Source organism: Lactuca virosa, chromosome 4, assembly GCF_052849685.1.
Source record: "Lactuca virosa cultivar CGN04683 chromosome 4, Lactuca_virosa_CGN04683_v6, whole genome shotgun sequence".
In the NCBI taxonomy this organism is placed as follows: Eukaryota; Viridiplantae; Streptophyta; class Magnoliopsida; order Asterales; family Asteraceae; genus Lactuca; species Lactuca virosa.
In genome coordinates this window covers 416,249,234-416,321,322 of record NC_136429.1, presented here as the reverse complement: position 1 = coordinate 416,321,322, position 72,089 = coordinate 416,249,234, and the positions used below count along the sequence as shown (strand labels likewise).

The window sequence follows — 72,089 nt, the reverse complement described above, 5'->3', positions numbered from 1 at the left end:
GAAAAATCATCAAAGCTCTAAATCCAAATCCGCAAATTTTGAGAGTTTGGAATATGAGTCTAGTTTGTTCGTAAATTTTATCATGATTTTTAGTGATCTCTAACAGAGGTGAAAATGTTCATAATCACAGACTGGTCCGGGTTTGCCTCTGAAATGACAGGCAGTTTTGTAAAAATCACCATAAATTGTAGAAAAATCATATGGAGATGTGCAAGTAGCCATTTTAAAGCTAAGAGTTTGAACTACTTGCACCTGAAACAGTTTTGAAAACTAAAATATTTAAGTTGACCAAAACAGTCCGTGATTAACGTCCATCTTTTCTGATGTAATCTGTTAGGAAAAGTTTAATTGTGTTCTTGATGATTTTACTTGTATTCCCCCCCCCCCCTTAAAACTTAAGAAAACATGTAAATGTATGGGTATGAACTCACCTTATGTGGTTTCAGTAGATGAAAGTGAGAGAGAGGAAGTGTTCAACCCAAGAACACTAAGAAGATGTCTTGACGACTCGAGAATCTAACACCGAATAAGATGGAACTTGTGTAAGATATCAATGATTTGAGTAGAATGGAGTTTAATAATTATGTGAATGATGAAGATACTTACTAATTGAAGAAAGAAATCCCTGGAGAAAGCCTTGAAGTTCTTGAAGTTGAGAGAAAAGATGAGAGAATTTTGGAGAGTGTTCTTGGTTGCTAAGTGTAGAATGAAAGAGTTTTATGGAGAATGAGGAGAGAGGATCAATCCTCCAGCTCTTAGAACGTGGGAAGAGCTGGAGATTGGCTGTAAAGGTCCACTAAGGAGACAAGGGGTAGTGGGAAAGAATGGCTAATCATAGAGTGAGGTGGTGGTGGTTTGCTTTTGCCATAAATTAAGGAAAAGCAAATATTCCCTCAATAATTAGTTCAATCACCAATTCTTTTAATATATTTTATAAAAACCCTGGAGATTTATATATTTTGGGGCCTTAGTTTATAAAATAAAGTTTTGGGTGAAAATCCCACGTTAAAATAATGAAAAACGGAGTTAAAACGAAGTCGTAGTCGAAAAACCGGTAAAAAGGAGCTGTCTGCGAGGCTTCGGACCTTCGGACCTTCGGACCCTCGCTTCGGACCTTCGGACCCTCGCTTCGGATCAGAGGCCTCGGATGCGAGGCTTCGGATGCGAGGCTTCGGTCCAGAAGCTTAGGTTTCGGATCCTTAAAGCTATTTTACTCGTTTTTACTCCGTTTCAAGCGATTTTTGACCCGGTCAAGGGTCGAGATGACCCAAATGATTACAAAAAGTTAAAGTAACTTTTGAGTGAGATTTGGGAGAGATTTGGGAGAGATTTGGGAGAGATTTCAAATAGAAAGAGATAGAGTGAAAACGATTTAGAGAGGTTTTGTTTGTGCTTAATTTGAGTGTCCGGCTTCACAACGCAAGGTTCGTAAACCCCATTAAACCGTGTTTTAGTGTCTTACACAATCCCGATGATTGTGTAATAGTGTTTTATCGCTTTGGTTCGTTGTTTAGCACTTGTTAAGGCTAAGGAAAATCAAACACATGAACTTTCCAAATGATGATTTCTCATTAAAATAGCGAATTGTATAGTGATTACATAACGTAAACCCTAGCATACAAGGGTTATTGGAGTTGACCGGTTTGACTTGTTGACTTTGAATTGACCGAAATTTGACGGTTGTCACATCATCCCCCCGTTAGAAGGAATTTCGTCCAGAAATTTTCATTTTGACTGGGATTTCAAGAGTTTGGGAAGAGATGTGGATACTTTTGTTTCATCTGATCCTCGCGTTCCCAGGTGAATTCGGGTCCTCGTTTAGCGTTCCAACGGACCTTCACGATGGGAATACGACTTTGTTTCGTTCGTTTGATTTCCCGATCCATGATTTCGACTGGTTCCTCCACGAAGTGGAGATTTTCGTTAACTTCGATTTCGTCGAGTGGTATTACGAGTGTCTCATCAGACAAACACTTCTTTAGGTTCGACACGTGAAATGTGGGATGTACTTTGTCGAGTTCCTGAGGTAATCGAAGTTTGTATGCTACTGGCCCAATCCTAGCAAGGATTTCGAATGGCCCGATGTACCTTGGATTTAGTTTCCCGCGTTTGCCGAATCGTATCATTCCTTTCCAAGGGGAAACTTTTAGTAGTACTCTATCACTCACCTGGAATTCCAAGGGTTTGCGTCGTTTGTCTGCGTAACTCTTTTGCCGATCGCGAGACGCTTTCAGTCTTTCTCGAATTTGAACGATCTTTTCTGTGGTTTCCCTTATGATTTCAGGGCCAGTGAGGGTGCTATTAGAGACTTGCCCTCTAGCTAGCTGTGCATCCCCCACCTCAGCCCAACACAGGGGTGATCTGCATTTGCGACCGTAAAGAGCTTCGAATGGAGCGACTTTGATGCTAGTATGATAGCTGTTATTGTAGGAGAATTCGATAAGCGGTAGATGGGTATCCCATGCTTTACCGAAGTCTATCACACAAGCTCTTAACATGTCTTCCAACGTTTGAATGGTTCGTTCGCTCTGTCCGTCGGTTTGTGGGTGGTAGGCCGTACTCATGTCAAGCCTAGTTCCCAATGATTTTTGTAGAGACTGCCAAAACCGTGAGGTAAATCTACTATCTCTATCGGAGATAATGGATATCGGCACACCATGGAGTCGTACAATCTCTCTGATGTACGTTCTAGTCAGCTTCTCCATCTTGTCGGTTTCTTTCATTGGTAGGAAGTGTGCTGATTTGGTCAATCTGTCTACAATTACCCATATTGTGTCAAGCCCGCCCGATGTCTTAGGCAGCTTCGTTATGAAGTCCATGGTTATTCGTTCCCACTTCCACTCAGGTATATCCGGCTGTTGTAATAGCTCGGATGGTTTCTGGTATTCGGTTTTGACCTTAGCGCAAGTCAAGCACTTGCTCACATAGGTAGCAATCCCAGCTTTCATGTTCGGCCACCAGTATAATTTCTTGAGGTCCAGATACATCTTATCCGACCCGGGATGGATGGAGTATCGAGTCTTGTGTGCTTCATTCATGACGACATCTCGGAGTCCACCGAACTTTGGTGTCCAAATCCGGTTCATGATATAACGTGCTCCATTATCCTTGACTTCTAAGTTTTTATCCATTCCCCTTAATGTCTCTCCTGCCACCTTTTCTGGTTTCAAAGCTTCCAGTTGAGCTTCCTTGATTTGTATGGTCAGGTGGGAATGGATTGTCATTGTTAAGGATTTTACTCGGCGGCCCGAGTACTCCTTCCTGCTTAGAGCATCGGCCACTACATTGGCCTTGCCCGGATGATAACGAATTTCGCACTCGTAGTCATTCAGCAACTCCACCCATCTCCTCTGTCGCATGTTGAGCTCTTTCTGATTGAGGATATGCTGAAGACTTTTGTGATCAGTGAAGATAGTGCATTTCGTGCCGTAGAGGTAGTGTCTCCATATCTTCAAAGCGAATACCACTGATCCTAATTCCAGGTCGTGCGTAGTATAATTAACCTCGTGCGTCTTAAGCTGTCTTGATGCATACGCGATAACCTTCCCTCTCTGCATGAGCACACATCCGAGGCCTTAATTCGAAGCATCACAGTACACTACGAAGTCCTCGGTTCCCTCTGGGAGAGACAAGATCGGTGCGCTGCATAGGGCTTGTTTTAACGTTTGGAAAGCAGTTTCTTGTTTATTTTCCCACTTGAATATCACACCTTTCTGCGTCAAGGTGGTGAGTGGTTTCGCAATCTTGGAGAAGTTTTGTATAAATCTTCGGTAGTAGCCAGCAAGCCCAAGGAACTGTCGAATTTCGGTTGGCGTCTTGGGTGCTGACCAATTCTCGATTGCCTTGATCTTGGAGGGATCCACATGTATGCCTTTCTCACTTACCACATGTCCAAGGAAATCCACTTCTCTAATCCAGAATTCACACTTAGAGAACTTAGCATAAAGCTTCTCCGCTCTTAGTGTCTCTAGCACTTGGCGTAGATGTAGGCGATGCTCTTCTTCGCTTCGCGAGTAGATCAAGATATCGTCGATGAATACGATTACAAACTTGTCTAGGTAGGGTCGACACACTCTATTCATTAGGTCCATGAATACCGCAGGTGCGTTTGTTAAACCGAAGGACATCACCACAAACTCGTAGTGCCCATAGCGAGTTCTGAATGCAGTTTTGGGAATATCTTCTTCTTGAACTCGTAGCTGATGGTAGCCTGACCTTAGGTCGATCTTTGAGAAGAAATTTGCTCCTTGGAGTTGGTCGAAAAGGTCATCGATTCGGGGTAGAGGATATCGGTTCTTGATGGTGAGCTTGTTTAGTTCCCGATAGTCGATGCACATGCGAAAGGATCCGTCCTTCTTCTTTACAAAAAGGACTGGTGCTCCCCAAGGTGAGAAGCTTGGTCTGATAAACCCTTTGCTCAAAAGCTCGTTCAACTGACTGGACAACTCTTGCATTTCTGATGGTGCGAGGCGGTATGGAGCTCTGGCTACGGGGGTAGCTCTGGGTATTAAGTCAATTCTGAAATCGACTTGTCGTGTGAGTGGTACACCAGGAAGATCTTCTGGGAACACATCCGGGAAGTTACACACTTCGGGGATGTCTTTGATGTCTTTCACGTCTTGTTTCTTGTCTACTACATGGGCTAAGAAGGCGTGGTACTCCTTCCGGAGATACTTTTGGGCTTTGATGCATGAGATGATTTGTAAATTCGCACTAGGTTTGTCACCATAGATGAGAAGGGTTTCGTCATTTGGTAGATTGAGGCGAACGGCCCTTTTGTAACATAGAATGTCGGCACGGTGAGGAACTAACCAATCCATCCCGATGATTACGTCGAAGCTTTTTATGGTGACCGGCATCAGGTCAATTTTAAATGTATGGTTGCCTAGAGTGAGAGTACATTCTGAGTATATATCGCTAGTGCGTTCTACTTTCCCATTTGCCATTTCTACTACATAAGTATCCTTTAGTGATTGGGGATTTTGTTCAAGTAAATGTTTATATTGGTGGCTCACGAAACTCCTCTCCGCTCCACTATCGAATAGTACGCATGCATAAGAGTTATTGAGGAGAAACGTACCGGTAACCACCGTGGGATCCTCGACTGCTTCCCCATGTCCTATTGCCAGGACTCTTCCTACTCCACCAGCATTAGGGGCTTGTGCTTTGGGGCAGTCTCTTTTGAAGTGACCTGCGTCTCCACAGTTGTAGCAGGTCCGGGTTGCCCCCATACTGGCGACTTGGTTGATTGGTTGAGCCGGCGCTTTACAGAAACGAGCAGTGTGCCCCTTCCTGTCGCAGTTGTTACAGTGCATCTCCCTACAAGCACCATTGTGGTGAAAGTTGCACTTGTTGCACTTAGGTAGTTTTCCCGCATATGGCTTCGGTGGTGCTGGAGTGGTAGCAGTAGTGGCAGTATTAGTGGCAGCATGGACAGCAACAATTTGTTGCTTCTTAGCGGGGTCCTGTGCTGGTTGGCTCTTCTTTTCGTTCCAGAACTTCCTTTTGTTGTTTCCTCCTTTTGATTTATCAGTGGTGGTGGTTGTAGTATTATGACCGGCTTGGTGGTCAACAAGTTGTTGTGCCAGCTCCCTGGCACTGTCAAAAGTAGTTGGCCTTGAAGCCAGGACACTACTTTGCACGTGGAGAGACAGTCCCCAAAGGTATCGCTCCACCTTTTTCTCCTCCGGAATAACCATTGTTGGGCAGAGGAGAGCCAATTCATTGAATCGGGTGGTGTAGGTTTCAAGGTCAGAGCCCGTCATCCTGAGGTTCCAAAGTTCTTGTTCCAGCTTTTGAATTTCACCTCTCGGGCAGTACTCCTTCATCATCAACGTTTTTAGTTCTGCCCAGGTTATGGAGCTAGCCACTTCGAGAGTAAGTGACTTAATCCGGCAGTTCCACCAAGTAAGGGCCCGGCCGGTGAAGGTGAAGGCTGCGAACTTAACTTTGCTCGCTTCAGGGCAAGAGCACACCTGAAAGACTACTTCGGTCTTTTCAAACCATTGCATCAACGCGATGACTCCCCCGCTTCCATTAAAGTTGTCGGGTTTGCCATTTGTGAAGTCTTTGTATGAACACTCTTTTGCACGCCACGTACTGTCTCCGTGGTTAGAGTGTGTAGCTCCCGATCCCGAACCACCAGCTCCGTTGGTCCCTATCTGCGACATTGCGGCCGCTACGGCTGCTGTTACTGCAGCCTGGAACATCGCGGGATCAAACTGTGGAGGCGGCGGCGGAGGAGGTGTTGCTGTGTTGCTGGAAGGTCTTGGTCTTCTTCTTGGCGGCATGGTTCTGTCATAAGTTGCAAAGTGCATACTAATTTAGTCGGGACATAATTAATATATTATATTTTAAAATGATCTTTATCGGTTACTTAATTAGTTGCAAAGTGCATACCAGTCATATGTGATTAAGATATAATAGTCCTTCGAATAGATGACCCTAACTCCAAGACCACAACCAAACAAGGACAGGAAGTGAAACAAAGATACATAAATTCTAAGTCTATAGCATCTTAGTTACATATGACCTTAGCGCATCCACTTAGCAGCTATTAATTTATAAATAAAGACCTATTTAATTATCAGATAATTTATTATAGTAACACAAAATACTCCTATAGTATTTGTAAATGTTTAGTTTTGAGTCCTTAAAGTATCCTTTGTAGTCTGTTATTAGGTTTGTTAGATTTGTTGTCCATCCTGACCATCCCCCGGTATATGCAAGTCAATTCCCGGACAGATATAGTTGATCAGGCTATATCCTTCCCAGACTTGATTTACATATACCAAGGCATACCCATAATGTACAACTCCTCTTCTTTTATTTTATGTTCTTCTAGTTATGACACTATATGAGCATGTATGCATGTATTTATACTTTTAATAAAAAAAAATCATTTATTTTCTAAAAGTATATTTATTTGAAAATGCACAAATCAGAGACTATTAGTCCCAATTGTGTTTATAGTTTGTATATCTTATGTGGTTTGATATACTTAATTCACTATAAACTGCGCTCTGATACCAATCTGTCACACCCCCAAACCAAGGATGGCGGAAACGTCCGGGGGTGGAGGACTTCATGTATAGTATCATAACAGCAATTGTAATAGTAATTCAAGCAAACACAACCAACATATATATATAATTGAAAAAAATCACATCATTGTATGAATTACATGTTTACGAATCAATTACAATATGTTGATAAAATATGAAATAGTAGACGCCTTAGCGTCCCATCCTCAAAAGCACTTGATTACCTGTTTAATGATTTCCTGAGAATACAAGTTGTTTGAAAAAGTGTCAACACAAAGGTTGGTGAGTTCATAAGCTTTTCGTTTGTAAAAGTAGTATTTGTGTTAGAAAAATCCAATATTTTCCTTAATGTGTAAATGTAGTCTTAAAACCCAAAGACCGAAATGTACAAGTAATTTGTCATATTTATAGTAAAACAATGCAAGTTTAAATCGACATAAACTCGTTAAATTTTAATGAAGTTCCCGTAATTTCCAATGTTTGTTAATACTTTATGTGAGTTTATTATAACCATACTATGACCAAGGTTGCCTAAAACGACGTTCTTCAGGCGTCGGAAATGTTATGACATTTGTCACCCCAGACCTATCGGTCTAACTGTTGCATGCAGTTTAGGTGTGGGTTTGTCAAACCCAATATAGATCTATACACAAGTATCACGCTCTCCCTCAAGGAGACTCTGGTTACAATACATAACTTAATGGTAATTTGAAGTAAATGTCTCACAAAGTCATTAACGGAATTACGTGTTATGAAAACTTGGTACCGTATGGCCGTACCTTGCTTAATGAAAATATCCTTTGTATAAATGTACCCTTTTTAAATGTATGTGTTATGTAATGTATCATAAACTATACCTATTATAGTTTATCAACCAAGGGTAGTACGTGGTAATGTATGCAAACTATATTCAAAATAGTTTATTTAATGTTTGAATGTATCGATTGTACTTTGATTATAATCACTTGTTATTCTTTATATTTTATATGACCAAATCCAGTTGTAAACTGATGTGTGTCTAAATATTAAGATAAAATGTCATATATTGCAGTAACATATAATCACATAAAGATATACACCTTGCTCAACATGTTACAAGGTGAAATGAAATTAACAGCAACTTTTCGTTAAAAACAGTTTCTGTTACCGTTCTTAGAAAATTTATAGAAAAATCATCAAAGCTCTAAATCCAAATCCGCAAATTTTGAGAGTTTGGAATATGAGTCTAGTTTGTTCGTAAATTTTATCATGATTTTTAGTGATCTCTAACAGAGGTGAAAATGTTCATAATCACAGACTGGTCCGGGTTTGCCTCTGAAATGACAGGCAGTTTTGTAAAAATCACCATAAATTGTAGAAAAATCATATGGAGATGTGCAAGTAGCCATTTTAAAGCTAAGAGTTTGAACTACTTGCACCTGAAACAGTTTTGAAAACTAAAATATTTAAGTTGACCAAAACAGTCCGTGATTAACGTCCATCTTTTCTGATGTAATCTGTTAGGAAAAGTTTAATTGTGTTCTTGATGATTTTACTTGTATTCCCCCCCCCCCTTAAAACTTAAGAAAACATGTAAATGTATGGGTATGAACTCACCTTATGTGGTTTCAGTAGATGAAAGTGAGAGAGAGGAAGTGTTCAACCCAAGAACACTAAGAAGATGTCTTGACGACTCGAGAATCTAACACCGAATAAGATGGAACTTGTGTAAGATATCAATGATTTGAGTAGAATGGAGTTTAATAATTATGTGAATGATGAAGATACTTACTAATTGAAGAAAGAAATCCCTGGAGAAAGCCTTGAAGTTCTTGAAGTTGAGAGAAAAGATGAGAGAATTTTGGAGAGTGTTCTTGGTTGCTAAGTGTAGAATGAAAGAGTTTTATGGAGAATGAGGAGAGAGGATCAATCCTCCAGCTCTTAGAACGTGGGAAGAGCTGGAGATTGGCTGTAAAGGTCCACTAAGGAGACAAGGGGTAGTGGGAAAGAATGGCTAATCATAGAGTGAGGTGGTGGTGGTTTGCTTTTGCCATAAATTAAGGAAAAGCAAATATTCCCTCAATAATTAGTTCAATCACCAATTCTTTTAATATATTTTATAAAAACCCTGGAGATTTATATATTTTGGGGCCTTAGTTTATAAAATAAAGTTTTGGGTGAAAATCCCACGTTAAAATAATGAAAAACGGAGTTAAAACGAAGTCGTAGTCGAAAAACCGGTAAAAAGGAGCTGTCTGCGAGGCTTCGGACCTTCGGACCCTCGCTTCGGACCTTCGGACCCTCGCTTCGGATCAGAGGCCTCGGATGCGAGGCTTCGGATGCGAGGCTTCGGTCCAGAAGCTTAGGTTTCGGATCCTTAAAGCTATTTTACTCGTTTTTACTCCGTTTCAAGCGATTTTTGACCCGGTCAAGGGTCGAGATGACCCAAATGATTACAAAAAGTTAAAGTAACTTTTGAGTGAGATTTGGGAGAGATTTGGGAGAGATTTCAAATAGAAAGAGATAGAGTGAAAACGATTTAGAGAGGTTTTGTTTGTGCTTAATTTGAGTGTCCGGCTTCACAACGCAAGGTTCGTAAACCCCATTAAACCGTGTTTTAGTGTCTTACACAATCCCGATGATTGTGTAATAGTGTTTTATCGCTTTGGTTCGTTGTTTAGCACTTGTTAAGGCTAAGGAAAATCAAACACATGAACTTTCCAAATGATGATTTCTCATTAAAATAGCGAATTGTATAGTGATTACATAACGTAAACCCTAGCATACAAGGGTTATTGGAGTTGACCGGTTTGACTTGTTGACTTTGAATTGACCGAAATTTGACGGTTGTCACAGAAAGACACGATGGTCCAACTCGCATTTGATTACTGTGACCTTACTAACTTTTCTAATGGGACACTTTGGCCCACTAGCACATAAAGCTATTGAAAGTCCTTTTATAAAATATTGGGTCATTGAAGGCCCAATAACATATAAGCGTTATCCCTTTGGGCCCAAAGATCATGTTGATGGACTTGCAAGGCCCACCAAGCATGATTTGAAACTCATATGCCCAAAGTTTGTAAGTTTACTCATCGTAGGTATCGCGTATCGTTTGGAGAGTTTGATTTTGATGTTAGTTATATTGTATCGATTCGAGACCGAATCGATTCGTGTATCACGATATTTGGAGTCAAAGGTGTATTCGTCTTTCGATTTGTCGGTAGTCGTAGCTTTGTAACTTGACTTAATGAAATAGTTTGTCTAAGTAGAAGTTTGACCTTTTCATTTCCTTTCTTTCATAAAAATAACAATTTTAGTCCTTTAAATAAAAGAGTTTCGTTTTTAGTCCTTAAAACAATTTCTTGACACTTTTGCATCATAAATTTGTTGAAATGATAGTTTTAACCCAAAATTTATTTTGTTAACAGATTTAGCCCTTCCATAATGGTATCTCTCGGTTAAGACCCTATTTTTCGCAACTTTTACAGTTTTGGCCCAAAATCCAAAAACTTTACATTTTTGATCCTTGTTGGAATTGAAAAGCATTTTTAAACCTTGAAATAGTTTTATTACACTTTTTATCCCCTGTTTTGCAGAAAGTTTCATTTCAGCCCCTTCAAAATATCATTTTCGCAATTATGGGCTTATTGGGCCAAAAAGCCCAAATTTAGCCCATTAAGCTAAAAATTTGCATTTCAAGTCCTTTGAAAATTCTAATATTCAGAAAAATGATTATAGAAACTGTTTTGACCATTTTGACCCTCAAAAAGCCGTGACTTGACCATATTTGACCCTAGTTTTGCATATTTGACATTATAAGCCCAAAATAGGTTTTTATGTTGAAATATGTTCATCAAAATCTTATAAGTTATTATTCTTGACTTGTTTAGTGTAGAATAACTTAGATTATGTTTGTTTCCCTTCTCATGTCCTAGATCTCGAGTTGCACTCCTTTTTGGTTGCATATTCATTACAAAAACACATAAAATCACACACATACATGCATAAAATCACATATAGCATACACATACACATAGATCTACACATTTTCTTGTATTCTCCCCCATAAAACATATGAAAACCGAAAAGAGAGGGGTATGAAGCTCACCTTGAGTTGTGGTTTCGGCTTTTGAAGAGAGAAGATGAAGAAATTTCGATCCTAGCAAGTCCTCTTGGAAGATCTCGAACTTTAGATGATTTCTAAGAGAGTGATCATGATTTTTAGATTTAGAAGAGATTTTTGATGAGATGAAATAGCTAGATCATGGATTAAACATCAACTTACCTTAGATTTGTGATATTAAGAAAAGATTTCCTTGTAGCCCTTGTGATTCTCGAAATTTTTGAGGGAAAGTGTAAGGATGTTCTAGTGAGAGTTTGAGAGAATTTGGAAGAGTGTGAGGGTGTGTGGTGTGTTCTCGGCCGAGAGAAGAAGGAGAGGGGAAGAGAGAAGGTGAGGTGACTTGTCTAGATACATGCTAGTCCATGCATGGGTGCATGTTGTGTAATAAGGAGGTGGTATCTCCTAAAGTCAACCCTTTCTTCTTGGGTTTGTGGTTTTGGGCCGAGAGAGAGGAGAAAGGAGAAAGTAATTTTGGGCTTTTTGCCCTTAAGCCCATATTATAGTTAATTTAGATGATGCTTGGCCCAAATAAATCAAAGTATAATTTTTGTGACCTATTAGGGCTAAATTAAATTGGTTGTGACCCAATAAGGCCCAAAATATTATGTTTCATGTATATGGGTCCAATTAGGGCCTATTAGAGAGTTCTAGGTTCAAGATAGATAAATTGGAAGCTCATTGGTCCATTAGGCCCAATAAGGAAATCCTAGTCCAAAATGGACTTAAACCGGGATTTCAAGGGTTTCCAATTCTTTGTTGACTATTTGTAGTGCTAGAATGAAGTATTTGATGAAGTTTTGTTGTTATAGAATAAGCATCATTCATGCTTTCACATTGTTGATTCATAATTGATATAAGTGTTGTAGTTACAAGGCATCAAAATTCCTAGTTGTGACATTATTTCCTAAGGCAGTGTACCTTGTTGAAGATAGTATAGCACACTAGATAGGTATCGAACACATTGAACGATGTTTTATCTAATTTTTATTAACTACTCACTAATTACTAATAAAATTGAAAAGGGTTTTTCTCTAGTTTTGCAATATTAGAAACTTAATTTACCAAACTAACTAACTATCAACTAATGAAGCTAACTCTAAAACTAAGCAAAGAAAACAAAGATGATTTAAACAAGGTAAATAAGAGACTTTCGTTTAGCTTCGGATTTATTTGTTATTATGGTTGATTTATGGAAGTGCAATGGATTTTACATTGGTTACCAATTCCTAAGATGACCAAATTAGTGTTCACTAACTTAATCATTTAGCAAACTAGCTTATTTATACGGTGATCAGGCGGACAAACTAACAAGTTTACTAGTGTTCGGTTCGAGTTAATTAGTGTAACAACCTGTTTTCAAGGCGTTTTCATTTCGAAATGGTGAACAAGGGTTGGGTATTAGCAAGGTTAGAATCATTGAAGAAGTCAGTTATTGGGCTCATTTAGAGGTGGATGCTATATTGGATGTTTTGGGTATTCGGTTGTAACTTGGAGCAAAAAGAGTATTTCGATAATTTGTCAATCGGGCTTTATGGGAAATGGATTTAGATTCGGGATATCTGATGGAAAGTATGAATTGATATTAGCGTTGAGCGTCTCGATGCCTTTCTATGGATATATGGATGGTCGAGATCGAGGCTGTATTGAGTGAGTTATGACATTCAGAAGAGTTAGGGTTTGGGGGAAAACCCTAGTACGCGGGGCGTACCAAGTGATACACAGGGCGTACCGAGGAGAAAAGGTCTATACGGGGCATAATTGGGAAGAACGCGCAGCATAGGTGCGAGGGTTGAGTCGGGGTGCGTGGCCTCGTACGTGGGGCGTACAAGAAGGTACGCGGGGTGTACGAGGGTCAGAATTAAAAACCCTAATTTTTAGGGATGGACACTATATAAAGAACATAATGCCTCGAAGATCAACCTCCCTCTCACCCTTGGACAACTTTCACGAAATCCTAATCCTTCTTGTGTGTTCTTAGAGCTTATAAGACCATTAGAAGAGTGTTTTGGTGATTTTGAAGAAGGTGCTCACTCTTGAAGATTCATTGAAGAAGCTAAGCCTTTAGATCCAGAACCTCATCAGCCTTTGGCTCTCATTTGAGGTATAAAGTCTCAAACTTGGTGGTTATTTTCTTAGATCTCTTTTGGGTTGAGTTTATGGACTCTTTTGGTCCCATTGATGAAGTCCCTTGATTCCATGTCATTTTTGGAGCTTAGAGTTGCCCCTCTCAACGTTATTTGGGACTTAGAATCATAAAGTTGTTATCTTGGAAGTCTTAATGGGTTCACGCAAGAGTTAAGACCATTTTCATGGAAGTTGAATGCCATTTCGGGGGTTTGGGCTTATATGGGGCATGCAAAGCCACCAAGCCAGTGACTTTATAGGTTTAAACGTTATTTGGGACTCAAATCTGTAGTTTGGACTTACAGCTTAAAGCATAAAGTGCTTAACGGAAAAGTGGGTTTAAGAGGGACGTACACCGGCTTATAAGGTGTTACATCAACCGTTTTCGTTCATTTAAGTAAACAAAAAGAAATATTGTTCATGTTCGTTCATTTATTAAATAAACAAACTTCTCATAGAACGATTCACCAACGATTTGTTGTACATTCGGTTTATTTACAACGTTAAATATGGTAATGAGGTGGCATCGTCGTAACAATAATTTTCATATGGTGGTGTAGTCATAATCTTAATAAAAGTTTTAATGTCTTTCAAAAATAAAAAAATCCCCATACATCTGATAGGATAATGTCACCATGGAACTTTCAACGTAGTTGAGGTGCTTTTAAGAAAAAGGGAGATGATAAATCCACCGCATCTTTTTGATAATCCACTTATTTTTAAACTTAGTTGACAATTATGCCCTTATCTATATTTAGAATGCAATTTAGTTTTTATTTTAGGCACATTGTTCATTATTAGTACTTAATTTTCGCTTTTAATTTTTTTTTGTTCACAAATCATTTTCGATACTTCATTTTCAAGAGTTTTTTTTCACTATATCATCTATGCATTAGTACTTAATTTTTATCCTCCTTGATTATGACACGTAGGTTTTTTGTTCTTTTTGTGAGACAAAGGATGCGCCATAAACATTCTCAATTGAATAGTTGTCCATATGTTTGTTATTTGGATTTAACTGAAAACCAAACCAAGTAAACTGAAAACGAGTGAACTAAACTTTATTCAGGTCGGTTTTGGTTAATATTTTGGAAGTAAAAAAAACCAATCAAACCGAACCGAACAAACTGATAACCAATTAAACTGAATGAATAACATCCCTAATCAAAATCAAGGAATTATTATATTTATTTTGGTATTTGGAATTGACATAATCATAATCGTCACTGTTAAGTATGATATTTAGAATTAACAGGGAATCGTACACAAAGAATCAAATGTTGTGAAAAGATCAGACGCAAAACTGGACACATACACAAGGAAAAAGAATGGATGATCACTTACCGTTTGACGGCTAAAGATTGCAGCGCCAAAGGAGGAAGAAGTCGTGTGTGTCGTGCGTGTTTGGGATAATGATTTTGTAACACCCCGTTTATTAAGTAAATAAATAAATAAATTAATGAATGTATAGTAGCCCTAAAATAAATAATTATATAGCAAGGCGTTGGTCTTGAGGAGCTAACTGTCATAATTTTAGAAGGTCGGGGGTTAAAGTGTAAAATCCGGAATTAATTTGTAAGCAATATTGAAGACAGGGGCTGCTTGGTAACAATTAGGATTCACTATGAAAGGAATTATGGAAGTAAGGGTTAAAATGTAAATTTTGGATTTAAATTGTAAAGATTTATGGAAGCTGGGGGCTGAATGATAAATATTGGATTAATGCTGAAAAGAGTTTTTGGGGTCAGGGGCCAAACTTGTCATAATGCTTCAATGTTTCATTTAGAACACGAGATTAAACCGCGCCTCCCCCCCTCGTCGCATCTTAAACCCTAAACCTAGAAGACCTTCTTCAGCCGCCACCACCTCATGTGAGCCTCTCAGCCGCTACCACTCCTCTCCGTTCGTTTTCCGATCAGCCGCCGCCGCCGCCAAGCAGCCATTTCATCATTGAACGTAACCTTGTTACCTGAGACGTGTGTGCAACCGGAGAACCACCGAGACCGGGAAGTAAGCTTGGTTCGTTGTGTGCGGGTCGTGAGCCACCAGAAACGCCAGTAAGTCAGCCGCAACCCACCCTCTTCTCTCTCTCTCTCGTTGTTTACTGTGGGTACGACGTTGGAAACGTCATTACCGTCGTCGGTGGTTGTGGGGCCACTGTTCCGCTTTTTCGGTGTCACCCGCCGCCCAGGCTGTGGCCGTGGGAATGTGTGTTCGAGTATACATGTCGCTGTCGGCATTTGTGGTGTGGCATGTGTGTTATTTGGCTGGTAATACCCGAGAAAAACCACCATGGCTGCCAACCATGGTGGCTGCCACCATGTCATCTCTTTCCGCCGCCACCAGCCACCATGCAGAGGTGGCTGTGTGCGTGAATTATTATGTATATGACCGTATCTTGTAAGGATAATTATGTATGGTTTCTCTTAGTCAGGGAAAAACGAAAAAGCTCATCACCGCTGCCTGCTGCCGCCGTTGCTCTGCCACTGTTAGCAACCATCTCGGGTGGCTGTGGGCTTTCGGGTGCGTTTGGGTTGATGTTCGGAGTACTTTTGGGTGTTGCTTTGGCCTAAGGTCATAACCACCACCACCGGGAGGTGGTGGCTGCCGCCACTCGCAACCGCCGACCACCACAAGGTGGTTATGTGTGTGTGTGTGTGTATTTAGCATTAGTGTGTGTGTTTATTTTTTGAGATTGGCATTGTAAATTGTAACAAAAATGGAATAATGAAAAGAAAACTAAAACCACCACTGTAGGGTGGTGGCTGCCGCCACCGGCCGCCGCGTCAGGTGGCGGTGTGCCTTGTTTGGTTTGTAACTCGTTTGGATGTTTGGACAAGGGACTAAACCCCTAATGGGCCTAATAAACCCTAGTGGGCCCAATGAAGCCCTAAATGACCTAAAAGCCCAAACATGTGACTAATGGGCCCAATGAAACCCTAATGGGCCTAATGAACCTTAATTGATCAAAAGACCTAGCTATTGGGCCTATTGGGCTAAGATGGGGTTGGAAACCCTAATTAGGGTTTAGAAAACCCTAATATTGGATTTATGGGCTTGGACTTATCGGGACCCACATTTGGGCCATTGGAATGGAATTGTGTATTAAGCCTAATCACACCATATGATTTATTTAGAAGAGTGATGGACTTAATGAATTAAGTCCTTAGTGGGTTAAGTGAGAAACACTTAACCTTAATTGTCATTTTATATGAAACCCTAATTTCACTTGAGTTTATTGTTGGGCCTTTCTATTGGGCCTTGATGATTGGGTTTTTAATGGGTCATCCAAGATCAAGCAAATGGACTAGAATAATTAATGGGCTTTGAGGTAAGGCCCATATGAGGAGTTGGGCCCAATTTGGAAAATTAGGCCATAGTTTGGGCCTTTATGATTATGTGATATTGGGCCATTAGAATGTTGAATGTTGGACTGGACTAAATGGTTGGGCCTTATGGTAAGACCTTGTAAAGGTTTGGGCCCAATTTGGGAAATTGGGCCATATGTTGGGCTTTGACTCATAGTTGACTTTTGGGCCTTTGGATTGGGCCTTGGGCTTGAATAAAGCTAAGTTAGGGGTAAAGTAGTATTTACCCCACAAGTATGTATTTATGGTTATGTATTGGAACCCAATTATTAATTGGGTGATGTTTGATATTGACAGTTCGAGAATCTGTCAACTAGCAGCTGAGATTGTGTCTGCGGGACTTCGGCAGTGTGAGGTGAGTTACCTTCCAGTAGAATTAGGTCTAAGGCACCAATACCGGCCCACTAGTAGTTGATTATAGTTGAGATAATTATCTTTGTGATAATTGTCTGGTTTGCTACTACCTGGTATGTTTATGTGTTAGCATGATATGTTATATGTGATAGTGGTAGTAGGAGGGGAATAGTCCCCAAGTTCGGTTGTTAGGACTGAAGGGTAGGTCGGGCACCCTAGATATGCCTGACAATATGATTTTGTTATGATGTGTGTGGTAGTAGACTAGGAGGTGAAATAGTCCCCGGAGTTCGGTTGTTAGGACCGAAGGGTAGGTCAGCACCCCAGAATGGCTTGACACGGGTAGGTCGACACCCCAGAATGGCCGGACTGGGTAGGTCGGGCACCCCAGAATTTCCCAGCAGTATGTATGCTATGTGATTGTATGGTATATTGTATGATGGGGGAACTCACTAAGCTTCGTGCTTACGGTTTTCAGTTTTGGTTTCATGTACTTCGTTTTCAAAGGAAAGGAGCCGGCTCGATCGCAGTGCATCACACTATGGTTTTCCGCACATGAGATCATTGGGATGACACTCTGATATTGTTTATGATAACATGTTTTGATTATTTATACTTTGGTTTTGACATGACATGATATTATGGATATTTTATTATACTGTTGGTTTTATAATAACGTATTTAAAAATTAAATTTTTGGCCCGTATTTTTGAGATGTTACAGATTTACTAATAATTAGACATATGACTAATTAAAAAATTAAATTACACCCTATTATAGATGATGAAGGCATAATTTTTCGACTCGGATTTCTCGGTTTTTTGACTTCCAAAATAGCAGTCGAAACCGATCCGAATAAAGTTTGGTTTGATCGTTTTCGGTTTAACTAGTTTAGTTTTCGGTTAAATTTAAATAACAAATACATGAACAACTAGTCAATTTAGAATGTTTATGGCTCATCTTCCATGCAATCCACTTGTAAGAAATATAACAAAGAAATAATAACAAAAGAATGGTTAAACTAAAAGCACAAAACAAACATATAATAGCAAAAATAAAATAATGTTTATAAAGTTATACTTGCAGTATCATTGAAACAAAGTGGCTGACAAATGTTGCTAAAAACATGTAAAACAATGACTAAACACATGCATGTAATCCAACAAATCCTAAACCTTATTCTTAGCACAGGAAAAAAATAAATAAATACAATTTTCATAACGAGGGATGACAAAAAATCTAAGTATATTTGCATAGTTAAAATTTCAGTGGAGAAAAAAAAATTAAAACATTATAAAAGTGAAGTATTAAAATGATGTGTAAACAAAATATTAAAAGCAAAAATTAAATACTGATAACGAACCTGTGCCTAAAATGAAAATTAAATTGCATTCTAGATATAGACGTGGGCATATTTGTCAACTAAGTTTAAAAGTAAGTGGATTGTAAAAAAAACCGTGGATTTATCATCTCCCTAAGAAAAACAAATAATAATAAGGTGATGTGTGCATTTTTTGTAACAAAACTTCAATTTAGGGCGTTTTTGTATACTAACAAGTTTCGTATCTAAACTCTAAACGAAATCTGCGTAGGTGCAGTTTACTTTTGGGATAATGACTTGAAAGGGTAACGAACTTTCGACTTTGATCACATTTAGTCACTAAACTTTTTTTCGTTATCTATTTGCCATTGAACTATTGAAACTGTTCACATTTTACCCTTATGACCGGCTGTTACTGGCCATAAGGGTAAAATGTGAACAGTTTCAATAGTTTAGTGGCAAATAGATAACGAAAAAAAGTTTAGTGACTAAATATGAACAAAATCGAAAGTTTGTTTCCCTCTAAAAAGTTCAATGACTAAATGTGAACAAACTTCCTCTTGTATTATGTTTTAGCAAATTATTTATTTTTGTTAAATTGTAGCAACATTTGTTGATGAAGAAATCTATGAAATAAAAAAAAACAAAACCCTGAAAATATATTTAAAAAAAAAACAAAAAACCGAAACCGAAATAAAAAACCAATGGTTTGACATTTTCCAAAATAAAAAATCAAAATTTCCAATCTGATTTTGGTTTTACAAAAAAATGAACCATTCTCACTGATGTGAATTATGACCATTGGTTTGGCATGCGGAATTAAAGAACACACAAAGAACACAGTGATTTGGGTGTTTAAGAGATGCATTCGATTATGAAAGGTGTTTACAAAAAAGGATCTAGATCTAAATCTACATAATTAACACACACTAACACTCTCAATGTTACATCTCTCAAGCACACCTCTACATGTGGTATGGACCCACCTTATATAGAGGTGTTTACATGTCTCCTCTCTCTATCTCTCATGTCATAAAGGGGGAGTTTTAGATAGAAAATTATGAATTGAGCGTTTTCTCATTCCCTTTTTGGTTTTATAATCATTTTTCGGTTATAAAAAGGGGGAGGGATTTAGATATGGAAATCCGAAAGTTGAATTTTTGTAAAACCAAAATCAGATTGAAAAATTGTGATTTTTTATTTTTGAAAATACCAAACCATTGGTTTTTTATTTCGGTTTCGGTTTTTCATTTTTTTAATATATTTTTCGGGGTTTTGTTTTTTTTATTTCATAGATTTCTTCATCAACAAATGTTGCTACAATTTAACAAAAATAAATAATTTGCTAAAACATAATACAAGAGGAAGTTTGTTCACATTTAGTCATTGAACTTTTAAGAGGGAAACAAACTTTCGATTTTGTTCACATTTAGTCACTAAACTTTTTTTCGTTATCTATTTGCCACTAAACTATTGAAACTGTTCACATTTTACCCTTATGACCGGTAACAGCCGGTCATAAGGGTAAAATGTGAACAGTTTCAATAGTTCAATGGCAAATAGATAACGAAAAAAAGTTTAATGACTAAATGTGAACAAAATCGAAAATTCGTTACCCTTTCAAGTTATTATCCCTTTATTTTTTATCGGGTGGGTTGAATAGTAGACTTGTCAAAGTCGGTTAGAAGTTTCTATTTACCTGGCGAGATGAATAGTAGACTTGTCAAAGTCGGTTAGAAGTTTCTATTTACCTGGCGAGATGAATAGTAGACTTGTCAAAGTCGGTTAGAAGTTTCTATTTACCTGGCAAGAAACGAAAATTGCAAGTTTCTCGTGCGACCGCCTTTATCGGAAATAACTATGCCCACACGTCACGACTTCGTTTTCCACCGTTTGATCATTATCCCATCCTTCGATCTCATCCGTCCATTAACACCCTCGCTTCTATAAAACGCAGATTACGAGAAGATATAATTTCCATACCCCAACGAATATATATCTCGTCTTCGTACTGCTAGAAATTTCAGATCTGCTATCTTTCGTTTCTCGTTTGGTTAAATCGACTTGCGATTGCGATAGATCTGTCGACGATCTACGGTTTGGTGCGATTTTTCTTATGTTCTTATGGATCGAGTATGTTTCCAGAAAACCGATGGAATCGATACGAGTTGTTGATTTATGCCTTTGATGTACTTTGATGGCAGAGTTTGATTGTTCAACCAATGGGATCGATACGAGTTGTTGATTTATGCCTTTGATTTACCTTTGATCGGCAGAGATTCGATTTTGGTCAACATTGATCTGTTGATCAACGTCTCAGATCTACAGTTTATGCCATTTCTAGTGCGAATCAGAAGGTAAGTTTATGTTTTTCTTTCACATCTATTGTTCTGATTATTATTGATTTAAACCGTTGAAGAATCTCTTTTTTCTTACCTTTGGTAGAATTATTTTTTGCGTGTTCTGTTTATATAAGTTGAATTTTTGATTCGATCTTATTGTTTCTATTGTTGCAGGTTCGTTGGCGATTGGTGGTTTTCCATGATGCCTATCATGATTCGGTTGGATGATTGTGAATCTCTTGATTTCGGATTGTCCGAATCCTTGATTCTTGTTATTCTGTTGACCAAGTTTGATTTGTATTGCGAAACTTGAAGTTAAGTTGATCTAGTGATTGGAGCTTGAAGTATGGAGATTGACATCAAGGTTTGTATGTAGAGGTAGTAATCTGTCTTGTTTTGATAAGGTGATCATGTATGTTATTATTAAATCCTGTTTTTCGGCCTTTGCCATGATGGGTGCGCTCGCATGGCAGGCAACTATCCTAATAAAAAATAATTTTTGTTTTTGAGGGGAGGTCGCACGGGGGTTTGCCCGGGATCTCTCCTCTGGTGTGCGTCTCTCTCTTTCTCTCTCTCTCTCTCTGGGTGTGTGTATGTTTGTGTTTACCTCGATACTGGTGCTCAGTTCCTCCCACTTCAATTCGAATTCAATCTGCGCAACAACAACAACAATTATCCAGAACATCATTTATATAATGTTGATGATTATCACCAAAGGTACTTCCAATTTAATTGCTTTTCATTTTTTTTAGAAATCCTTAATCGTTAATTCCGTCTCTATTGCAAAAATCTTGCATCATGTTTTAAGCATATTAATAATTTGGAATTTGGGTTTATTTATATATATATGCATAAATAGTTCATCAAGCTTAAAATATGGTTTCACTTTATGATCAGGATTTGGTTCAAAAGATTTAAATGACGATTATACTACAAATCATTTTACAATTGATTGATTTGCGTTATTTGGAGGCTATTTGCTTGAATCGACTTTATACCCGACTGTTAAAAGACGAATGTTTTATTTTACCAGAGGTTTTATTACCATCATCCCGCTGAAATTGCAACTTTATCGGGTCTAGGAAAAAACCAAGTTTTCCACATTAATCAAAACCAAGTTTTCCACATTAATCCAATAGTCGCAGGGAACCATTAGATATAAAAAAAGATTATGAGCGCCTACTGAGATTTTATCCTAAAATATCCATCCAATACAGGCAAAGACGCAAAGTAGTCTTAAAAGAGCTTTCGTACAATCCTTGGGATGTGGCCAATGCATTTTAAATTGTTAATAACCAAAAAGAATGTCCACAATTGTTAAAATATGATAGTATGCTTAGTGAATTCATATTATTATTGGTTATAATTTTTATTTATTTATTCATATTTTGAGTTGTATATGGCTTTCACTTGTGGATTTGTTATCTTTTTACATTTTAATGTAATCATATACTAGACGCTGAACATTTGTTTGTAGCAGTGCCATCTGTGGGCTGAACTTGTGTCGTTTGTTGAATTGAATCAATGTACGTTTTGTTCTACTATCCCTCTTTTGTGAGGTTTTTGGTTAGAACACTATGTAAAAAATTCAGATGATCTAGTTGTGGATGCTACTTGTGGAAGTTTGAAGACTGACTAAAGCTCTGTGGATTTCTGAGTTATGTGCTGTTGTTTTTGGAGCTCCTTCTATTGATGCTTTTATTTGTAAGTGATTGTGTGCCTAGTAAGAATTTGTTTCCTGGTATGTTTTTGTCACAGCTTTATTGTCATTTTTTCATTAGAATTTGTTCATGATGTTGTTGATAACTGGCAGGTTCTCATGGGTACCTCACATGTCTGTTTTGCCTTTTCGTGGTCCAAAGGAAGCAAAGTGCCTTAATGTAGAAGTGTAACAAAGTACATATAAAGACATGGTTGGAGATCAAATGTGCTGATATCAGTTTGATGCTTTTCCAGTGTTGAAATTGTTAACCAAATCGATGCGATTCAGCTGTTGCAAAGTTATCATTGAAAGTTTTATTGATACCTTTGCTTGCAAACAGACAATTTCAGTTTAGTTACTAAATTTATTAAGCCCACGTTTGTAAGAGAAAAGCTAATTTGCTCATATGATTCATGGATGTTTGCATTAAGTTTTAAACAGTCAATTAGGTCTAAGTTCCTGAAACTAATGGAGCAAGGTAAGAATGATTTCTATTTGAGGTGCTACTGATCATTCAATAATTCTCTTTAAGCTTGCTCTCTCGTCTAAAAACTTTGGTTAAACAAATTTATAATTTATAAGTTTTGCCATGGCTGTTCCTAGTAACCCAATACGTATTAATTAAGTGTTTGTGTATAATAGTATTGTGGAATATGGATGCGGTTAATGAAGGGAAAAGAATGTTTTAGGAATGGTATTTAAACTATTCAGCTATTTGCCTTTAAAAGCATGCTAACACATCTTTTGAGACAAATTTGATAGACAATATTGCGAAACTTATGAGCTTAATAAGTTGGGAGGTATGCTGTTAGATCTGTAAGCTCTGAAATGGTAAAGAGCGCTTGGGATCAATTTCCCGAGAGGTTGGTGGTTCGAATCCATCCAGATCTGTTTTGACTTTTGGGAAAGATCTTTAAGATATTAATGATTCTAAAAAGTGAAACTGAAGTGATTTGTACAAAATATATTTACAAAAAGAATGAAATGTCATTGTTTTATATAAAGTGTTGTCACGCCGGGACTTTGAAATAGGAAAAGTTTAACGCATATTCTTGAACATTCATCTCTACTTGTTTTGCGTGTACCTGATCTACTGTCATCTGTGCTGTGTTGGAGTAGTTAGGTAGATTCAAGTTGTTGCAAGGTGATCCTCTTCCGTTTTTATGAAACAGTAATGTACCTATCCACTTATTCTTTATCATCATTATTTATTGGTTGGTATACAGTGAATTAGGCTTCAGGGAGTGAATGGCAAAGAGGCCTTGGCAAGGTGTGGTGGCAAAGAAGAGGTTGAGCTGGAGGAAGTTGAGGGTGGAAGAGAGATGAAGAAGATGGTAGGCACCTACTCCCACGAGTCTTATTTGCAGGTACAATCTTTTGCTGACTTAGCAAGTATAGTTGTGAAAAGCACTAAAAAATTTCAATGTCAACAACTTTCTTGAAACTCGCACACCTTTCAATGACATCATCATGCTGGGAAGTGTATCCATTCAGTTTACTTCGTATGGCTATTTTATTGGAAATCGCATACCCTGATGGTGAGTTTGAAAATGGTGTCTGATAGATCCAAAATGCTCCAGTTTTTGTGCATAGATGGAAGCTCGGTCTGTGTCTAAAGCAAACCTCAACACGAGATGTCACAAACATGAGATATTCAATAGGAATTCCAAGAGCAAGAATCCAATGTGGAACTAAACAGAAGCATGGAGATGTCTAAAGAGAATTCCTGAAGCAACAATCTTAGCGATCAGCAACATAGGGTAAGCTAATCTTCATCAATCATCCATCATAGTTTAGTCACCAAACAATCAACTGGTACGAATTCTCAAAGTAATGTGCATTCCATAAGTAGGATAACATGTTATAGTTATATCATGTACAATTTAATTTTTATTATAAGTTCACCAAATATGTACCTACAATTTTGACAAAATTACACGAACTGTCCATATGCTTTACAAAATAGACCAACTGTTTTCTTTCTGAGAAATCAAGAAATTATTAACACCGGTGATTTTTGGTTTGGAAACGTTGCACCGCAAGTCATTTTGGCTGATTCCATTTGCTTTTTGGCAGTTTTGTATGTGTAAGGGCATCTCTAACCCTACTTTAAAAAGCTACTTTTATACTATAAATTACACTATAATTCTCCAACCCTACGCTATACCTAAAATTATACCTAACATTATATATAGTGTTGAATTTCAGTGTAACACTATATATAGTGTTGATATTTGGTGCAACACTAAATATAATTTTGAATAAAAAACAATACACCTAGAATATTCTTTTTGTTTTAAATATAGTGTAATGGGTTGAAGGACTTTAGTGTTTATACTATCTTTTACATTATAATTATAAGTATAGTGTAAAAAAATAATATTAAGAGTTGGAGATGGTCTAAAAACACATTTATCCTTTTTTCCCTTTTTTTTTTTTTTTTTTTTGATATTATGTTGTCTTGCTTTTACACTTCTTACACCTTGTTTTCAAGCTTGAAAAAATATATTACCTTTATGTTATTTTTATTTTTCTCAAAACCTATTTAAAAAACCAAACCCTATCATCGTTTTCTCTTACAGTTGATGCTTTCTCAATCCATACTCCATGGCATCAACCTCTATTTCTCGTACCCTAGACATCACCGTCACCACTTGCCATTGCTGCTCACCTGCTCACCTTATGGTGTTGCTGCCATTGCTGGCATAACCTCCAACGCTAGCCCTTCGTCATACCAATTTGCCATCAGTACCGGCGCACCGACGCTCAATCCTTCTGCCCACCTTTAGTCGGCAACCGCCAACGACTCTATAAGATTACCCAAATTCTAACCATTGATGATATTACTTATGGGAAAACTTGAACGCTTGAAAATGTTGAATGCTTTATTATTTTTGAAATTGTTGAATGCTTTGTTACTTATGAAAGCTTGAAATCCCTTGTCAAACCATCATCTCTCCAGATTCCTCCCTTTTAGTTATACACGATAGGTGAACGATGATGGATTTGAGACCTTCTGGTGCCGGGGCGGAGGAGGAGGTGGTGGATGGGTTATAATCCTATAAGAGATATCTGTCATCTTCATTATCATCAGGCTGCTGATGAGACATCATTCGAGCAAAGCCTTTGTGCCGCCGCCTTGGTGTTCTATCTCCTCTTCACAATCGATCATGAACATGAACTTCGGTGAATCGTCGGAGATGTTGCACCACAACACGAAGCCATCGTGGCGATAATTGGTTGTCACTGCCACCACCAGGTCTTACGCTCTTCGAATTTATTCCATGATCCATTACTACATGATAGTAAAAATACATGGTGGTGATACACAATTTGAGATCTTAATTCGAATTAAAATTGTCCCCATTAAAAATACAATTTTCCATATCGCCGATTCTTCCATTGCAACGCGATAGATGGCGATTCACTTAAGTGGTATCTTCGGTATCGATTCCATGCCATCGTCGGAACTAATTCCTGAATACACAAGTGGTATCTTCAAACCCTCCTTTTTCATCTCTCCTAAAAATACCTCTAGTATCCGAGGGGTTGTCGGAGGTGAACGGTGGTGACTGCCGGAAGTTAGCGGTGGTGGTACCGGTAATGAACATTGTTTGTAAGGGACCAACCACGAAAAAAATTTAAACCATAGGGACCGTTCATGTAATTTAGTATATCTGATAAACCTAAGATCTACTAAAAACTAATGAAAATGATTTAGAGGGTGTTTGGCAAAGCTTATTTAAAAAGACTTATGACTTTTTGACTTATAACTTATTTGATGAAATAAAGAGTTTTTAATAAGAAATGGTAGGTTACTTATCACTTTTTGACTTATTAGAGGTTACCAACAACTATAAGTTGTTTTTTACCCAAACACTTTTTTTGGCTTATACCGGTATCAAATCGGTAATAACTCAAAAAACTCATTTTTTAAGCTTTGCCAAACTCCCAATTAATAGACCGATGTTAGTTTAATTACCTATTATGAAAAAAAAACTTCAATGTACTAAATCGAACCAAAGACTTATGTAGTTCCATTTAACCAATGTTTTAAAAACCGGTTTGAACCGGTTGGACCGAAACCGGGGAAGGGAACGGTTCAACTATCACCGGTTTTATGTCTATTTCTGAACCGGATCGAACCGACCGGTTTTTATAAAAATCCGGTTGAACCGATTTAATTAAACCGGTTAAACTGAATAAAAATACATGGAATTGAAACCATTTGCATAATAAACTTTGGTATTTTTTTTCATATTTATTAAAAATTTTCTGAATAAAAGCACATGATAAATGTTATGAAGTTTTTTTAAGCGTTTATATTCATTTAGGACTTTATTTTCTTTTTAATGCATGTGGATTGATGTTAAACTTATGGTTATGAGTTATTTTAATGTATTTAGATTGATCTACAACCTATTTTCATATGTATTTTAATGTTTGCACTTGTGGACATCAAATTCTTGATTTGTGTATGTATGTATGTATGTGTAGAAAAATATAAAAAAAAATGAAAATTATAGAACCCGGTTTACTCAGCGGTCAAACCTGTTGAACCGAAAACCGGTCACCATACCGATTCAACTAAAAAAAACTAAAAAACCGGTTTTTAAAACATTGCATTTAACGATTAGCGTTTTTGGATACCTGAACAAGTTTAATGTATAAATCCAAGGCGGTGCACTTGTTTTTACCGGGTCGGGTGGGTTGAACCGTAGACTTCTGAAAGTCGGTTAAAAGTTTCTACTTACCGAGAATGGCAAGTTTCTCGTGCAAGCTCCTTTATCGGAAATAACTATGCGCACACGTCACGACTTAATTTATCATCGTTCGATCACTATCCCATCGTTCGATCTCATCCGTTCCTCATCTCCCTCGCTTCTATAAAACGCAGATTACGAGATGATATAATTTCCACACAGCAGACGAATATATATCTCGTCTACAAATTTGAGATCTGTTTTCTATCGTATCGCGTTTGGTTCAATCGACTTGCGTGATGGATCTGTCGACGATCTACAGTTTGATCCGTTTTTTCTTGTGTTTCTATAAATCGATTATGTTTTACGGAAAACCGATGGTTTCGATACGAGTTGTTGATTTATGCCCTTGATGTACCTTTGTTCGGCAGAGATTGATTTGTTCAGCATGGGTCTGTCGATTAACATGTCAGATCTACAGTTTACGCTTTGCTTAAACGAATCGGAATGTAAGGTTATATTTCTCTATCTGTCTGATTATCATTGTTTTAAGTCCGTTGAAGATTCACTCTAATTAGTCCATCCGTATTGGTAGAATTATATTGCTGTTTGACAAACATGCTCTATTCATATAAAGCGGGTTTTTAATTTTGTAGGTTTTCTGGCGATTGGTAGCGTTCTCTGATGCTCATAATGATTAGGGTGGATGAGTTTGAATCCTTTGATTCCGTTAATCGGATCATCCGAATCCGTGTTACTAATTATTCAATTGATGGTGATTGATTTGTAATGCTAAACTTGAATTTGATCTATTGATCGGAACTTGAAGTGTGGAGATTGACATCGAGGTTTGTATCTAGAGGTTTTGATAAGGGGATCATGTATGTCCTGGTTATATCCTGTTATTCGGCCTTTGCCATGATGGGTGCGCTCGCATGGCAGGCTAACATCCTAATAAAGTATCAGTTTTTGTTTTTGAGGGGAGGTCGCACGGAGGTTTCCGGGATCTCTCCTCTGGTGTGCTCTGTTTGTGTGTGTTTCTTGATTGTGTGTTTTCTTTAAAACCATCGCTTAGTGTCTCTCACTGCACTTCAAATTCGAACAGCTGCATCAACAAATCCAGTGAACAACATCATCTAGATAAAGTTTAGCTCGACTATCACAATAAGGTACTTCTCGTTTACCTGCTTTTCATCGTTTCAGACATTGTTAGACTTTAAATCCATCCAAATTATGGCTCTCAGATTATGGTAACCTTTTTGATAAATGTCTTGAGCCATCCTATTCCTATAATATCACAATTTCAATAGTCTGTATTCCAAGCTTCACGTTCCTTTCATATCAACAGTTCTGGGTAAATTTTATATACATGAATAATTTCATAAGTGCATATTTTGGTCTTATAATTTTATGCTGGTTCAAAAGATTTCTCATAGATCATTATACTTTTACTAAACAAGTTCACAGTTCATTTGCAAACTTAGAGGCCATTTTCGTTTAATGGTTGCACCAAATTAATTTGATAGTTTACTGATGTGGGAAAATCATGTCAAACTCTACACATTTACAACCAAAAAAACCCACTTTTCGAAAGTTTTTATATTTTATTACTATGTACCCAATGATTTTCGAAAGTTTTTAATTTACAAAGAACCAAAACCAAATGGCATTCTGCATTTATAGTTGAAATTCGTGGAAATTTTAGGGAACTCGTACAAATACTGGCTGTTAGTTGCCTATGGCTCTTGATTTTGTGGATGTGATGTTATATTTTTGAGGTTTTATTGTATAATATTGTTATACTGGACGCTGAACTCTTGTATCAAGTGCTGAGTTTGTATCATTGTTGATTTGAATCTGTGTACATTTTATTTTGCAATTCCCCACTTGTGAGGTTTTTGGTTGGAGGACACAATGTAAAAATGTCAGATGCTGTCATTGTGGAAGCTTCTGGTGGATTGTGGTTTTTAGCGTTTGAAGGCTGTGATTGTTACATGATTTCTGCTGGATTAAAGTTCTGTGGCTTTTTGAGTTTTAATGCTGTTAATACTGCAATGGTGTGTTGGTATCATCTCTACTGCGATTTGCTGGTTGTAGGCTTTCATCTTGATGCTGCTGTTTCCATTTCTAAAATTGGCTTCTGGTATGTTTTAACTACAGCTCTTGGTATTTTTCATCAGATATTTGTCGTCATGTGCTCTTTTTAATGAACCAAAGGAAGCAAAGTTCTTTAATGTAAAAGCTGAACAAGAGTAAAGGCATGAATGCCAGTATAATATCGGTAGGTTTCTTTATCTAGATTGCTGATTGCTGATTTCAGCTTGATGCTTTTCCAGTGATGAAATTGTTAACCTCCTGATGGATGTGATTCTGCTGTTGTTCCCCTTTTGTTGGTAAATTGGACTTTGAAAGTGTTGTTGATATCGTTTTCAGTTGAGAAGTGTGCATATTTTTAGCCCTCCTTTTGTATTAGAGAAAGCTAATTTGGATACTAAAAGCATCTCACATAGTATGAATTGTCACCCAGTTAATTGTATTTTCTTTGAATGTTGGGTGTTTCCTGCAATCCTAAAACTATGTGCATCGAGTCTTTAAACAAACAGTTATGGTCTTCACTTGGGTGTATATTACAAAGTTGTAAAACTAATGGGAACCAAGTTCTGTTTTATGTGGGGCTCTTTATGTAATCAGTCGTCTAAAAACTTTTTTATTAAAAAAATGTAAAACATCAATTTTTAATAGATGGTAGTGGGCGATTATTGGGAATTCTTTTTTGTATTTTGATATTTGTTGAATGTCGAAATTGAAGAAAAAAAAAAGACACTGCTAACTTATTTGAATATGTAAGTTGCAGGGAGGGTGCGTCATTTATCCATAAAACTTTTAGAAACCAAATTTTAAATGATTATTTTAATTGTCAAGTGTTTAGGAGACTTAAATGGTTCTAGACGTTGGTAGCTTTGCATTGTGAAAGATCTGTAAGCTCTGAAATGGTAAGAGCACTTGGGATCATTTCCTGAGAGGTTGGTGGTTCGAATCCATCCAGATCTGTCTTTCTTCAAGTTTATTGAAAAAAAATTTGAGACTTATAGGAAGACATTCTTACATGTAATTATAGTTATTTTTGTGCCAGGTTCTAATTTTAGAAATAATTGTTGTAGATACCCGACTAGGGAAAAATAGTACTTATATTCATCAGTTACCCGACAAAGATCATGCTAAGGGAAGAACTTATTTGCTATTTGTTTAGCGTCTTTTGTTTCGTAAAAAATTTACCTCTAAATGGCCTCTTGACCATTCGACTTGGAAAACATATCTGAACCATTAAGACATGGAAGATTTCCTTCATCATGCTAATCCTTCTCTTTCTTTTTTCTTATACGCCGCCTTTGTCTTAAAGGCCAAATGCTATCATCGGTGTCTCCATTTTTCTCCTAAAGACACCTCCTTGGCGTCCTCCGTCCTGGAGCCACTGTAGTATTCTTTCCCGAAAGCCACCATCACCACCAGAACTCCTTGGTTGAAGCTTTGGACCCATATATTAAGCAGGAAATGGAATCGTTTTTTCATCATTCTTAATGTTGGTGATTTTGTATCATCAATGTGTATTTAAGTGTAATGGATTGACTTGTTGACCAAAATTCAATCTTGATGAATATTAAACAAGTAAGGAAGGTGCGGAGTGCACACTTGTTTAAGTTTATTCAAGATTCAAAGTAGACTGTCATTTAGGGGCGAAACCCCTAAACAAACGGGGGTCCGGGGGCAGCCCCTGGCTGGGGTCGAGCTACCAGGTCAGCACGAAAATTTTTTATATGAGTTATATTGCTATATAAAAATGCCTTAGAAATCTGAAGTTTCTGTAAATGAACCCGATTTTTGACTTTATTTTGACCTTTATTAATGATCCCGTTTTAGTGACTGTTATTGGTTTTGACAGTTGAAGTAGTTTTTTGGACAAAGAAAACTGCCTTGACAGTTTTCAGACAAATGAACTACTTAATCATTTTGGTCATCATTTTTCCCGGTACAACAAAAAATCACGAAATTCATAACAACCATATTTTTTGTACTTGCTGTCAATTATGAGTCTTATCCGATTAAAGATTGGGAGTACCACCCAAATACTTTAATCTGAAAGTGAAACCACAATTCTCAGAATTTCCAAGCCTTTCTATACCCCAATTTTCTTACAAAGATTAAAGTAGTTTTGTGATCATGGCAAGTGGTGATTTTGTGAAGGAAATGACAAGTAATTTTGACAAACTGAACAAGTTTGAAGGGCAAGATTTTCGTAGATGGCAGAAGAAGATGAAGTTTCTCCTTACCACTCTGAAAGTGGTGTATGTTCTGAGTACACCCATGCCAGTCTTACCAGAATCTGTTGAAGATGAACCTTTGGAGGCAACAAGAAGAAGATCAAAGTGGGAAAATGATGATTACATATGTCGTGGTCATATGCTCAATGATATGTCTGACTCTCTTTTTGATATCTATCAAAATTTCGAATCTGTAAAAGAACTGTGAGATTCTCTTGAATCCAAGTACATGGCTGAAGATGCTTCTAGCAAGAAGTTTCTTGTCAGTAACTTTATGAGTTACAAGATGGTTGACTCCAGGCCTGTTATGGAACAATTCCATGAAATGTTAAAGATTCCGGGACAGTTTGCTCAACACAATCTGAAAATGGATGAAGCCATTTTTGTGGCCGTGATCATTGACAAACTGCCCCCTTCTTGGAACTTGGAATCATGCAACTTGTATTGTATGATGAATGAAAACCTTTGTCTTTGGGAAATTAAGACTAATTCCTTGTTCACATGTATATGTGAGTCAAGTGAAGGACTAGGGGATCGTACACTTGGTTGTGCACTGGTCAGACACAATCTGAAACATAACAAAGAGGAATTGACTTTGACTCAACTTGGAAGCCATTTACGGATTGAAGAGTTCCTAAGGACTCAAGAACTTGATAATAATCCCAAAGGCAAGAACCAAGTTGGTTCATCTTCTGTGAACATGGTGGATGGAGAAGGATCAAAGAATCAAAAGAAGTCTAATGGAAAAATGAAGTTTGAAGGAAAAGATGACAAGTCTTCCAACAAGAAGGCTAAAGTGGTGTGTTGGATTTGTAACAAATCGGGTCACTTCAAGAAAGATTGTCGTTTTCGTAAAGTGAACAAGGATGGTGCTGGACCAAGTGGAAATTAAAAAATGACACTTTTGTTAGTAGAGATTTTAACTTCAAATCTAGTATTGAAGATCGGGTACATCATTCAATTATTATAAGCAATTTTATTTGCTTGTATACTCTCATCAGTCCATGGGGTGAGTGTTGTTTTTGCATCAGCTACAAAAAAAAACATTTCATACAATTAATAAAAATAACATTTCAATTAATAATTAATATAAAAGATTAGTACCTGCAAAATTCCGCTTTTGAAAACTCCATTGCTGCATTGTTGCACGAAAAAAACTCAATCAACATCAATATTGACATCTTCCTTGCAAATCTTGACATTGGGTTTATCGACTCTACACTATTGATGTCATAAGAAAATACCGATTCCCAGGAAAATGTGCCCATACCCATTTTTTTGGATTTATGTTTCGTAGGTATTCCCAAACAGTAGCATTTTCCCTTTTTATTCTTTTCATACCATCATTGAAATCTTTAACAGTATATGTTTGCAGGTCTCCTAAAACATTACCTTTATTGTATCTTTGTTTCCAAATCTAGCTGAAATGTTGAAATACAAATGGATACCACATATTCCATGAAAGACGTGAGGGAATATATTTGCAATTGAGTCGCTATGGATGGAGCCCTATCAAATATGAATGTAAGGTCCTCCACGTTGCCTATACATTCGTGCAGTTTTTTATGGAACCATGACCATATATCCGTACATTCACTTTTGCATATTGCATAAGCAACATGCAGTATTTCGTTATGTCCGTCCATCGTCACTGCAAGCAACATCGTACCCTTAAATTCACCATTTAGGTGGCCATTATCAAATATTATGGTCGGCCTACAATATTTGAGGAACGCTCGTACCTACAATAATTTATAATTGCATTAAAAAATAATAATTAGGATTCATATGTAATATTTTTTTATAAAAAACTACTTACCGAGCAACTAAGCACGATATACACGAACTCAAACCGATCATCCTCATTTGTTTTAATTTGAGTAACCTCTTGGATTATGTTTCACCAAGTTGTGCACATACGTTAGGAGTTTGGTAATTGAATCTTCTTTGGTACCGTTTAATAGCAACAACACATATTGTTTTGCCCACCAAGCCTGTTGGTAAGTGATATTAATTGGAAATTTTGAATTGATGTCTCTGACAATTTCATTATCCCGGTAAACTCTCTTATAATCTCCGGCCATAACCTCAGTGATAAAGTGGCCGGGAACCTTTTTCTTTGATTGTTGATGATTGGACTGCAAGTTTGTTGTAGAACATGTGTGTTGGTCAACAATTTTTGTGACTTGGTAACCACTAGTCGATTTGATTCCTCTTGCCCTAATAATCCAAGAACAATTTTCAAGCAAATAAACCACCTCGAACCTTTCTTTACTCGATCTGGTAGTCCTATATTGCCTACCCTCTGCCATGCATTTTTTTCCAATTGCTAGCTTAAGCAACTCTTTGTTATCAAACATGTGTAGAAGCTTGATTTCTTGACTTATGCCTACCATCTGATATGGAATGTTCACATCAACATTTACAGGGCATGAAGTCAATGGGGGCATACCATGCAAAATGGTATCTGAATACATAAGTTTAGGTTCATCATTTGATTCTTCTCCATTAGAATTACTCTCTAGGTCAGATATATCCAGCTTGTCACAATCCGCAAACTCCCTGTATCCTTTTAATGTACCATCAATCAAAAAAGGAATTTCTTCTTTTTCGGATTCATTACCGACTTTATTGACGACGACTAGTGGTTTGTGGTCAAAGTAATGATGTGCACCCACATCATTAACATATGTACCAACATCATCATCACCGATGTACTTACAATTTTGTTGTTCAACATATAAAATCGGTTCTGACACTATGTTTACATTTTCAACAACACTATGATATTGAGGTATACTTGGAGATATAAAAGTACATATTGAGTTGTTGCTCCCTTTCCACTGGATATGTTAGTTGCAGATGCTTTTCCTCTATCGCCGATTTCGTTACCCCCAACACCTTCTTCTACCACTACATACATAGACACATGTTTATCTCCAACAACATTTATTAACTTGATCAAATTTCTAATATCATGATCATCAACAGTACCACAATAATAAAGTTGCTTGGGATGGTGATAAGACAGACTGACTTTTGATTCATCAAGAATATCCATTTTACTTTTAACCAAATAAACAAATTCAGTGAATGTGGTGGTATCATAAAATTCAACACCGTAATAAAACATTCTCAGAATGTATCCTGGTGGTCATACACATGATACCTGGGAATTAACAAACTCTCATTTTCCATCAGCGATAAGCAATACGAAGTACTTACTTGAACTGATAATATGATTTTTGAGATAAAACAAGATCAAAAACAATAACCTTCATTCTAAAATATATTCACATTTAATATATATACTAGGTATGAATAATAGTCAAAATCCATGAATTCGTAGTCCACTTCTACCTAACAGTAGTCAAAAATACAAAATAGTAGTAAAAAAAAATTGTAGGTTTGGATCGAAACAGTAGACCATTTAAGATCTACGGTTTGGGAAACTGTATAATATACAGAGGATACCGTAGACCATATAATGGTCTACAGTTTTGTTTTGTAAAATGATATATATATATATATATATATATATATATATATATATATATACACACACACACATCGAAACCCTAGGCAAAATGGGCGAAACAGTAGCCGATCTTAAGGGCTAAGATTTTAATGGCTATTTTGGGATAATTACTAATTTCGACTAAAAATAGAAAACTTTTTAGGAGATTAGGCTAGCTGTGTAATTATCCTTAAAAATTAATGACTAACCATATGATTAGATTATGTTTATGGCAACGGGTTACAACCTAACTTTTTGTTAAAATATTATTTTATCCCCCATAAACATAAGTAATTAAGTACGTTATCAAAACAATTTGAGGAGGTATATATAGAATTCCCATAATTAATACTAGGGTTTTTGTCATAAAAGCCCCCAAATTTACATAAAAAAAACCGGTTATGCCCAAAATCGATTTTTTTGCCACAGATGCCTAACATTTGCCCCTCATGTTTCATTTTAATGTTTTTTACCGGTTCCCCTTTACCAACCGGTTACATCCACCCTTTTAACCCCCAAACATCATCGTCTTCCATTAATATCGATCCAAAGTCTTTCCCTCCCCTGTCTTCTATTCTCTCCCCCGTCTTCTACCCTAAGTATCTGTAAAATGTCGACTTCGTCTGCCAAATCAAGCTTCCAAGGTGGTCCAACATCGAGAAAGAAAAGAATAGTTAGATGTGGATGTGGAGATGTGTGCAAGGTATCTGTTGCTCGAACACCTGAGAACTATGGAAAGAAGTTTTACGGGTGCCTTAATTACAAGGTAAACAATTTGCCCTAATTTGTAAATTTCTTGAGAAACCTTGAAAAAAGGTATGTAATTCATACAAATTATTGTTTTTCTAGGTGGAAGAAGAGGACTGTGGTTTTTTTCCAATGGTACAATGAAGAAGATGGCCACATTATCGACCCAACTCACACAAAGCAGGGGCAGGGGCAGGGGCAGGAGCATGGACCGTTGAAGACTTTGGTAGAAATAATTGTAGGTCTCTTAGTTCTTATTTTGGTAATGGTGACAATAGTTGTTTTGAAGATGTAAATTATTTTGGATTGGCTTTTGGTAGAATGTTTGGATCGACTTGGCTTTTGGTAGAATGTTTGGATTGATTTTAGTTGCAAATGGAAGTACAATGCTGAAATTGGCTAGTAACTGTTGTTTTGGATGAAGATTTTAGATACAATGCTGTGAAATGGTAAAATACAAATTATCTGTGAAATGCAAATGGTAAACATAACAAACATATGGTTCATAATATAGATTAAATTGCTAAATGGTAAAGTACAATGCTGAAATTGGCTAACTGTAGTTACAAATGATACATAATATAGATGCCAATGGTATGGATCAAAAAAACATAATATTAAATAACAAACTTAACAAACATATTATAACCATAATGAGGGGATTCATTACATCATATTCATGTACCATTACAAAAGATTACAAAAGATCAACTAACATGTACCATCCATCCATTTATACCAAATTGCCAAAAATATATCCCAAAAAGGCAACCCAAAAGGTACATGAGAACAACTGGATGAAAGGTGCACTTAGTGGGTGTATAAACTAAGATGTACAAAATGTACCAAAAAGGGCTTCCTGTGCAAATGCCCAAGTATACCATCCCCACCTAAATCCCCCATATACATAACTAACTACTCCAGATTCACTGGATTTGAACATGTGGAACCACCCCCATCTTTATCAAAAACTGCCTTTTTAATCTTTAGTTTAGTGATCCTCTCTGATGGCTTTCTTTTCCTTGTCTTAGGCACTATCAGATGACCTTCATCATCAGCCACATTCCCATCATCAACAACCTCATTATTTAGAACATCACCAGCAACCTCATTCCCATGATTAACACCTTCACCTTCAATCACATCACCATCATCTTGATTTTGACCACCTTCAACTTCAATCACATCACCATCATTTACAAAGTCAGCTTCACCTTCACCTTCAATCACACCACCATCATTTAGAACATCATTTACAAAGTCAGCTTCACCTTCATCAACATCAGGCTCATCCTCATTTAAGTCCTGATGCAAGAAATAACAAGGTTAATAAATTACCATATCATATAAATGGGAAAAAACATATATTTAAAATTAAAATTACAAGGTTAATAAATTACCATCTCAACTGGTGGAGTGTCATCAAGTTCAATTTCCAACCACCCCATGCTTTCAATTTCAGCCATGAAATATCCTGCTTCAAGTAAATTTGCTATTCCTTCAATACTTATCTTGATTTTATCTGGGAGAACATCTGATGCATGTCCTTCAGTGAATTCAGGTTCTTCACCACCTTCATTCACCAATGGAACATCAGATGCATCTGATTCAGTTCCAGAACCAAGAATTTGATCAATTGCATCTCCAACTTCATCAAGACTTTGTTTTAGATCTTGGGCAACCTTTACTGGAACATCAACTGCTTCTTCTTCTAGCACCATAACTTCTTCTTCTTCTATCACCATAATGTCATCTTCCTCTTCTATCACCTCATTCACCAAAGGAACACCATTAACAGCAGGAACTTGAGCAACATTTTTTGGAATATCATTAACAACTGGAACTTGGTTATTGACCAAATGAACTTCATTAAAAACTGGCTCTGGCACCTTCACTGACACCTCAGTTTCTTCCTCTTCTATCATCTCATTCACCAAAGGAACATCATTAAGAGAAGGAGCTTGAGCAACCTCATTTGGAACCTGGTTGTTGACTTCATCCTGAAATTTGGTTGTTGACTTCCTATTTTGCCTTCTTACAGCCAATTTCTTCCTTCTAACATCTGGGACAGTTACTTCACTTGACTGAGCACCCACAGATGCAATGTCACCAACTCTGAAACTTGGGCCTCTTAAACCTAATTTCCTCATTTTTTTGCCAGTTTTAGAACTTGAAGCATGTAGACTGCCCTGTTGACTTGCTTGTTGACTAGGTTGAGTGGTTGCAGTTGATGTCATAGGTGGTTGACTGCCCTGTTGACTTGCTTGTTGACTAGAATGAGTGGGTACAGAAACATGTGGATTGGATCCAGCTACATCACATTTCCTAGGCCTCCCAATCTTCTTTGGTGGCATAGGAATTGGTACCTTTTTTTCATTCTTGCAGCCTTTTTTATTATGCCCATACTCAAGACAATTAGAACATCTTACTGTCCTTGGGGGTTTCACCCTTGAAGTGGAACTAAACTTACTCTCTTTCTCACTTGCATGCCTCCTTCTTTTGGTTCTGGGCCTACCAGGCATTTTCCTACCAACAGGTGGCAAAGTGTAACGACCCAATTTTCACGTCCAAAAAATTTCATTTTTTGATTAAGTGGTTTGCAAAACATTTGTAACATAATATCAACCGATCATATCATTTCATAAAAACATCTTGTGTCTGAGAACCGAATCGTAAGAAACATAATAATGTCAGAGTACAAATCCCAGAATAACTCATAGTGTGGAAAACCAAGTGTGTGTATGATGTGCCGCTACCGCGCCAGCTCCTTCCCCTTCGCTGAAGAGGTACCTGAAACCAATACTATAAACTGTAAGCACGAAGCTTAGTGAGTTCCCCCGTCGTCCACATACCATACGGCCATTCTGGGGTGCCTGACCTACCCGGTACGGCCATTCTGGGGTGCCGACCTACCCATGTCAAGCCGTTCTGGGGCGCTGACCTGCCCATGTCGAGCCATTCTGGGGTGCTGACTACCCTTCGGTACTAACAACCGAACCTCGGGGACTATTTCACCCCTACTACTACTATCGCATACATTATAGCATAATCTACTGTCAGACATATCTGGGGTGTCCGACCTACCCTTCGGTCCTAACAACCGAATCGCAGGGACTATTCCCCCTCCTACGACCTCTATCTCATATAACATATTATGCTAGCAGTTAAACATATTATAACATGTTGTTAGGCATATCTGGGGTGCCTAACCTACCCTTCGGTCCTAACAACCGAACTCTATCACTATCACATATCATACCACGCTAGCATATAACATATCAGGTAGTAGCAACACAGATGAATATCATAAAGAAAAACATCTATCATACAATCCCTACTGGTGGGCCGACATTGTGGCCGTAGACCCACCGCTACTGGAAGGTAACTCACCTCGTAGTAGCTGCTGATCTGTGCGGGAAATCCTCTGACTGCTACTGCTGCTGCTCCGGAAGTCCTCCGGCTATAATCCCCACAAAACACTCAGTTAGAAACTGACATCTACTCTTAGGGTAAAATGACCATTTTACCCCCAACCAAGTCCAAGTCAAAGTCAACTTCTAGTTGACCGGACTCGCCGAGTTGGGTCGTCAACTCGCCGAGTCCATCACCCTTTACTTGTCCTCTTCCATGACCCCACTCGTCGAGTTGGTCCGTCAACTCGACGAGTTCTTCTCTCATATGAACGTCACATGAAAACTCATCCGACTCGCCGAGTTGATGAACAACTCGTCGAGTCTACCTTCATCTGATGAACAAGTTCTGTCCTCGACTCGCCGAGTTGATGAACAACTCGTCGAGTTCTAAGAAGATTGCCTTGGACTCGCCGAGTCTGTTCATGCACTCGCCGAGTCCCATGAACTCCCAGAACAATGGCTTAGTCCTGAACGTTGGGTCACTCCCCGGGACTCCCTAAAGCCTTTCCACACTCAACTGGGTCCTTTTGACCCTCAACTGATATGGGACAGAACCTTGGACTCGCCGAGTCCAAGAATGGACTCATCGAGTTGGTCACATCCTCTCACTAAATCTTCGATTTCTGATGTACAACCCTTGATCAAAAGATAGATCTATGCTTCTACAATCGATCTAGCACGTAAAGTTACAACCTTTACGTGTTTGCATGGGACTTTGAGCTAAAAAGGTCCTAAAACAAGCTCTTACAATGCATGGGACCTTCTTTGAGTGCAAAAGCCACTCCTTTCTGCCTTGTAACCCCTCTAAGGACCTAGATCCAAAACATCAACCCCAAACCATGCTTGCAATCATGGTTGGTGACCAAAATGGCTTAGAAAAGCCCTAAAACTCCACAAAATGGGATCTATCAAAAGAGCAAGCAAGGTATAGACTTTATACCTTCTGTAGACTGCAAATGATGCTCAAAATCGAGTCCTTCTAGCCTCCTCTTGATCCCTCAAGCTTTTCCTTCCTTCCTTGGATCACAAAAGCACCAAAGTCACTCCAAATGCCTTAGATTGCTTCAATAACGGCTAGGGTTTGCTATGGGGGTCTTCTGGGAGCAAATGCGATGAAGGAGGCCGAGTTAAGGTGTTTAAATAGGGTGCAAACCCTCGGGTTAGGGTTTTTTGTCCAGACAGGGCCTACTCGCCGAGTCCGGGACCCGACTCGCCGAGTCCATCGCTTAAGTCCCGCGTCCCCTCTCGCTTCTACTCGGTGAGTTGGTACCTCAACTCGCTGAGTCCAAGGCCAAAAATGTAAATTACTTAGAAAAAAAACGTACCAAGAACCAGGTGCTACAAATCTCCCCCACTTATTTTAGACTTCGTCCTCGAAGTCTGCTGCGCGTTCCTGAAACAACTCGGGGTAATGCTCCATCATCTCGTCCACCGGCTCCCAAGTCCACTCCGACCCCTTCCGGTGCTGCCATTGCACCTTCACGAGTTCCACTCTTTTGTTCCTCAGATCCTTCGACTTCCGTTCAAGGATCGCTGCAGGCCGCTCGATGTAATTCAGGCTGTCATCAACCTGAATGTCCTCCAAGGGTACAACTGTTGTGTCGTCCACCAGGCACTTCCGCAGCTGGGAGACGTGGAAAGTGTTGTGGATCTGACTGAGTTCGACTGGCAGATCCAGCCTGTACGCCACCTTGCCCACCCGGGCTACCACCCTGAACGATCCAATGTACCTTGGGCCCAACTTGCCCTGCTTCCTGAATCGAATGACGCCTTTCCAAGGCGACACTTTCAGGAGAACCATATCCCCGACCTGGAACTCCAGGTCTGATCGACGCTTATCGGCATAACTTTTCTGCCAACTCTGAGCAGTCTGAAGCCTGCTCCGGACCTGCTGAATCTTCTCTGTCGTCTTGAGCACCACTTCGGTGCTCCCCATGACCCTCTGGCCAACCTCACCCCAACATATCGGGGTTCTGCACTTCCTTCCGTATAACATCTCGAAGGGAGGACGGTCAATACTCGCATGATAGCTATTATTATACGAGAACTCTGCCAACGGAAGGTAGGTATCCCAGCTACCTCCGAAGTCTAAAACACATGCCCGCAACATATCCTCTAATGTCTGGATGGTCCGCTCGCTCTGACCATCCGTCTGCGGGTGAAAAGCGGTGCTAAAGTGCAGACGAGTACCCAACTCATCATGAAACTTCTTCCAAAATCTGGAAGTGAACCGCACATCCCTATCCGAAATTACCGAAACTGGCACTCCGTGCCGCGCCACCACCTCCCTGATATAGATATCGACCAATTTCTCGGCCGAGATGCTCTCCTGAATCGGGATGAAGTGGGCGCTCTTGGTCAATCGATCGACGATGACCCAGATCGAATCCACTCCCCGCGCGGTCCTGGGAAGCTTGGTGATAAAATCCATCGTGATGTCTTCCCATTTCCACAGTGGGATATCCAACGGCTGCATCTTGCCGTGTGGTCTCTGATGCTCGGCCTTGACCTTCCTGCAGGTCAAGCACCGCTCCACGTACCATGCCATATCCCGCTTCATGCAGGGCCACCAATAGTCCAGACGAAGATCCCTATACATCTTCGTCGCCCTGGGATGAATGGAGAATCGGGATTTGTGTGCTTCCTCCATCAGAACCTGGCGCACACCCCCATGGTATGGCACCCACACCCTGCGGTGTAGTGTCAGTAATCCTCTACTGTCGTAGTCGAAGGAGGAAACCTGTCCCACAATCCGCTCGTTCTTCTGATGTTCCTCCTTCATGGCCTCCTGCTGGGCCTCCCGAATCCGCTCCAACAGCGGAGTCACCACTGTCATCCTCAGACAAATATCCCTGATTGGCGCTGCCTTGCGGCTAAGCGCATCGGCCACCACATTGGCCTTCCCCGGATGGTAAAGGATCTCGCAGTCGTAATCCTTTACCACATCCATCCACCTACGCTGCCTCATGTTCAGGTTCGGCTGATCCATGAGGTACCTCAAACTCTTGTGGTCCGTGTAAATGGTACAACGAACCCCATAGAGGTAATGACGCCAGATCTTGAGGGCGAACACAACAGCCCCCAGCTCCAAATCATGCATCGGGTAGTTCGCCTCGTGAGGCTTCAGCTGCCTTGACGCGTAGGCGATGACATGCCCTCTCTGCATCAACACTGCGCCCAAACCTGTGATAGACGCATCGCAGTACACAACAAAATCCTCCATGCCCTCTGGCAGGGCTAAGATTGGCGCCTCGCACAATCTCTGCCTCAGTGTCTCGAATGCAGCCTGCTGCTCAGGCCCCCAACAAAAGATCACGGCCTTCCTCGTTAGCCTGGTCAGGGGTAAGGCTATCTTGGAGAAATCCTGGATGAATCTCCGATAGTAGCCAGCTAATCCCAGGAAACTCCGAATCTCAGATGGAGACCTCGGAACCTCCCATCTCATCACGGCCTCCACTTTGGCCGGATCTACCAAAATCCCGTTCTGGTTGACAAGGTGCCCAAGAAACTGCACCTCGCGCAACCAGAACTCACACTTGGAGAACTTGGCATACAAGGTCTCCCTCCTCAAAGTCTCCAGAACCTCTCGCAAGTGCTCCTCATGCTGCTCTCGCGTCTTGGAGTAAACCAAGATATCGTCGATAAACACTATCACAGACCGGTCTAACATCGGTCTACACACGCGGTTCATGAGGTCCATGAACGCGGAAGGAGCATTGGTGAGCCCGAAAGGCATCACCACGAACTCATAGTGGCCATAACGCTTCCGAAATGCCGTCTTCTGCACACCCTCCTCTCTGACCCTCATCTGATGATACCCTGAACGCAAATCAATCTTGGAGAACCAAGATGCTCCCTGTAGCTGGTCAAAGAGGTCGTCAATCCTCGGGAGTGGGTAACGGTTCTTCACCGTTACCTTATTCAGCTCCCTATAGTCTATACACATCCGATGCGACCCGTCCTTTTTCTTCACGAACAGAATCGGGGCTCCCCAGGGTGAACTGCTCGGTCTAATAAAACCCTTGTCTAACAGCTCCTGCAGCTGTGTAGACAACTCCTGCATGTCAGGAGGAGCCAACCGATACGGTGCCTTGGCTATCGGAGCCGCACCAGGGACTAGGTCGATCCTGAACTCCACCTGTCGCTCCGGAGGTATCCCAGGCAGCTCCTCGGGGAATACGTCCGCGAACTCTCGTACTACGGGCACATCGCCCGCCGTCGCTCTACCCGCCTCCCGGGTATCCATAACATAAGTGACATAACCTGCGCAACCCTACTGGAGGTAACGCCTAGCTCTCGCTGCTGAACATAAAGCTGGTCCTCGCTGTGGCCTCTCACCCTGAACCACCAGCTCTCCCTCACTTGGGGTCCTGATCCGCACCAACTGCTGCGCACAGTCAATCACTGCCCCATTGGGGCTCAACCAATCCATGCCTATGATCACCTTGTTCCCTCTCAATGGAATAGGAACCAGGTCTACCAGATAACGCTCCTCGAACAAACTCAAAACACAATCTCGGAAGACCTCAGATGCTCGCACTGACCGGTCGTCCGCAATCTCGACCTCTAGAGGGCAATCCAACCTGCCCGAAGGCTCAGGAAACTTCTTGCTAAGCGCAAGAGAAACCAATGATCGGGTAGCACCCGAATCGAACAATACCTGAACTGGGATACCGTTCACATGGAACGATCCCGTCACCACGTCGGGTGCAGCGCGTGCCTCCTTGGTAGTCAACTGGAAGGCCCGACTCCTCACCACTGGAGCCTCTGACTTGCCCTGCCGGCCATCAGTAATCCGCAGGGTCGCTGGCGCTGGCTCCTTCACTGGCGCTGCTGCTGCTGTCAACTGGGGGCAGCTGGCCTTCTTGTGGCCCCTCTGGTTGCAGTGAAAACACAGCAACTCAGATGTCTGAATAACCGGTGCAGGGGCGGTACAATCCATGCTGAAGTGCCCCGTCATGCCGCACTTGTAGCAGCCTGATGATCCCAATCTACACGTCCCCTCATGTGGCCTGCCGCATTTCTTGCAGCGGCCCGGTCCTGACTGGCCTTTCGGCCTACCATCTGATCCCTTGGGCTTCTTCCCCGAAGCCCCAATCGTCTGCCCCTCCTCTACCTTCCTCTTCCGGACATGCTCCAGATCGATCTCCCTCTCCCTTGCCCTGGCAATCATGGACTCCAGGGTAGGGCAAGCTGAAAAACTAACATGCTCCCGAATGTCGGCTCACAGCATGTCATGATAGCGGGTCCTCCTCATATCCTCATCACCCGCGTACTGGGGCACCAACAACGCCCTCTCCCGGAACTTGGCGGTGATCTCCGCCACAGTCTCCGTAGTATGCCTCATGTTCAAAAACTCCCTGGCCAGCTGCTGAAGCTCTACAGCTGGTGCAAACTTTGCTCTGAACCGGGTCACAAAGTCCGGCCATGTCATAGCCTCAACAGCCGAGGCTCCCAATGAGTCACTTACAGACTCCCACCAATCTCTAGCTCTGTCTCTCAAACACCCTGCTGCATATCTCACCTTCGACCCCTCGGGGCAGAAGCTGGTCAGCTGCGCAGACTCAATGTCTGCAATCCATCGCCTGGCCACAATGGGGTCCTTCGCCCCGTGGAAATCCGTCGCACCACTGCTCCTGAAGTCCTTAAAGGACAGTGTGCGAGATCCTGACTGGCCAGATGCCATGTCACTCCGGAACGCCCTGAGGCGGTCCTCCATCAACTCAATTATCCCTTCCTTGATCGACCCGAAAATGATGGGGGTCGACTCAAGGATGCCTCTGGTGATCTCTGACGTGATGAACTCGCGTAGCCTCTCATCCACTGGTTCGGAACCTGAACCCGAACCCGATCCCTCTCCCGAACTGCCAACTTCTGGCCTCGAACGTAGTACCACCATTTTGCAATACATAACGACAACCGTCAGTGGTACTGATACATCTAGAGGGATCACATCTACTACAAGGTTCCTGGTCTCGCCTCGGCCTTCCTCGATTCAAGTACGGATCCTCTGCTTTCAGTAGTACGGGCCCATACTACCTTCCACATCTATCCGTACTTCCTCAAGAACTGCCTTGACTCCACCAAGTCCCTTCTACTACTACTGCTGATCTCATGCTAATCTCGTCCTAGGCTTGCCCTAGGTAATTGTCAACCCACTCTCTGCCGTCAGCTACATAAGAAGTCTCTGCTTTCTTCCCCCAACTAGCTCGCGAATACTATTACATATTACTCAGACTAGATAATTCTTCGAATGAGAGGTCCTACCCTACAACGGTTGGACTCAAACAAGAGCTGTGAAATAGAGCTAGACCCAACCTTCTGAAATTATTTAGTCCTTGCAATATGTAACTTAATATATTCGTTTACTAGTTAGTGAAAGACAACTAGAACTCCTAAAGCACATAGCAAGCCGCATTCGGGCATTGAGCACACGTAATCAAGTATATACTACTCTGGCTATCATACCGACTAATCTGTACTAGCATGCAGTTCTCAATAAGCTGGTACACATATAACAGGCACATAAGGCATCCTTCCTAGATCCTTAGCCCTAAACTAGCATGCAGTTCTCATAAAGCTGATACTCATACAATAGGCACATAAGGCATCCTTCCTAGATCCTTAGTCCTAATCTAGCATGTTGTTCTACTGAAACTGAGACTGGTAAACATAACATAAACTTGTATGGGTACTCTGGGGAATACTTACTTGAGCTCGGCCGGTTGCGCACATCACACACTTCGTTCTTTTTCAAACTCTTTATCTTAACTGTTAGAAAATCATTTTCTTTCGTAAAAATCCTTTAGTCCCTCGATTTGAGTCCAGACACTCCCGAAGGTGCGTCCGAATCCCTCAAACCAGGGCTCTGATACCAACTTGTAACGACCCAATTTTCACGTCCAAAAAATTTCATTTTTTGATTAAGTGGTTTGCAAAACATTTGTAACATAATATCAACCGATCATATCATTTCATAAAAACATGTCTTGTGTCTGAGAACCGAATCGTAAGAAACATAATAATGTCAGAGTACAAATCCCAGAATAACTCATAGTGCGGAAAACCAAGTGTGTGTATGATGTGCCGCTACCGCGCCAGCTCCTTCCCCTTCGCTGAAGAGGTACCTGAAACCAAAACTATAAACTGTAAGCACGAAGCTTAGTGATTTCCCCCATCGTCCACATACCATACAATCATATAGCATACATACTGCCAGGCATTTCTGGGGTGCCTGACCTACCCGGTATGGCCATTCTGGGGTGCCGACCTACCCGTACGGCCATTTTGGGGTGCCGACCTACCCATGCGGCCATTCTGGGGTGCCGTCCTACCCGTGTCAAGCCGTTCTGGGGCGCTGACCTACCCATGTCGAGCCATTCTGGGGTGCTGACTACCCTTCGGTCCTAACAACCGAACCTCGGGGGCTATTTTACCTCCTACTACTACTATCACATACATTATAGCATAATCTACTGTCAGACATATCTGGGGTGTCCGACCTACCCTTCGGTCCTAACAACCGAATCGCGGGGACTATTCCCCCTCCTATTACCTCTATCTCATATAACATATTATGCTAGCAGTTAAACATATTATAACATGCTGTTAGGCATATCTAGGGTGCCTAACCTACCCTTCGGTCCTAACAACCGAACTCTATCACTATTACATATCATACCACGCTAGCATATAACATATCAGGTAGTAGCAACACAGACGAATATCACAAAGACAAACATCTATCATACAATCCCTACTGGTGGGCCGGCATTGTGGCCGTAGACCCACCGCTACTGGAAGGTAACTCACCTCGTAGTAGCTGCTGATCTGTGCGGGAAATCCTCTGACTGCTACTGCTGATGCTCCGGAAGTCCTCCGGCTATAATCCCCACAAAACACTCAGTTAGAAACTGACATCTACTCTTAGGGTAAAATGACCATTTTACCCCCAACCAAGTCCAAGTCAAAGTCAACTTCTAGTTGACCGGACTCGCCGAGTTGGGTCGTCAACTCGCCGAGTCCATCACCATTTACTTGTCCTCTTCCATGACCCCACTCGTCGAGTTGGACCGTCAACTCGACGAGTTCTTCTCTCATATGAACGTCACATGAAAACTCATCCGACTCGCCGAGTTGATGAACAACTCGTCGAGTCTACCTTCATCTGATGAACAAGTTCTGTCCTCGACTCGCCGAGTTGATGAACAACTCGTCGAGTTCTAAGAAGATTGCCTTGGACTCGCCGAGTCTGTTCATGCACTCGCCGAGTCCCATGAACTCCCAGAACAATGGCTTAGTCCAGAACGTTGGGTCACTCCCCGGGACTCCCTAAAACCTTTCCACACTCAACTGGGTCCTTTTGACCCTCAACTGATATGAGACAGAACCTTGGACTCGCCGAGTCCAAGAATGGACTCGTCGAGTTGGTCACATCCTCTCACTAAATCTTCGACTTCTGATGTACAACCCTTGATCAAAAGATAGATCTATGCTTCTACAATCGATCTAGCACGTAAAGTTACAACCTTTACGTGTTTGCATGAGACTTTGAGCTAAAAAGGTCCTAAAACAAGCTCTTACAATGCATGGGACCTTCTTTGAGTTTAAAAGCCACTCCTTTCTGCCTTGTAACCCCTCTAAGGACCTAGATCCAAAACATCAACCCCAAACCATGCTTGCAATCATGGTTGGTGACCAAAATGGCTTAGAAAAGCCCTAAAACTCCACAAAATGGGATCTATCAAAAGAGCAAGCAAGGTATAGACTTTATACCTTCTGTAGACTGCAAATGATGCTCAAAATCGAGTCCTTCTAGCCTCCTCTTGATCCCTCAAGCTTTTCCTTCCTTCCTTGGATCACAAAAGCACCAAAGTCACTCCAAATGCCTTAGATTGCTTCAATAACGGCTAGGGTTTGCTATGGGGGTCTTCTGGGAGCAAATGGGACGAAGGAGGCCGAGTTAAGGTGTTTAAATAGGGTGCAAACCCTCAGGTTAGGGTTTTTTTTGTCCAGACAGGGCCTACTCGCCGAGTCCGGGACCCGACTTGCCGAGTCCATCGCTTAAGTCCCGCATCCCCTCTCGCTTCTACTCGGCGAGTTGGTCCCTCAACTCGCCGAGTCCAAGGCCAAAAATGTAAATTACTTAGAAAAAATACGTACCAAGAACCAGGTGCTACACAAAGGCTTGTTGTATCCAGTTAGAGGCCACATATTACTCCCATTCACAAGACTGATGTTTGTAGAGTAGCATTCCTTGAATTTATTCACTGAAAAGTAGTCACTAATATATCCATCTGGTGTTTGATGGATATAATTAATGGCTGCTATGGCATGGACACAAGGGATTCCAGACAAATCCCATAATCTGCAAGAACAAACCCTACCATCCAAATCTACCTTGTAACTAGCACATGCTCTTCTCATTTCAAATACATTTCCTAGGCTATGCACTACTAACCAAAGCCTGCATGAAGACAAAGAGTATGTATTAGTCATTATATATCAATTGTAATGACAGTTAGAAAAAGAAACAATTATTTTGTGTCTTACCTAAAGTTCTTTCCAAAAAGATTCATCTTCTTAATCACCACTGGACATATATTACCTTTCCATTTACTGCATTCATCATTCATAAAGGAAAACCTGTCCATTATGTATATCCTTATCTCTTCAAGCATTGTAATCAAAGGTTTTTTCCTAGCTTCTACAAGTATGGAGTTGAAACACTCTGAAATACCATTCTCCACTGCCTCACAAGCAAACCCTACACTCATGTAAGCTCTGCACCATGTTTTGGGTTCTTTTACCATTAGATACTCATATGCACTAGGGCTTATGGTCTTTATTTTTTCCATGTTTCTCAAGAAGTCACCTTCAACACAACTCATTGCACAAGCCCAAAACAACTTCTTCAACTCCAATCCAGAGAAAGCTTTATTAAAATTTGCATAAATGTGTCTAGCACATTGCCTGTGCTCCACATGTGGCAAAATAACCTTAACAGATTCAAGCAAACCCTGTGAACAAACATATTATCTTAGTATTTATAACCATAATGAAATAATCAAATAGAAATATACTATGATTATAAGGGAACTTACTTTATGTTGATCAGAAATAACAACCAAATCTACACCAGAACCAAGGTCAAGATCATCCTTCAGAAGCTCCAGAAACCAGGTCCAATTATCCTTGTTTTCCACATCAACAACAACCCAAGCTATTGGGAACACCTGGTTATTAGCATCTCTACCTATGGCTGTGAGTAATTCACCTTTTACCTGGCCCTTTAAGAAGCATCCATCCAACCCTATTACCTTCCTACACCCTAATTTCCAGCAAACACTTAAAGATTTGAAACATATGTAAAACCTTTTAAAATAATTCTTATCATCTGGATTGTTAGTAACACCAACTTTGCATGTAGACCCAGGGTTTGATCTCAACAACTCTTGGGCATAATCCCAAATTCTTGCATAGTGTTCATTTAATTTACCCTCAATCAGTTCTTTTGCCCACTGTTTTGCCCTTCTAACCTGTCCTATAGATACCACACATCTATACCTTTGTTTGATGTCACTGATCATCTCCCTAAGTTTAACTTTGGGCTTATTTGCTATCTCAGTAACATAGTGTCTTCCAATCCATTTCGGGGTAACCATAGACCCAAATTTAAACACTCTAGAACAAAGATGCTCAGAATTCATTGCCTTAACCTGGAAGGTTTTGTCATTGTACATCCAAGCTGCATAAAGTCTAAAAGGGCATTTATTATCTTCATTCTTCTATTGTCACTCTTTTGAAAGTATATTTGGTACCCTCCATTCTATCCCTTATTTCCATCTATCCCACCAATTTGGATCATGTATTCTGTATTTGTTAGTCACTTCTTCCTCTGCCTGCTCATCATTTTGCAAATCATTACCATGGTCCACTCGATCTTTCACCTCATCAGTCATACTTGCATTTCTAATGTTCGCATCACAAAGTAGAATGTTAAGAAAATGAATCCTTACATTTATCAAGCTTGATACAAACTCCTGTCGTGGTTCATGATCCATGTAAATCCCGTGCAGCTCAAAGTCCATCTCATTTAACCCGGAAAATGGCTCGTAAATTCCAACAAATGGGTCGTTGTAACCATCGTCTGAAGAACCCATTTCTAACCCCTGCATCCAACCACTATCATGAATGATTTCTCGTAAAACCTGATCAACCCTAATTCTCTAGCTTCGAAGGATGTTACGGAGGAGAACGGAGGAGAGGGGCTTAACAATGTTACCGGTTGCAAATGGGGATGTAACCGGTTGTTAAGGGGAAACGGTAAAAAACATTAAAATGAAACATGAGGGGCAAATGTTAGGCATCTGTGGCAAAAAAAAATCGATTTTGGGCATAACCGGTTTTTTTATGTAAATTTGGGGGCTTTTATGACAAAAACCCCTAATACTATCTACCAATTTTAATTCTCTTTACCATCGTCTGAAGAACCCATTTCTAACCCCTGCATAATCGCAACCATTATCATGAAAAGTAAGCAATTAATGGAGATGATTTCTCATAAAAACCATGATCAGACCCTAATTTCTTACCTCTTGAAAAACCCTAGCTTCAGACAATGAGAATGCTTCAACAAATGGAGTGTTAACGGAGGAGAAACGGAGGAGAGGGGCTTAACAATGTTACCGGTTGCAAATGGGGATGTAACCGGTTGGTTAAGGGGAAACGGTAAAAAACATTAAAATGAAACATGAGGGGCAAATGTTAGGCATCTGTGGCAAAAAAAAATCGATTTTGGGCATAACCGGTTTTTTTATGTAAATTTGGGGGCTTTTATGACAAAAACCCCTAATACTATCTACCAATTTTAATTCTCTTTACCATCGTCTGAAGAACCCATTTCTAACCCCTGCATAATCGCAACCATTATCATGAAAAGTAAGCAATTAATGGAGATGATTTCTCGTAAAAACCATGATCAGACCCTAATTTCTTACCTCTTGAAAAACTTCTTACCTTTTGAAAAACCCTAGCTTCAGACAATGAGAATGTCAACCAAACATATAAAATATTATTTTGTTTTCCATTTACTTGAAATACATTAACTTTTATAAAAAAAAGAAGTTAAACTTAAAAAAATAATAAATATATATTTTATATATAATTTCATCAATTTTTTAAAATTTCACATTATAAATAAAATAAAATACATCTTTAATTAAAAAAACAAGCTAAATTACAATTGACGCACAAATTACATCTTTTTATTCGTCCTTTCTTCCAGATTGTGCTGCCTCTATTCCCTTTGGCTCCTTTCTTTAATCTAACTCGAGCCTTTAAGTTATGACTTCAACTTAACTTCTCTAGAGATCCTCATTGCAGACAGCACATCGTCGCATTGCAAACATAAATTTCATGAGCAAGAAGACGACACTGCGTCTACAAACAACTGAGTGTTCTTGTCCGACGAGCCACCATCTGCCACCGCCTCACACGCCGCCCTTTTCAATCCCGCCGCGTTCTTTCTGAATTCCTCCGATCTAGACCCAGTCAGAACCTCTTCCACACATCTTTCTATTTCTTCCCCATCAAAAATCCCTTCTACATTCTTCTTTAGTTTCACACCGATTCTCCAAACATCGGTAACAAGCTTTGCATTCGTTGGCTGATCAGTCCACTGTGGACAAGCAATCATCGGAACACCGGCCGTTATAGTTTCAATCAGTGAGTTCCACCCACAGTGACTTACAAAACACCCAACTGATGGATGTGACAACACTGCTGTTTGTGGGCTCCAACTCATGATCAATCCCTGTTCCTTAATCTCTTCCAAGATCTCAACTTTTTGAGCTTCTTGATTTTCCGGCAGCTTCACCACCCAGAGAAATGGTCGCTTCGAGCTTTTCAGACTAGTTGCTATGCTTTCTATTTGTTTCCGGGATAAAAACAGGAGTGTTCCGAATGAGATATAAACAACTGACGCCGGCGGGTGTTTGTCTAACCATTCCAAACAATTACTCCCGCCGGCGGATTTAAACGGAGTTAAACCCTTGAGATCGCCGTCGATTGTGTCTTCCTCCCCTGAATAGGTTGCCGGAACAATCGGTCCTACAGGCCAAAACGGAAGTCCGGCGTCATTCACTGCTTTTATCACATCTTTCTCAAGCTCCATGAACGAATTCCCCAACACCCATTTGTACTTTTGAATGTTACAAAAGACTTCCTTCAATATGCTATCGAACGTTGACATCGTATTCGCCGGAATAACAAAAGACGGGAAATCCTCCGCTCGAAGCGTTGGAACCCCAGGCAAATTCACGACCATATTTTCAAGGTTATTTTTAGTTGGGAATTCGTTGATTCGATTGTAAAAACAGTTAAATATCTGGTAAACTGTACACGCTTGGATCCAAACCATGGCGCAGGGCAGCCCAAGCTCCGCCGCGACGTCAGCCGCCCAAGGAAGAAAAGGCATGGTTATAATACATGAGAATTTTCGACCACATGATCCGATTAAGGCGGAGAGGTTTCCGGGTCCAAACTTACGCAGTGAGCTCATGAAGATATCTATGTCTCCGTTGAGTCGATCGTGATCTTCAGGTAGGCCGTCGGAAAAATACTCGAGGTGTACGCCGCCGACGATGGAAGAGTGGTTTTTTAGGGCAAGGTCATTGATGGCGAGAGTGACATGGAGGCCTTTCAAAACAAGACGTCTGGCCAGCCTTGTCATGGGGTTTCGTGAACCAATAGCGTGCACTGAAACAAGCATCACACTTTTTTGTTGATTGTGTTCGTAAACGGAAGCCATTGTTACTGTGTGTGTTTTGTGGTGTGAATAGACGATGATGGGAAGAACACGGAAACCTTTAAGTTTTCAAATGAGTATACTAGGAATGGAATGATCTGCAGGAAATGTGTCTCCTTTTACTTTTCACAAATGGGTTTATCTGATAAGATTCGACAGCAACACAGGAGAAGGTGTTGAATACTTTTCGTCTTTTATAATATTTCAAATAATTTATTTGTTTGTTCAAAATACATGCAAAACACGTGCCCAGGTCTTTGACATTTCAGAGTTCAAACGATGTTTCGTAACTCTATTATTTTTGAAAAAAGATTTGGAAAGCTAATTAATTATTTGTTTTTGTTATATTTAAATATTTTTTTTATATAATTTGACGAAATTAGTAAAAACAGGGCCGGCCCAATAGGGCGGGGGCGACGGCCCCAGGCCTCGTTACGGTTTGAGCCCCAAAATTATATTTGTCTTTTACTTTATATATATGAATTGTGTTTAAAATTTATACAACATTTCCTTAGATTAGATGGTTAGTAACGTGCCAAGTAATTAGAGACGCTTTGGAGGCTTTTTTTTTATTTATTTTTTAATACCTTTACAGTATTTTATTGAGTTTTGAATCCAAATTACAGAAATAGTCCCTCCATTCTTCTTTGTTATTCAAAAATCATCCAAGTTATTGAAATGATTCCTAGACTCTTTGTTTTTTTTTTTACAAACCACCCAAACATTTATTTCATTTAAAATTTTGGTCTTTTTCTAGCCATTATCATGGATAATTTTTCTATTTATATATGAGATTTTCTACCTTGCATCATCTTTTAATATATAATAACTATTATTTATAGTTTTGTTACCAAAAATCATGCTAACCTACCTATTTTTCACCAAACTATGATTTTTTTTCCAAACACTTATCTTTTTTGTTTTTTTTTTCGGACATCAAAATGGCGGTTTTTCAAAATGGTTCGATTATGTGTTTTTTTCTTTGTCATTAGTTTTTTTGTACTAACCTAGTGGTATATTGGTTTAATATTTAACTCATATTTCTTTTAAACCCATATATATATATATATATATATATATATATATATGTTTAGGTTCTATGGAAAACAAAAAACCCTAAAAATCAAAAAAATGTATAAAAAAAATACTTAGAGATCACAAAACTTTTTTTTGAATTTTTTTTATAAAAAATCGCAGCTTTTTATTAAAATTCGCTGAAAAAAAAATAAAAAATCAGTTTTTTTTTTCCAGCGAATTTTTTAAAAACCTGCGATTTTTTCATAAAAAATGTCAAAAAAAAGTTTGGTGATCTCTAGGTATTTTTTTATGCATTTTTATGATTTTTAGGGTTTTTTTGTTTTCCAAATAACCCTTCCCTATATATATATATATATATATATATATATATATATATATATATATATATATATATATATATAATTTAATAGCAAATGCTCATGTACTTGTCTCCGTATCATTGTATTATTGTTTGTGATTATTAAATTTTGAGGGGCCTCATTTTTAGTTTTTTCCCCGAGCCTCAAATTGACTTGGGACGGCCCTGGGTAAAAATGTGTAAACATATCATTATAACATGTTATCTTAAGTTACAAATTATGTGACATCTAACATAACAAACTAAACCATGCAAATGTTTTAAGAAGGTAATTGAGGGTAATTTATTTGTTTGTTCAAAATACATGCAATACACGCCACGATGCCCAAGTTTTTTCACAACCTGGTTAGGATTTGATTTTTAAATTTGTTAAAAGGATTTGGATCAAACCAGTTTCGCTTCCAAATCAAATTTATAGCCATAAACATTTGAAATGCTATACATCACCACAAAACACATTGTGGTTATGAATGTATTCATCACCGTAAGCATTTGAAATGAAAGAAAATGAATATCAAAATAAGAAAATAGATAAATGATTATTTTGCTATTATTAGATATTTTATAATTGATAATAATTGGTTTATCGAAATAAATATATAAATAAATAACGTCATAAATGACATCGAACACTTCTAACAAGTTCGATGGTCAATCAGTATAAAAACAAAATTGTTTAAATATGAACAAAACAAATAAATAATTACTCTCTTATGTTATTTTTTTGTTTTAGTTTGTCAGGTTTAAGTCAAGTAAGTTGTAACTTAAGATAGTCATTCAATATGTAACATTTGAAATTTTTTAAAAAGTTCGTTGGTTAATCATATACAAAAAATATTTTCAAAATATAAACAAAAATGATAGATCCTTTTAAATCATTTTTTTTCTTTTATCACCTTTTAATTTCAACCCATTAACTGCATATACAATAGCCATCAATATTACTTTTATATTTATGGTAAATTAAATTAAAGTTATCATATGTTGATATGTTTTTAGGTTAATTTCCATGAATTAATTTGATTTAATTAAACCAGCTTACTTTAAAGATTTTCTTTTCTTTTTTTATAAATCAATCGTTTCTACATTTTAAATAGGGAATATGACTTATTAAGGTAATTAACTTTTCGGTTTGTTCACATCTAGGTAACTATCTTTTTTTTTGTACACATCTAGGTAACAAACTTGTTGGAAGTGTTCACATATGACCATTATGACCTGCTGTAGCAGGTTACATCCTAGATGTGAACACTTTTAATAAGTTCGTTACCTAGATGTGTACAAAAAAAAATAGTTACCCAAATATGAACAAAACGAAAAGTAAGAGTAAATTACATGAATGGTCCATGTGGTTTGGGGGAATTTGTGTTTTTGGTCCCTAACTTATTTTTTTAACTCGGATGGTCCCTACTGTTTATTTTTGTTGCGTGTTTGGTCCCTGACTTACCTAAAAAGACTATTGTGCCCTTATTAATTTATTTTTTAATTAATTTTCTTATTTATGTATTTATTTTTTATATATTTAAAAAAATTAACAGACCCCACATATATGTATCTCCTCACCGTAAGCCTGAAACCACATTTGAGAAATTTAATTAAAAAAATAAATTAATAAGGGCACAATAGTCTTTTTAGGTAAGACAGGGACCAAACACACAACAAAAATAAACAATAGGGACCATCCGAGTTAAAAAAAATAAGTTAGAGACCAAAAACACAAATTCCCCCAAACCACAGGGACCATTCGTGTAATTTACTCTTACTTTTCGTTTTGTTCATATTTAGGTAACTATTTTTTTTGTACACATCTAGGTAACGAACTTGTTAAAAGTGTTCACATCTAGGATGTAACCTGCTACAGCAGGTTATAATGGTCATATGTGAACACCTCCAACAAGTTTGTTACCTAGATGTGTACAAAAAAAAGATAGTTATCCAGATGTGAACAAACCGAAAAGTTAATTACCTTAATAAGTCATATTCCCTTTTAAATATATTCAGTAATAAGTTTTTAGGAGTCTGAGCTTTTAAACAAAAAAATCGAATTAATGGAAAAACTTTCTTAGGGGCACAAAGTTAAAACTTTTATTTTAATTTAAAAGTTATGAATCTAAAAACTATTTCAAATAATCTACTATAATAAATGAAGATAATTTTACCACATGTTAATCTCTAATGAGTTTTGACACTTGTCATTTTGTGATATTTTTTAAATAAATAATATCCACATGTCAATTTATGGTTTTTTTTTCAATTTTTAAAATTAAAAAACCACATAATACTTATACTTATATATGTAAAGTATCAAATGTAATAAATATTATATTAAATTGCAATTAATATGTTTTTTCATTCCTTATTTTAAACTTTTATTTTAAAAAATACTTATTATTTACATTTTAATATTTTATTTTCTTTAATCAACCCGTGTAATCCACGGGTTTTACACCTAGTATATAACAAAAAAACTCATACATTTTAACAAATTTACTAAAATAACTTTTAAAAAACAAGCGACATGTATTTAAAAATTTCCACACGTCATTATATATTTAAAAGGTTTCACTAAGACTTTAACATTATTACGACAAGTTATTGATTTCATATTGTCATACACAAAGTTTGTCTGTTGACTTTTGTGTTTTTATTATTGATTGATATTTGCTATATTTTTTTAACATATAAGAATATCGAAAGAAAAACTAAAACTTTGATTTTATGTCTATTGCTTAATTTTAATTTAGGTATATACATGGGACAACGATAACATGGGAAAAATGTATGATTGCCTCAGATAAGTATACCCTTATAATTATTAAGGATCAAATAATATTAAGTCTTACCGTAATTATATAATTATTTTAAGAAAAAACATCATAAATGGTCCCTGTGGTTTCCCAAAATCTGAAGTTTAGTCCCCATGGTTTAAAAACCTCATAGATGGTCCCTGTGCTTTCAAAACTTTTGACGATTGGTCCTTATTGCTAACTCCGTTAAGTTATGTCCATTGACCAAAGGGTATTTTCGTAACTTCACTACCACAGGGACCATTTATGATGTTTTCTCCTTTTTTTTAATATGTAAAAGATCCCACCTCTCTCTCTCTCTCTCTCTCTCTCTCGTTTTCCCTTTTATGTCCGCTGATGAAGCTGCCAAGAACACCCCCTAAAAGCATTATGCAGATCTATTTCACCCCTCCTCTTTTCTTTAGATTCAGTTAATAAATATCCACTGGAGGTGGAGTTTTCCGACAGTCAAGAAGGCAACAGCCTCCTTCGCATCTCCCCTGCACCTGACTTGTTGCTGCTTCCTTGATCCTCTCAGACCAACCTTCCCCTTTCCCTTCGTGATCCATTGCCGGAGCAGAAGCAAGTAGTCGAGAAGCTGCTTGAGCAGCCCCGCGTTGCACCCACCGAGACCACCAGCAGCCCCGCTGGTTTCCTTCCCCTTTCCTTCTTCGGTCCAGTCAAGCACCAAAAGTGCTTCCTTCCATCGGGTTAAGCAACCTTTAACCTCCCACAACCTCTCTTTCATTACCCGATCAGATGAATACGGAGACATGTTCCTTTGGTTCTCAACCAACAATATTGCAAATTAAACCCTCAGAGGGTCGCCGGAGATCGATCTCCCCACCCCTCCTTGCGATTTGATAACTTCACTGCCGGAGCCTTCGATTCATGCTTCCATTCGTTTCCCCTTCCCAATCTGTTGAAGGAACGAAGATAGATACCTATTCCCCTTTTGTTGTGTTTTACAAAATCCAGTTCTTCAAACTTACATTATCAGTCTCTTCAAAAAACGAGGATCTGGAAACATGAGTACCAATCCAAAACTCAACGTAATGCTTGTTTTCTTTAATTTGACCCCCACAGTTCCTTTCAAACGGCCTGACAACCCTCGAATCGTAGCCAATTCGACCCCAATCGTAGTTTTGAACCGAACATTTGAGCTTCACAAGGTGTTTTTCGTGCTTGTCTCCGTTAACCTCCATCATTCGTTTCTGGAGATGGAAAGATTAAGGTAGATATGAAGAAATAGGGTTCAGATTTCCCACTAATCGAACAAAAGGAATACTGGGGTAAAGAGATGAAAACTCTGAACTGGAGAGAGAGAGAGAGAGAGAGAGAGAGAGAGAGAGAGAGAGAGAGAGAGAGAGAGAGAGAGAGAGAGAGAGAGAGAGAGAGAGAGAGAGAGAGAGAAGAGAGAGAGAGAGAGAGAGGACCTTTTAAATACTATATATATATATATATATATATATATATATATATATATATTTAAAAAAATAAGATAAAGCATCATAAATGGTCCCTATGGTAGTGAAATGACAAAAATACCCTTCAGTTAACGGACAAACTTAACGGAGTTAGCAATAAGGACCAATCGTCAAAAGTTTTGAAAGCACAGGGACCATCTATGAGGTTTTTAAACCATGTGGACTAAACTTCAGATTTTGGGAAACCACATGGACCATTTATGATGTTTTTTCTTATTTTAATATGAACTTTTGAGGTTCAAATACAGACATCATATGATTAAAGATGTTTTTTTTCACATATTTAAGCATGTTGGGGTTTCACCAATAAAGAGACAACTGTGAATTTCTTGACCGACCCGACAGAAGGAATGTTAATCCTTAGACCGGCTGACGTTTAGATTTTTGGATGGGTTGGAGGGAAACATGCTTGTGTGGACCTTACATGGGTATCTCATCTTGTGGGCTTAAGGGCTAGGAGTTTCAAGGTGGGACAAACTGATTTAAAAGTTGCTACATGCAAGGTTACAAAACATAGAAATTATGCATGGAAAATCAACACGTGTTCATACCATTTGCGTTTGATACGTTTGGTTCCCTTGCGTCGGATGCGATGAAACTTCTTAATCGAGTACAACGGATGATACATATCAATGTTATATCATCTAGATATATTGATGTAGTCTTCAAAAGAATTGGTTTTACCATACAGAAAGGCTTAGCAGCGCATCTTGTTGTTTGTTTGTCTTCTCACTCGTTGTATTGTGATAACTAAGTTCTAATATATTGTTTATATGAAATGTTAGATCTCGTTGATATTTGTTACTAGACTTTTTACATTGTCGCGTGACTAGAGTGGAACATATTATAGAAGATTTCTAAATTTTGACAATTATAGTTTAAAAAATTATTATTTTTTAATTATGTTTTAATTTGCTTTTATATAGATATTTTTTTATCGTTAAGACCAGAGGGTGTACCTATTTTTCACCACTCACTTTTTGAGTATCACGTCAGTTTTCCACTCACTCACATTTCACTCACTACAAAATAGAAAATTGTCACATTTCACTACATTTTATTTTTATTTTTTTAAATGAAAATAATTTAATTTTAAGCGTTATAATTCAAAAAATAAATATAATTTCTCCTAGTGGTGTCAAAAAAATTCGGAGGACCTCAATAGTTGTTTATCACGTTTTTACAATTTCCGATTAAAATTTAGAGTTATGATTCTTTGATTTATAAAGAACAGTTTTAGACTTTTGGGGTTTTTTTCTTTTCACGAGACATTGTGGAATACATTGTTTCTTTATTTAAAAAAAAAGTCTTTGTTATTGAAAAAAAATTGGTATGTATACTCGGCAGATATCCTAAATAATCTTGTAACATCCCAAAAATAAGACCCAAAAATTTTATTTTTAAATTAGTAAAACCAATATTCTGAAAACATTATCATTTCCAAAACTCATGTCAACACACAACAATCACATCAAGTAGTCAAAACATGTCATAGAAAAATATTATTAGAGTACAAGTCCCCAAAATCTCTAGTGCGGAAAATCATAGTGTGATGCGATGCGATCATCCATGCCCCTTTCCCTTCGAGCTGGAAGTACCCGAAACACAAACTGAAACTGTAAGCACAAAGCTTAGTGAGTTCCCACATCATACAACATACAAAAGCAACATACTGCCACACATATTTGGGTGTGCGGCCTACCCCTTCGGTCTATTTCAACCGGATAATGCCAAACATATCTGGGTGCTCGACCTGCCCCTTCGGTCTATTTCAATCGGATATCGGGTATATTTCACCCCTTCCACTACCACATAATGATACACATAAATCACGGAATTATCAAACAATTCATACACATCCGACAATTATCACAATGTAACATCCAAAAATATGGTCCCAAAATTTTTCGAGTTAATATTAGATAAAATAGTAATTCTCCATATCATTCAAACATTTGAAATAAACCAATGTATCAGTTGTCATAAATCAGAGTAAAACATAATAATAAAATCTCAATGGTGTGTGCGATGCAGTCATCCCGAGCTCTTCCCCATGGAACCAGAGGTACCTGAAACATAAACTGAAAACCGTAAGCACAAAGCTTAGTGAGTTCCCCCAAAATACCATATATCAAACATACAATAAACATACAATGGGCCTCGCCCAGTTATCGGGCCCAGCCCGGTCATCGGACCCCGTCCGGTCATCGGGCCCCGCCCGGTCATCGAGCTGAGCTCGGAAAGCATATAAACACATACACAAATAATATACATAGCATACAGATAGTCATCGGGCTCCGCCTGACATTGGACCTTAGTCCACTAGCATAAAAACATAGGTACATGCAAGAGTCACGAAGACAATTAGCATTCTATCGACAGAACATAACACGGGCCGGCATTGGTGCCTTCGACCCGCTAAACTTGGTAAGGAAACTCACCTCGAATGCTGAAAGATAACTGGATAAATCCCCGGCCCCGAAAACAGCTCTACTCAATCCCTAAACAGAAACAATCCCTTAGATACCAATCGACATTTCAAAACCCCCTTAACGGTCAAACTTGGCCAAAGTCAAAGTCAACATCCAAGTCAAAGTCAAAGTCAACGCTCTGAGTTGACTCAAATCGTCGAGTTATCCTTCAACTCGCCGAGTTTCCATGAATCACAAAATCGCGATATTTCGAATCAACTCGTCGAGTTTCCCTTTAACTCGTCGAGTTCCTCCTTTTTCAACAGAATCGGGACAATCACAAACCAACTCGCTGAGTTCCCTTATGAACTCATCGAGTTCATCAGTCTGCCAACCCACTTAATACATTAAGCCACTATTCTTCAAACCAAAGCCTTATCTTCCAGATCTAGACCGATAATACGTCTAGAAGGGTAAAGTTTCCAAGTTTACCCATTAAGAACTACCCCAAAGGCATTAAGCTCAAACCCTAATCCTAAAAGGCTTATGTCTTAATACAAAAACCATCATATCTTCAAGATAGAGCTTATGTAACTTCCCGTTTAAAGTAGAATAATTAAATAATAAATCCGGAACCCCGAGATATGATATTATTATTATTTTATAGCCAAAATCAAATAATGATTAGCGGGGTGTTGGTTTCGGGAAGCCAAATGGCGATATTTGAATCTTCGGGGGATTAAAGTATAATTTCGAGATTTATTTTGCAAAGGATTTTAGAAGTAAGGGGCAATTTGGTATTATTTTGACTTAAAATGAAAGAATTAATGGAATCAGGGGCTGAATGGTAACATATGGACTTCATTAGAAAACAATTTTTAGAAGAGGGGCTGTTTGGTAACTGTTGGACCTAATATGAGAGGAATTATGGGAACCAGGGTTTAAACGGTAAATAATGGGGTGAATTCGAAATGATTTTTAGAAAGGAGGGACTTTTGTTGTTATTATGGGAATTAGTTTGTAAGCTACCAGGTATATAACCTCCTTACCCTCTCAAACCTAAACCCTAAAACCGGTTGTGATACAGCCGTCACCCCTACCTCCCTCCAGCCGCCACCCCTAACTTCCGGCCGCTACCACTGTTGCTAACATCTCTAACCTCCGAACCCAACCATCATGTCTCGTCCTATTGACCGGGAGATCCATTGGTGACCAAGTTGGAGCGAGGAATGTCAACATGAGGCTGTGAAACCTCTTCATCCGCCGCTGAGATGCTGTCACACCCCGAACCAGACGGCGGAATCGTCCGAGGGCTCGTGTGACTATCAATGGAATTATCATCACAATGAATATACATGAAACATAACACAATCATCACCAAACATTACATATTACAACTGGTATTGTTCACATCAAGTACATTGTCTTGGGTTACATATTCCAAAATATTAATTGTACGATGATTGATATTACACAAAAATAAATCCACACACTTAAGGTTCTTCTGCTTAACGGTTACCTGAGAATACAAGTTATTTTGAAAACGGTCAACATATAATGTTGGTGAGTTCATAAAGATGTTTGAATGAAAGATTTTGTATTGTTTGTAAAACCCAGAAAATCATATATTTTCTGTAAAAAATCTGAAAAATGATGTGAAAATCGAGAATAGTTGCATGTGTGAATTTCATAGTAAAAGCATGTATAAGTGTGCAGTTCAAATTTCTTTGTATTCTTTCTGTTGTAAGTAGAAGGTAATTGAATAATAGCGTTTCCCCAGAAAATCCGATATTTTCTGATTTATAAAATGTTGCAGTCCTTGCATTATCGTATGACTTGTTGGTATCAATATGATATACGAGTTTTGATTTCCGAAATGTCATGATGGTAATGGATCTCTATATGAGTCGTTATAACCATGCATGATAGTGACTGAATTGCATGTCTTGACATTTTTCCAAACGCCGGATTTTGATCAAGGTTTTGTCACCCTAGACTGACCTAGTCTAACTGTAGCGAACAACTCAGGTGTGGGGGAGTCACCCCCGTATAGATCTATACACAAACTCTCGCTCTCCCTCTAGGAGACTCTGATTATAACTACAAGCTACGGTCATACACTCAATGGTGTCAACCGACAAGTCTCACTAGATCCCAATTATTGCCACATGAATATGTATAACGTTATATGTATTTAGAATTTCGAACACCAGATGATACATGAACGTGAAAGGATAAGACCCTACAAACATGAAGAAAATACAATTATGGCCCATTAGACATGTAAGTTATTTCCAGGCTTGTTGAGTATGTAATGGACACATTAAAGCCCATTAAGCATACGATGAATTATTCCAGACTAAATTAGCATGTAAATGAGCCACTAAGGCCAATAACATGTAAAGTTTAATTTAGGCCCATAAAGCATGTAATTGGATCGCGAAGGCCCAATCGACATGAAATGATTATATTGGGCCCAATAAACACGCGTATGGATCACGAAGGCCCAATAAGCATATATAGTGAATACTAGGCCCAATAGTCGTACCGTTGTTGTATTTCGTTTGTTTGTGATAGTATAGTTCATTTAGTCGAAACATTTATCCATAATGTTATAAAAAGTCCAGTGTTTTGTTATAATGATATTTTTAGTTCGATACATCAAAATTCTATACTTTGAACCCGTATTTATTACAAAATTACGTATTAGGTCCCTTAAGAACTAATTTGAACATTCAAAGGCTTATTTTTACATAAAATGTCATTTTTGGTCTATTTTAATTAAAAATAACATTTTAGCCAATATATTTATAAAAATTTATATTTACGCCCCAATGTTTAGTAATTGACGGGTTTTGGCCCAAAAATACATATATTGACATTTTCAGCCTATTTTTGCAGAAAATTTACATTTTCAGCCCTTATTTGAATAAAATGACATTATCGACCCAATTTTTATAAAATTAACATTTTTGGCTCAATTTTGAAATAAGTGTCATTTTCAGTCCCTAAATTTGTAAGTTTTCATTTTTGACTCAAGTTTTGATCAAATAACAATTTTGTCCATAAAAATTTATATTTTTGCAATTTGGGCCAAAGAGTCGTAAAGCCCAAATTAAAGCCCATAATGCAAAATATTACACTTTTGATCCTTTGGAAGGTATAGTTGTTATAAAAACTCATTTTTATACAAATGTGACCCTTTTGATCCTTACAAAACCGTAAGTGGCAAAGTTTTCCCAATCTTTTGTTTACTTGTCAAAAATGATCCTTATACAAGATTTTATTTTGTTTTTCACACCTTAGGCATGTATAACACTTTTATCCTTGTAGTATGATGTTTAGAGTGTTTTAGTTTATGAATCTCACCCATTTTGTTAGAGTATTCGAGATTCACCAAGTTTTATCACATAGTCACAACATAAACCAAGAAAATCACACATAACATGCATAAATACATAGATCTACACATAAACACTTGTATTCTCCCCCTAAAAACATGTAAAACCGAAAACAAGGGGGTATGAACTCACCTTGCTTGTTTGTTCTCGGTTTGGTGAAGAAAAGAGAGAGGTTTTGACTCTAGCAAGCTTTCCTTGAGTTGATCTCGAGTTCTATGAAGTGCTAGAGTATGGATCATGAAGTAATGTGGGTTAAGAAGAGATTTAAGGTGTAACTTGGAGTTAAAACTATGAGGTCTAACCAAAACTTACCAAATATGATGAACCTTGATGAAGAACCTCTTGAAAGCACCCACAAATCTCGATTTTTTTATGGAAGAAGGAAGAGTTCTAGAGTGTGTTTGAGAGTGTTTTGAAGAAAGTTATGGAGGTGGTATGATGGAGGGTTCGGACGAGAGGATAAGAAGAGAGGGAGAATAAGATCTTTGGTTATTACATGTAGGGTTTTACATGGAAATATGAGAGGTAATGCATGGATTACCTCTAAATAATACTTAGGTGTCATTGTTAAATAATCCTTCATTAATCTCTTTTTTTTAACCTTGGTCGAGAATGGGCCCTAGGGAATGAAGGAAAATGGTGTTGGGCTCAATTTCTTGGCTTTAATCGAATTTCATATGCCCAATATTATTTTTCGGCCCGTTGGGCTCATTAGATGGTTCACGGCCCATTTGAATGAAAAAAGGGAGTTTATGGCCCATTACGACCCATTAGGGTTAGAATGAATCATTCTAGGCCCAAATGGTCCAAAACGTTATAGATTTATGAATCAGGTTCATTTAGAATCCAAATACGGTTTCTAAGCCCAAAATAGTCGAATTGAATGCTTATTCGCCCATTAGGCCCAATAAGAAAATCCTAGTCCATAATAAACTTGAACCTAGATTTTTAGGGTTTTCAACCCATAGTTGAACATATGAGATGTATTTGAATGAGTATTGAGTGATATTCACTTAGAGTACATGCTTTATAATAGTTGAATTAGTACATGAGAATAGAATTTCCTAGCTAAAAATGCTAGTTGTGACAACTGTCATACCCGCTGCCGCCACCCTTCTTTTCTTCTTCTTTCTGTCACCAACCCTAGCCGTCGGACGTCATGAGAGATCGGAGGAACCTCCATGAATGGCGCTAAGGACGATGGGGATCGTGGAAGGATGGTCGTTATGCCGTTGTTGATTCCATCATGTCACGGATCGGCGTGGGCGGTTGCCAACCGCCATGGCCGCCGCTGTGTCGCTGATTATTGTCGTCGGACGTTATGTCACTGCTGCTGCCGCCTTTGCGCTTTGCTACTACCGCTGCTGCTGCCGAGTGGCTAGTTGTCATCGACTGCCGCTGCTGCTATGGGCGTGTGCGCCTTTTTCTGTTCATCGGAAGTGGAAGAGAACCACCATGGTGGCTGCCACCGCATACCACCACCTGCCGCCACAGTATGGCTGTGTGCGTGTCCTTGCGTGTGTGTGTTATTTTATGAGAGTGTGTGTGTGGATATTGTTGTAATTGTAATTGTATCAGAATAATCAAAGAAAAGTCTAAACCACCACCGTAAGGTGGTGGCTGCTGCCTCCTGCCGCCGTGTTGGGTGGCGGTGTGCTTTGCCTTGTTGTGTTAGATTCGTTTGGGATGCTTGAAACTCTAATGGGCCCAATGAATCCCTAATGGGCCTGATGAACCCTAATTGATCAAAGGACCTAGCTATTGGGCCTATTGGGCTAAGATTGGGTTGGAAACCCTAAATAGGGTTTGGAAAACCCTAATGGCATAAAACCCTAATTTTGGGATTGATCGGGACCGCACGAGAATTATTTATTAAACGTAGAATATTAATTAATAATCATTGGCAAATTAACCTAAAGCACTATTGGACTTAATGGATTAAGTCCTTAATGGGTTAAGTAGGAAAACTTAACCCTAATCATCATTTTATGTGAAAACCCTAATTTCACTTGGGCCTTGAGTTGGGCCTTTCCATTGGTCTTTGGTAATTGGAATATTAATGGGCCATCCAAGAATAATCATATGGACTAGAATATGTTGATGAGCTTAGGGTAAGGCCCATATGAGGGTGTGGGCCCAATTTGGAAAATTGGGTCATAGATGGGCCATAGTTTGGGCCTTGATGATTATATGATATTGGGCCATTGGAAATGCCAAATGTTTGGACTGGACTAAGTAGTTAGGCCTTTAATTATTACCATGTAAAGGTTTGGGGCCCAATTTGGAAAATTGGGCCATATGTTGGGCCTTGGGCTTGAATCAAGCCAAGATGGGGTAATGTAGCCTGTTACTCCAAGAACTTGTGGTTATGTGTTGGGACCCAATTATTAATTGGGTGATGTTTTGATATTTACAGTTCGGGAATCTGACATCTAGCAGCTGAGATTGTGTCTACGGGACTTCAGCATTGTGAGGTGAGTTATCCTCACTATATCAACAGGGTCTAAGGCACCAAGGCCGACCCTTTATGTATTTGTATCTGGATTTTGGCATGATATGTTTATTGATTACATCCTGGTAGTTAGGATGGTGATATGCTTATGCTTAGTGACCTGGTTAGGTCGGTGTCCTGGTTATAGGATGATGTTATGTTAGTGACCGGTTAGGTCTGTATCCCGGGTATTGGGATGTTGCTATGATTAGTGATCTGTTAGATCAGTTTGACTGTTATATGATATGAGCTAGCGTATGATATTTATATGCACATGTTTGTTTGGTTGGGGGTTGGGTTGAGGTGGTCCTGCTTTGTGCTGTAGGCCAACATACCCGGCGAGTGGTCCGGATAGGCTGTAGGCCCTACGAGGCGCTCCAGTCATGCCAAAGGCTCGGGAGCGGTCCAGATAGACTGTAGGCCCTGCGAGGCGGTCCAGTTAGGCTGAAGGCTCAGTATGCATGTTGTTCTGTATTGTTATATGATATGGTTATATTTGTATGGCGTTGATATTTTGGGGAAACTCACTAAGCTTCGGGCTTAGAGTTGTTGATTATGTTTCAGGTACTTCTGATGATCGCGGGAAGGCGAAGGCGTGATCGTGCACCTCCTTATATTTTCATGAATTGATTCTGGGGATACTCTGATGCTTAAACTATTTTGAAAACAAATTGTACTAACTTAATGGTTTTAAATGTTTTAAAAAGTTTTAAATTGGCTTGAATTTTATGGGTGTTACAGCTTATGAACACAGATCTGGACCTTAAAGGCTAAAAGGTCATGTAAAGTCTTCAACTTTACTCACATGCATGTCCAAATTAAGCTTAAGAGGCCAAAACAAAGGCTTAGAAGGTGCATGGAGCTCTTAGGGCCATAAAGTTGGCACCTTTATGACATGAAATCTCCTTAAGACCCTGGATCTGAAAAGGGTTTGTCCATATGGGACGTCCAACTCCCAATGACCACTTCTTTTGGACAAAAACAAGCAAAAGAACACTAAGATGAAGATCTAAGTAACCACAAAGCTGTTGGATTATGTGTCTAAGTTCATAACTATTTCTGGAATGTACTTGACCCGGTTGGCATGGTCCATTTGGGTTGCATGGCATTGCAACACTAGGATAGACTAAATGAGAGAAATGACACTTATGGTTTATTAATATATTATAAGTTCTAATATATTAATAATATTATTTAAATAGTATTGATCAATAATTAATTTAGAACTAATTTGGTGATCAAAATGAGACTAATTAAATATATGGGGTTGATTGTGTAAATCATTCATTCTTATATAGTGGGCTAATGATCCATGGTTTATTAAGTTGGTCTAAAACCCATAAGGTGCTCCATGGATAGTCCATGGAGGTTATAAACCCATGGATCATGGAATATGAAAAGCCATGTCAATTAGGGTTTACATGTGGTAACCCTACTTATGACACAACTATAAAAGAACCCCATGGGCTACCAAAATTGGCACTATGTGTAGAACAAGAGGGCTAGCCGATTTTGAGTGAGTGTGGACTTCTCTCAAAGTTATTCCAAGAGTTGTGGTGGTGTGTGAAACATTTGAGGTATCACACTTGAGGTGCTAGGCTCACAAGGTTCTCAAGGAATCCAAGCAACAAGAAAGGTATGTTCTCCTACTAGCTTTTATGTTTCAAAGTTCCCCATGCCAGTTAGGTTAAGAACCTTGGAAAATCAAATTTGCATGTATCTTAGTAAAACATAGATCCAAGGTTTCTAGGGTTGCATGTACACCTTAGGAGTGTTAGAATGCTCAAAACCCTTTAGTGGTATCAGAGCCTAGGCTTGTTTTCTTGATACTTGATGCAAATTGTTGAAAAAACTCAAGATTTCTGCATTCAGCTGAGTGAACTCGCCGAGTCCATGGGGGGACTCGACGAGTCCATGTGTTATTTCATCCTACTCGTCGAGTAGGTTCGTGCACTCGACGAGTAGAAGGCCCTGAATGCAAATTTTCAAGTTTTGTTGCTGGAAATGGACTAGAAACATTACCCTAAACTGTTTTGGTCTTATAAAACTTATTTTAGATGGTGTAATGGTTATGCTAATCCATTTACAATGGATATTATCAAAATTTCAAGTTTTGTATGTGTTATTTATGATTCTTGAAATTATTGATATGAATATTCATACACTTATGAGTTTAGAAGATCATAGGAATTGTTTGCAAATTGTTTATTAGTTAATTCTTGATCATTATGTGTTTTAATGGAATCCATAATTTGTCCTCAAGTTATGGATTAGTAAGAGTCACTTCTTTTAAAGTCCATTTAAGAACACACAAGTTACATAAAATGAAGAGTCTTCCTTTTATGAATCATTAACTCATAAGTTATGAAGTTGAAAAGTTTTGAATAGTTACAAAACTTGCCCTCAAGTTTTGGAACATGTAAAGTCACTTTAGAAAACTTTATTTCCAACTCCTAGAATTTTAAAAGTTAAAATTCAACCCTTATATTTTATAATATTATAAGTTAATATATATATATATATATATATATATATATATATATATATATATATATATATGTATAAGATCAAGTCGTTTTACCGTTAGTAGGCCTCATTCACGAAGCCGATCTGTAAGGGGGGTATAAGGTTGTTGCCTATAAAATGGCAGCTTAATGGGTGTCCACTCTCACCCACCGCTTCCTTGACTGGTGGAGAATCATTAGCCGAACGGGTAGGACAATGACTTTAAATCCTCATTAAAAGTATGATGGTTATAAAGTAACTAAATGTTTTTATAAATTCCCAATCTTAGTTACTTTAGGAAAATGTGAATATGGTGCTAACCCATGAAATTACACTTTGCACTTTGCTTAAGTCATTAGTGGAGCGTGTGTGGTTAACCGGCACACTAACCTGGACTTAACAAGGTAGGCAAAGGGTGGCTTAAGGTTTATCATAGATCGATGGAGCGCATGTGGTTAACCAGAACATCGATTAGGTAATAAACATTAAGAGTACCAAGTAATTTGCATGGTTAATTCACACCTTGTTCTGTGATCCTCGGCATCCCAGTCACAAAACTTGAAGGGCACATTCGAGATTGAAACATGCCCTTGAAAAGTTTAATGAATCTCAAAAGAATCTAGGAGTTTCAAAACCAATTAAAACCTAATAATTTATTTCGTTTTTCATGGTGGAAATTGGTGAATCGTCATTCACCTACCTTCAAATATTTTATATCTTGGATTACGGCATCCCTCTTCTAAGTTATAAAATATTGTGTTGGGTCCTAGCCTTAATATTACATTTGGGTGTCTTATTAAGGACTATCTTTATATCTAATCTAAACTTGTCCTTCTTTCTTTTCAGATGTCTTCCAACAATGCTGCTTCTGGCTCAAACCCTACCAACTCCTTCTCTCTCATGAACCTTTGTGGGAGAGTCATCTTTGATGGTTCCAACTTTATGGATTGGATCCGGAACATCAGGATGGTCACTCGTTACGAGGACAAGGAATATGTCCTCGACAAGGAGCTTAAGGAACTTGATGAGTCATCTGCTACTGCTGAGGAGATCGCTGAATACCGGACTCATGAGAGAGATGCCACCAAAGTGGCATGTATCATGTTGGCCACGATGACAGCCGAGCTCCAAAAGTCCTATGAGGACTATTACCCTTTTGAGATGCACCAGGACTTGATGGACCGCTACCATCAAAGTGCTCGTCAAGAGAGGTATGACATCATCTCCTCCATGATAACAACCCGGATGAAGGATGGTGAACCCATCACGGGCCACATGCAGAAAATGCAAAGATATGTGGACCGTTTGCTGAAATTGAATGTGAACTTCCCCGAGGAGTTGGCAGTTGACATCATTTTGCACTCCTTACCTTCGTGTTATGATCAATTTCGGATGACATATCACATGAACAAGGAGAAAGTTACACTCAGCAAACTTCAAGGACTTTTGAAGACCGCAGAAAGTGGTCTTAAAGGTAAATCGGTTGTTACCACTCATACTCCTACCACGGCCCCTGTCTTGGCATTCGGGAAAGGTAAAGGGAAGAAGATGAAGAGCCCTTAGAAGGGTACCAAGGGAAAGTCCCTTGATGGCTCCTCTTCGAGTGGAACCAAAAGAGGTTCTGTCACTCCTTCTGCCAACCCTAAAGAGGCTGAATTCTTCTATTGCCATGAAAAGTCGCACTGGAAGCGAAACTGCCCAAAGTACCTGCAAGATGTTAAGGATGGGAAAGTGAAACCCAACCATGCAGGTATTTACACTATATTATCTAATAACTCACCCTATTCTAATTCTTGGGTCCTTGATACAAGTTGTGGTATTCACATATGTTCTGATTTGTAAGGACTAAGAAGAAGTGAGAATGTGGAGCATGGGAAGATAAACTTAATCATGGGGAATAGGAAAGCTTCATCTGTCACCAAGATTGGAGTTTATTCTTTGTTGCTAAGTAGTGGGTTAGTGTTAGATTTAAATAAATGTTGTTACTCGTCTGAAATGGCGAGAAATATTATTTCCTTTCATGGTTTGTACAAACAAGGGTTTACCTATTCGTTTGATAATGAATGTGGTGGTATTAATGCTGTCTTTAATAATGTTCTTTATTTTAAAGCATTACCTTGTGATGGTGTATATGAAACTGTGTCGGTTGTAGATAACCTAGGAAATAATGTGTTGTGTATTGATTCTTCCACTAGCTTGGATAAAGCCTCATTATGGCATTATCGTCTTGGACATGTAAGCAAGAAACGCATAGGACAACTCCAAAAGGATGGAGTCTTGGAGTCATTTGACCTAAAGTCGGATGATAGTTGTGAATCTTGTTTGCTTGGGAAAATAACAAAGTCACCCTTCACTGGTACTTGTGCTAGGGGTGAGGGTTTGTTGGATCTCATACATACTGATGTGTGTGGACCCTTCAGAACCGCCACAAGGGATGCTAACCGCTTTTATGTGACTTTTACTAATGATTATAGTAGATATGGATATGCCTACTTAATCAAGCATAAGTCAGAAACCTTTGAAAAGTTCAAAGAGTTTAAACAGGAAGTGGAGAATCAGTTGGGTAGGAACATTAAGATGCTTCGATTCGATCGAGGTGGTGAGTATCTTAGTACAGAGTTCCTTGACTATCTTAAGGAATGTGGGATTGTCTCACAATTGACACCTCCCAGGACACCGCAGTTGAATGGTGTGGCTGAGAGGCGTAATCGGACCTTTTTGGACATGGTTCGTTCCATGATGAGTCG

The 72,089-nt window shown here is 38.8% G+C and overlaps 1 protein-coding gene, 2 long non-coding RNA genes and 1 pseudogene across 8 annotated transcripts; 2 read left to right on the top strand and 2 right to left on the bottom strand.

Moving 5' to 3' along the window:
• Positions 1-20,298: 20,298 nt before the first annotated feature.
• LOC145108937 (uncharacterized) lies at positions 20,299-24,292 on the top strand. 5 transcript variants are annotated; one of them, XR_013708655.1, is made up of 4 exons: positions 20,299-20,672; positions 20,832-22,361; positions 22,471-23,503; positions 23,586-24,292. It is a non-coding gene; the product is annotated as an uncharacterized LOC145108937 (long non-coding RNA). The 5 variants fall into 5 exon arrangements; XR_013708656.1 differs by having other exon boundaries at positions 22,471-23,726; positions 23,940-24,292; XR_013708654.1 differs by having other exon boundaries at positions 22,471-23,726; positions 23,924-24,292.
• Positions 24,293-25,259: 967 nt separating this feature from the next.
• Positions 25,260-29,483, top strand: LOC145108938 (uncharacterized). Of its 2 annotated transcripts, none has more exons than XR_013708659.1 (2): positions 25,260-27,571; positions 27,719-29,483. It is a non-coding gene; the product is annotated as an uncharacterized LOC145108938 (long non-coding RNA). The 2 variants fall into 2 exon arrangements; XR_013708660.1 differs by having other exon boundaries at positions 25,260-27,576.
• An 18,716-nt stretch (positions 29,484-48,199) lies between these two features.
• LOC145106545 (uncharacterized) lies at positions 48,200-49,767 on the bottom strand. The gene is made up of 3 exons (XM_079043499.1): positions 49,162-49,767; positions 48,611-49,077; positions 48,200-48,524 (listed from the first exon to the last, which is right to left on the bottom strand). The coding sequence occupies exons 1-3, from the start codon at positions 49,765-49,767 to the stop codon at positions 48,200-48,202; spliced, it is 1,398 nt and encodes a 465-aa protein (XP_078899625.1).
• A 1,441-nt stretch (positions 49,768-51,208) lies between these two features.
• On the bottom strand, positions 51,209-53,016 carry LOC145108936 (UDP-glycosyltransferase 84B1 pseudogene; annotated as a pseudogene).
• Positions 53,017-72,089: the final 19,073 nt, after the last annotated feature.

Coding starts and splice junctions, on each gene's coding strand:
- LOC145106545 (XM_079043499.1), bottom strand. CDS start 49,767: ATGAATTCTGAGCATCTTTGTTCTAGAGTGTTTAAATTTGGGTCTATG. Junction 49,078..49,161: donor TTATTTCTGATCAACATAAA/GTAAGTTCCCTT, acceptor GTTTGTTCACAG/GGTTTGCTTGAATCTGTTAA. Junction 48,525..48,610: donor CTTTTTGGAAAGAACTTTAG/GTAAGACACAAA, acceptor GTCTTCATGCAG/GCTTTGGTTAGTAGTGCATA.